The following is a 72,089-nucleotide window of genomic DNA, read 5'->3' on the forward strand; positions in this document are numbered from 1 at the left end:
TAAAGCCTGATTGAAACCAGGAAATGAGAGGGAGAGAGAGGGAGAGAGAGAGAGAGAGAGAGAGAGAGAGAGAGAGAGAACAGGAACAAATCTACCAGTGATACAATTTTATTCCTTATAGAAAGCATGTTTCAACGTTCTTGTCACATACTTGTTTAGACATTATTGAGTGTTATGTTTCTGTAAAACATTTCAAAGGTTGATGGAAGTTGTACATTTTACGAATTATGAAATGGTACACTGTGCACTCTCTAATAACAGATGTAATAAATGTATTTTGACGTTTATTTAAGAACAGTGTTTCCTCATTTGACACAATAATGTAAAGATGTACAATAAGAAACCTTTAGACATCTATATCTTTCTTCATTCATATAGATCCCCAAGTCAATTATTTAAATGGGAAAAAGAGGATTAAATGACACATTGAGCCACATATATCAGTGAGACTTGATTTAAAAACTCCAAACCCTTCTCAATTAACATCACATTCATTTCAACCTCAGCCATCCCTCAGGGAGATGACCCCACATAAGCGTTCCTCCTCTTCTCTAACTTCTGATAGTGTTAAAGCTCATCCTGATATTTAACCTAAATCTGCCCTACTGCAGGGTAAGCCTATTACTTCTTGTTTTGTCCCCATTGACTAATGAGAATAATTGGTCCCCATCCTCTGTATAATATCCCTTTATGTAGGAGTAAAATAGTTATTATGTCTCCCTCAGGTCTTCTTTTCTGTAGATTGAATGTGTCCAGTTCTCTTAACCTTTTCTCATGGGTCACATTTTCTAAACCTTTTATCACTTCAGATGCTCCCTTCAGAACTCCCTCTAATTTGTTCTGTCTGTGAAAGGCGGCCTGCCCCAAACCAAGGCTCCGAATGGAACCCGTCCAGTCCAAGGCAAGTTGAATAATTGCCTGGCTGGCTTTCAGTGTGAGCACCCCTTAACATCCACCGCTGTAGTCCAGCTTTTCTTGGCAGACGATCCTATTTGCTGGCATTTTATTATGCTCTCCACTCCAACCGTCCACCTGGAGAGGGGAATTAATTGCCTTTTCTCTGAGCAATCGAAGGCCTCTGCTCAACAGGGATGTACTTGTTGGAATCTTTTCACTAACTCGTCCTTATTTTGATAGCAGGCGTCTTCAAAGAAATTCCTGCATTGAGTACAAAACGTTTGTTTTTTCAAATTTTCTTAGTAAAACCAATCCACCTGATATACCTTTAAAACAACAGAGTAGTTTTAGGTTCACAGCAAAATTGAGCAGAAGGTATGAAGATTTCCCATAGACCAGCTGCCATTACACCAGAGTCCCCTGCCACCCCCAATCATTAACCCTCTGCACCAGAATAGTACAGTTGCTACAACCAGTGAGCTGACATTGGCACATCATTGTCACCCAGAGTCTGCAGTTGACATTAGTGCTCATGCTTGGTGTTGTATACATAGGGGTATTCAAAAAGTTGTGGAAAATGGGTATTCTCTTATAATTCCATTAGTCTGTGAACTTTTTTAAGCATGAGTTTTGGCAAATGTATAAGAGCATGTATTCCCCTGATAAAATCATATCAAATATTTTCACTGATCAAAACTCCCATTAATTCTCCCTTCCTCCTGGCACCCACTGATCACTTCACTGCATTCCTAGTTTTGCCTTCTCCAAAGTGTCATAAAGTTGGAATTATAAAGGATGTAGCCTTTCCCGCATAATGCCTTTTTTAATTCTCAAAAAAAAAAAAAAAAGTTCTCGATTGTGGTGTCACTATTTACAGAGAGTGGATATTTATATATGGGCTGTAGCAGAAAACCCAGACAACTGATCGGATCCACCCTGAAATCCTGACCCACAGAATCTGTGCACATCACAAAATGATTTGAGATGTTTGCTACATAGTTGTAGATAATTGAAAAATTTACTAGACAGTTTTGAAGAGTTTTAATCTAGACAAGATGAAGAGATGTTGAAATTGAGAGTTCTGTATTTTCTGGCGAGGTGGTACAGGTTTTTCCAGCAACGATACATAACATCAACCAGAAGGGCAAACTACTTTATATACAGGAAGTATCTAGAGATCGATATATACTTCCTGCTCTATACACAGGAAGTATCTGTGAAACTATTGCAAGATTCATAACCAAACAAAAACACCAAGCAAATTTCAGCATCCTAACATACACTATTTAACGTCAATTTTATTCCCTTTAAACAATCAACACTTACTCAGTTCAAGACAACTTAAGTATACATCCCCTTTTCTAAATGCTTCCTTCCAGATTTTTATTTATTTTTTTTTAAATTAATTAATTTTCTATGCCATTTCCAATTTAACACCAGGTTGTTTTTTTCATTTCCAATTCTCTTTATATACAGAAGATCAATTCAGTATATAATTAGTGAAGACCTCATCAGTTTGTACCCACACAGAAACACAAAGTATAAAAATACTGTTTCAGTACTAGTTATAGCATCACTGCACATTAGACAACACATTAAGGACAGATCCCACATGGGATGTAAGTACACAGTGACTCCTGTTGCTGCCTTAACAATTTGACACTCCTGTTCATGGCGTCAGTAATCTCCCTAGGCTCTAGTCATGAGTTGCCATGGCTATGGAAGCCTTTAGAGTTCGCTGACTTTAATCTTATTCTGATAGGGTCATAGTCAAAGCGGAAGTTCTCTCCTCCCTTTGGAGAAAGGTACCTCCTTCTTTGATGGCCCCGACAATTTGGAAGATGCTCAATCTGACTTGCCGCAAATGGTGGAGTTAGAAATGTGCCAGGGGATTCCAACACAATCCCATCAAGGTGGCATGTACCAATGCCATCGCACTAGTCCAAGTGATCAATTTCAGCTCACAATTGATGGCTCTGATAGGTCTAAGAGTCAAAGGGATCACACAAACAAGACAAGTGTCTGCTAATACTAACTGATAGAATCAAAAAGGGAGAGAAAGATCCAGCATGGGAAGCAGGATACACAGCAGACTCATAGAATGGCAGATGTCCTAAGCAACACTCTGGCCTCAGAATCAACCCTCAAGGCATTCGGATCTGGCTGAAGAGCCCATGAGAGTATAGTAGGCATGGAAAGCCAAGATATCATGGAAAAAAAAAAAGACCTAAATGAAAGATCCCTTCCAGATTTTTAAAAGTTAGTAATTTGTTACAGCATTTCTCGCTCTTCAAAGACATACACATTCAGAGGATCGTGTTCATCTGAAATACCATTATATAGATTTTTTTCCCTACAAATCACTTCTGCTGACACATTGCAACCAGTGTGCAAGCAAAATTCACATTTAAGTAAAGAGAATACTGACTCTCCGTTGCCACGTTCTGTCTCTGAAAGCTGCCCTTGTTTTACTCCTTTCTACTACTGTGTAAAACAGGATGAAAAGTCGGCGGGTTGTGTGCCAAGATATTATTCATTAGCAAGAGGACTTTCTACAGGCCCATCCTCTTTCCTTCCTGGAGATGCTGCAAGCCAGGTGGTCATTACCCCTCAGCTGGGATGCCAGGAGACAGCGCCTGACTCACTTCTTCTCATCACACCAGGTGATTCATCAGAACAGTTCCTCTTCTCCTTCCTTTTCCTTTAAAAAGGAAAAATCAGATACAAAGGCAGTCAAAGAGCAAAAGGGCTTTTCCTTCCTCTGTCTGGCTTATGTATAGTGAAGTTTTGGTTTTCTAAGCAAAGGAATCTCTTTTCTTTCTGTTTGCAGAGGGTCTTGTTCAGCGTGCCGGTGTAAGTGAGCTAAATGCCAAGCGAGCACCCTGCTGTGTGTGGTCGCCCACCTGCCACCCCTCCTCTGGTCACGGAGATTCGAGCTATTTAATTTTGGAAATGACATTTCTGCACAGTTCTTCCGAGATAGCAATTTATGTCAATCATCCGGAAACTCCTTCTGCCAATGTCAATGTGAATGGACTTGAATCTCCTATTGACTCGGGGGTGAGAGGGCTATCTGTTTGACTCCTCTGAGCGGTGCCTTTCATATCAGACAGAAAAGTTTGCCTCCCAAGGAATTGTCCTTGTGATCTCAAACCTAATCTGACCTTCCTTTTATAGTCTCAGGGAGAAAGGGGAACACTGCAGTTTTTACTGCCACGAAGCAGCACATGTCTATATATGTCTTAGTGCATCTTAGCCTCTTTCTATGCTCTTATTCTGGAGAAATCCTGTTGTACCCGTGGGAGTCGATGTAGATGACAGCACCCAGATTTAGGAATGGCAAGGCACAGTGGCCTTCCAAGAGGCAGAGTGAAAACAAACCTGCAAGACAGTTTTTCATAGGAGTTTTTTTAAAACCAAAAATCCAAAATCACTCAGGGGACAGGCTTTTGGTTAGCAATAGCTAAGACACTGTTTGGTTTGCTCTGGTCGCATATCAGTATGGCTGAATTCAAGTCCTGGCCCTGTTTCCCATTCTAGCTTTTTGCCAACGTGCATCCTGGGAGGCAGCATGTGATGGCTCAAGTTCTTGGGTCCCTGTCACCCATGCGAGATCCAGAGGGTGTTCTGACCTCCTAGCGTTGGCTTGGCCAAGCTCTGATGGGCACAGGCATTTGTAGAGTGAATGGCATATTTCTCTCTGTGTGGTCTGTATTTGTCTCTGCCTATCATTTAATATAGATTAAATAATTAGAAATCCCTTTGTGGATACAAATAAAAAACTTGACCTTATCAATATCATTGTGAGCGCTGAGAAAGGGCATGTGTGTAGCAGGGCTGAAGGAAGATTATATCTACACTCCTGCCTCCCAGCCCCAAAATGCGTAGTTGGGATTCTTCCATGTGTCACTCAGACAAATAAAACATCCAAGGACACAAGCACACTAACAATAGGTGTATTACTAAGGAAAGAAGCAATTTGGACAATGTTGACATTCCTTCGCTCCATTCCAATATGTAAGTGATCTGAATATTTTTATTTTACAGAGAGTTGACGAATCCCACTTCAAAGCAGGATGAAGAGTTATTGTCATCCAGAAGGAGGTGTAAGTGTTAAGAGAGGTGCAAGGCAGAAGGGAGCCATGTAGGCCTGTGCCTCTCCTTCCCCACTCCCCAGGGGCAGGCAAAGATTCCAGGGCCAGCTGCCTCCAGCCACCCCTCTGGGGCAGATGCTCCTGAGAGCAGTGCTCAGCCTGCTCTCTACCACCCTGCCAGCTCCTGCCTCATGAAAGAAGCAGGTGCTGCTTGTCTAGTAATAGGACCCAAACTGCTCTGAAGGAAAGTCCCATTTTCCTAGGCTTGGGCCACAGCCCAGCCAATCTATAGCCCTGTCTGAGGCTGTTCCCACCTGGGGCTCACTCAGGGCATAGCCAAGGTCCCTAGTCTCTTCCACACACCAGGGAGTTTCTCTCTCAGGTGGATTGTCTACTTTCCATACCACTTGGAGGTCTCTAGATTTGAGAGGCAGCAGTCACCATCCAGTGTTTGCTAGGATAGGCGTACTTCAAAAGGTTCATGGAAGATGAAAAATTATCCTGGTGCAAAATGACTTTTGAATCCATGCATAAGAGAGATCTTCAAAAATTCATGGAGGGGCAGGTGTTTAGCCTGATGATTAAGATGTCAGGGTCCCACATCAGAGTATGGGGATTTAGTATCTATACCCAGCTCATGCTTGCAGGTTTCTGTTAATGCCTACCCTGGGTTGCAGCAGCAATGGGTCACATAGCTGTGTCCTTGCCACCCACCATGTGGGAGACCTTGATTGAGAACCCAGCTCCTGACTAAATGAATAACATTTTTAAAAAAGGTTTATTTATTTTGAAAGTCAGAGTTACAAACAGAGAGGGCAAGACAGGGAGATAGATCTTTCTATCTATTGGCTCACTCCACAGAGAGCCACAATGGCTGGTGCTGGGCCAGGCCAAAGCCAGGAGCCAGGAATTTCATGGGGGTCTCCCACATGGGTATCAGGGGCCCAAATACTCGGGCCATCCTCCTCCACTTTCCCAGGTCATGAGCAGGGAGATGAACTAAAAGTGGAGCAGCCAGGGTTCGAAATGGTGCCAATAGGGCATGCCAGCATCTCAAATGACAGCTTTACCAGCTATACCACAATGCTGGCCCCCCAAAAAACATTGTTTTTGAAAATTCATGGAAATGTGTGTTATGAAAAAACTGAATATGGCTTTTAAAAATCTTTTAATTTCACCTTTCTATAAACTGTTGAAGTATCCTCATGTTTGTCAGACTGGTAAAGCCAATAAATAAATACATTAGTATTTTAATTCCTATTTGTCTCCCATAGCATGAGGTATGGGTAAATGGGGTAAATGATAGCATTCTATCAACAAAAGTCACATTTTCTCCCCAGCAGGGGCAATGAAGTAACATCTGGTATGTACTGTTCACGTGTAAGCACAAAGCACTTCTAGACTCATGGCCAAGGCTTTGGCAGTACCCATTTTCCTCAAATAACTTTTTTTTAATCTCTCCTCCCAAAAAGAATATTCTGATATCCAAATCTTCATAAATCTCATTTCTTTGAGGCCACTTCAAATTGCTTGTTACTTCCCAAGGAATCACTGAATGTGTTTTTAATGCAAAGTTCATTGTTCAGTATTTGATTTTCCAGTTAAAATTTGATTTAGAAGTTTCAGGGTGGCCAAGAAAAGCCCTGTCTTCCCCTCCCCAGTTTAGTATCTAATAAGGAATCAGACACAGGAGACAAAAATGTTAGTGGAAATATCAACTATATCAACCTAGCTGATTTGAGAAGTGATTTAGGTACATCAGTATCCTGTACAAGTGAAGCTTATCCCTGTGAGCAGCTGCAAAATCTCCAGCAGGTGCACTCAAGAGTCCAAAGGGAGCAGGTTGTACTCAGCCTGACCCAGTGCATTCACCCTCCCAAACTCACTGCTCACATCAGCCACTCCTAACCATACAGCGAGTTCAGAAGGCACAGAACGCCAATGGAAGGGTTTCGCTTGAATACTCTCAGTTCTGGAGAAAATGAAATAAAGCATTCCTTTTGTCCAAGGAAATACTAGAATTAGAGAATCAGTTTCCTCTCTTTGCTAGCCTCTGAACATTTGTGCCCCCTAACATTCCTATGTTGATGTCCTCACTCCCAGGGTGATGGTATCTGAAAGTAGGGCCTTTGGCAGGTGATTAAGTCATGAGGTCATGCGTGGGGTTAGCATCCTTATGAAAGAAGCTCCAGAGAGCTCGCTCACCCCTTTCAGCAGGAAAGGACACAGCAAGAAGGTGTCACCTATAACCAGGAAGCAGCCCTCACCAGATGTTGAATCTGCCTGCAGCACCTTGATCCTAACTTTCCCGGTCTCTAAAATTCTAAGAAATTTCTGTTATTGCTAACCACCCGGTCTGTGGTATTCTGTCACAGCATGCCATCTGACCTAAGAAATTCTGAAAACCGGAACCTTTCTCCAAGATCACTCTGAAATAAAATAAAAATGAAACCACACAGTGATGTGCTGATCACCATTTTTGCCATGCCGTAAACCCTCTGAGTGTAACTTCTAAGGTTGTTATCATTATTTGTCCATATGAAGGGTTCCAAAGTACTCTGTTTCAAATAAAATTGTAAAATATACAGCTGATTAGAAAGACTCTGCAGTTCTCTAACAACAGCAGTTGAGGAAGCGCTGAGGAGAGGTGTAGGCACAGAAACTTTCCACACCATCTGTCCTGACCCTCACGTATTAGATTCATTACATCCATGGGTCACTAAAATCAAAATAACAAGAACAAGTGGCGGGCATTTGGATCATCGGTTAAGACACTGCTTGTGGTACCCACATCTCAAATAGGAAGTTTCTGTTTGAGTCTTGGCACTAATCCCAATGTCAATTTCCTACTAATGCACACCCTGGGAGGTAGCAGGTGATGGCTCAAATACTTAGGTCCCTGCCACCAACTTGGGAAACCTGGATTGAGTTCCAAGCTCCCGGTTGTTGGGGGCATTTGGAGAGTGTAGTGAATTCATTTGAGAGACACAGAGAAAAATTTAAATAAATTTAAAAATATATTTAAAAAAAAAACAGTGATTTTCAGTCACATCCATTTTGTTTTGAAAGGCAGGATTTCATTCTTTTTTACAGTTGAATAGCATTCTGTAGTATATATACACCACATTTTTTATCCAGTCATCTGATGATGGATATCTGGGTTTATTCCATATCTTAGCTATTGTGAATTGAGCTGCTATAAACATGAGAGTATAGATAACTCTTTCATACACTGATTTCATTTCCCTTGAGTAAATTCCTAGGAGCTAGGAGCGGGATGGCTGGGTCATATGCTAGATCTACTTTCAGATTTCTCAGGCATCCCCATACTGTCTTTCTAAGTGGCTGTACCAGTTTACATTTCCACCAACAGTGGATTAGGGTAATATTTCCCTCACATCCTAGCCAGCAATTATTGGTTTTTGATTTCTGTGTGATAGCCATCAAATTGGTGTGAGGTGAAATTTCATTGTGGTTTTGATTTTTCTTTCCCTTATGGCTAATGATCCTGAGCATTTTCTCATGTGTTTGTTGACCATCTGAATTTCCTCTTTTGAAAAATGTCTGTTCAAGTAATTTGCTCATTTCTTAACTGGATTGTTTGTTTTGTTGTTGTTGAGTCTCTTGAGCTCTTTATAGATTCTAGACATTAATCTTTTTAAAAATATTCTCCTACAATTTTTAAATTTTTTTTATTTTATTTAAGATGTATAAATTTCATATATTTCATACATATACAGATTTAGGAACATAATGATACTTCCCACCCTTTATACGTTGCATAATGTGCAAATATTTTCTCCCATTCTGTTGTATATTCATTTTATTGAGTGTCTCCTTTGCAGTGCAAAAGCTTCTTAGATTGAGATAATTCCATCTGTCTATCTTTGTTGTAATTTCTTAGGCTTCTGGGTTTTTTTTCAGAAAGTCTTGCCTATTCCAATGTCTTACAGAATTCCTCCAATGGTCTCATCTAGTAATTTGATGATATCAAGTTATAGCTTTAAATCCTTGACCCATTTTGAGTTGATCTTTGTATAAGATGTGAGGTAAGGGGTCTTGTTTCATACTCTGCATGTGGAAATCCAATTTTCTCAGCAGCATTTGTTGAAGAGATTGTCCTCTCTCCAGGGATTGGTTTTAGCTCCTTTGTCAAAGACTGAATATACCTCTAAGAAAGGGGAAGAACCCCCAAACTCTAGCCTCTAGACAGCTGCCCTCCAGTCAGGGCATAATCATGCTGTGCATGCTCTCTCTACACACCTTATAAAACATTGCCAGTGTAAACTGCTTGAACATCAGATGCACCCAGACTCATCTTTGGTGCAAATTTTTTTGTTTGTTTGTTTGTTTGTTTGTTTTTTCAGGTGATGATACTAATCATTTAGTTTATTTTTTTTTAACTTTTATTTAATGAATATAAATTTCCAGTGTACAGCTTATGGATTACAATGGCTTCCCCCCCCCCCATAACTTCCCTCCCACCCGCAACCCTCCCCTCTCCCGCTCCCTCTCCCCTTCCATTTGCATCAAGATTCATTTTCAATTCTCTATATACAGATGATCAATTTAGTATAAAGATTTCAACAGTTTGCACCCATATAGAAACACAAAGTGAAACATACTGTTTGAGTACTAGTTATAGCATTAAATCAAAATGTACAGCACATTAAGGACAGAGATCCCACATGAGGAGCAAGTGCACAGTGGCTCCTGTTGTTGACCCAACAAATTGACACTCTAGTTTATGGCGCCAGTAACCACCCTAGGCTGTCGTCATGAGTTGCCAAGGCTATGGAAGCCTTCCAAGTTTGCTGACTCTGATCATATTTAGACAAGGTCATAAAAGACAGAGTGAGGATAGTAACCAATGATCCTAAGAGTGGCATTTACCAGGTTTGAACAATTATACAGCATTAAGTAGGGAAGAGGACCATCAGTACACACAGGTTGGGAGTAGAGCCATTGGTGGTAGAGTAGAGGTTATGATTACAAAGGAATTTTTTTAAAAAGATTTATTTATTTATTTGAAAGTCAGAGTTACAGGGATAAAGAGAGGGAGAGAGAGGGAGAGAGAGAGGGAGAGAGGGAGAGAGAGAGAGAGAGAGAGAGTGAAAATCTGCTACTACTGGTTTACTCCCCCGATGGTCACAACAGCCAGAGCTGGCTCAGCCTGAAAACAGGAGCCTAGAGCTAGATGCAGAGAAAACATTTGATAAAATACAACATTCTTTCATGACAAAAAAAAACTTTAAGTATATTGAGTATACATGGAACATTCCTCAACAAAATCAAGGCAATATATGACAAACCCACAGCCAGTGTCATACTGAATGGGGAAAGTTGAAAACATTTCCACTAAGATCCAGAACCAGACAAGAATGCCCAGTTTCACAATTACTATTCAATAATGTTCAGACAATTTTGGCCAGAGCCATTAGGCATGAAAAAGAAATCAAAGTGACAAAAATTGGAAAAGAGGAACTCAAATTATCCTTGTTTGCAGATGACATGATTCTCAATAGGGTAACCAAAAGACTCCACTAAGATACTATTGGAACTCACAAGAGAGCTTGGTAAAGTTGCAGGATATAAAATCAATGCACAAAAATCAATAGCCTTTGTATACACAGACAATGCTATGGCTGAGAAAGAACTTGTAAGATAAGTTCCATTCCCAATAGCTACAAAAAATTTAAATACCTGAAATAAATTTAACCAAGGGAGTGAAAGATCTCTATAATGAAAATTACAAAACATTGAAGAAAGAAATATGACACAACAAAATGGATAAATCTTCCACTTTTATGGATTGAAAGAATTAATATCATCAAAATGGCCATACTACTGAAAGCAATTTACAAATTCAATGTTATCCCAATCAAAATAGCAATAACATTCTTCTCAGATATAGAAAAAATGATGCTAAAAATCACATGGAAACATAAGAGACCCTGAATAGCTGACACAATCTTAAACAACAGAAACAAACTTGGAGGCATCACAATACCAGATTTCAAGATATACTACAGGCAGTTGTCATCAAAATATCCTGGTACAGGCACAGAAACAGACGTGTGGAGTCATGGAGCAGGACAGAAACTCCAGAATTGGATCCACACATCTACAACCAACTAATATTTGACAAAGGAGCTAAAATCAACACTTTTAAACTGGTTTAAGTTGTCCTAGTGAACTGCACTCTAACAAAAGAGGGTACAAGTCATTACAGATGGTTACTGATTTACAATGGTTGGACTTACAGTCTTACCATTCTTCAGTGGTAGGAAAGCCATAGGCACTTTGTTGAAACTATACTTGGAATATTGAATTTGGATGTTTTCCTGGGCTGGCACTGTGCATTCCAATCCTCTCTCATGGTAGTCGGCAGCAGCAGCCCCAGCTGTCAGCCCCACGGTCATGCTCACGGTCACAAGGGAAACAACTCGTGCTCTACATTGAGCATGCTACTCAGCTAGGATGTGCTGTAGGGTAGATGTATTGAATACATTTTTAAAATTATTTATTCATTTACTTATTTCTTTGATAGAGAAACAGAATGAGAGACAGAGAATGAAGTCCCATCTGCTGTTTCACTTCCAAAATACCATCAAGGACCAGGCTGACAGGGAAGGTGAGAACTCAATCCAGGTCTTACATGGTTGGGAGGAACCCTATCACATGAGCCATCACTGCTGTCTGCCAGCACCTACGTTACCAGAAAGCTGAAATGAGGATCTGAACTGAGCATCAAATCCAGGTACTCTAATATGGGACATGGGCGTCTTAACCAGCAGCCTAACCACTAAGCTGAGCTTTTGCTGACTGCATTTTTAACTTCGAATATTTTCAACAGATGATGAGTTTGATAAAACATAACACCATCACAAGTTGAGCACCTGTGCAATCAAATAAAGTTTAAAATGATATAAATCATATAAAAATTATTTGAAGCTGGTAAACAAGAATAATAATACTTACAGAACAAATTGAGGGAGCAAACTTGTAATCACTTCAGTCCTCCAGAATAACTTTCATTTGGTTAGAAACTCCTGATTCCCTCTTTCTGAAGCTGACCTGGAGTTTGGGCATCACAGTTCTTTCATAAAGGTGATTTGGCCGCACAAAATCCGGGCAAATTCTGTTTCAAATTCCCTTAGCCTCCTCGGGAGCCATCAATTTAAGCTACCTTCTGTCTGAATTTCCCCTGCCAACAATTTGCTGCTTGATCATTGTTTCCAATTGCTAAAGTGACCCTTAACTATGGCTGCTGGACAATTCCCTGGTTCCCTCAAAGCAATGGAGAGACCCTCAAACAGTGGGATTTCTTTACCAGCCTTGTGCCTCTTGCAGATACTTAGGTAGTCACATTTTCTCCTGTCCTAAATAGGCACTCTGCAAAACACTGGTGATGTGACATCAAAGGGTGAGGTATTCCCATAAAAACAAGATGCTGTCTATAAAGACCCATGTGTCTTCCTTAAGGCTGTCCTTTATAGCATCCAGAAGCAACATTTACAGGCTTCATTCTCTGCCCAGAATGTTGTGGGAGAAATCTGTACTAGAGTGGCCAGAAAGGGAAATAACCTATTTGTGTATATAGTAGTCCCCTCTTACCCACAGAGAGCATGTTCCAAGACGCCTAAAGGATGCTTGCAACTGTGGATAGTACCAAGCCCAATATGTACTATACATTCACACCTATGACAAACTTCTATCTTCTCATTTGAAGGAAGAACTTTATAGATTCTTTATGGTGGTTTGAATCTCCAGCATCACCACTTACGCTTTGGAGCCATTATTTTGTAGAATAAGAGTTACTTGGCCATAACACTGAAATACTGCCAGAGTATTGATCTGATAACCCAGATGGCTGCAAACTGACTCATGGGCAGGTAATGAGTATGGATATACTGGACACAGGGATAATTTATGTCCCAGGTTGAACAGCTTAAGAAGGCATGAGATTTCAGAATGCTACTGAGAATGACATGCAATTTAAGATGCATTTTACTTATTTGAAAGGCAGAGTTACAGAGAGGGAGACACACACACACACACACACATGGATCTTCCATCCATAGGTTCATTCCTCAACTGACCACAGCAAGCAGGATGAGGCCAGCCAAAGCCAAGAGACTGGAATTCCATACAGATTTCCCACCTGGCTAGCAAGGGCTCAAGTGCTTGGTCCATCTTTTCCTGCTTTCCCAGGTGCATCAGCAGGGATCTTAGTCAGAAGACCAGCCAGGACTTCAACTGGTGCTTAAATGTGAATTCTGCATTGCAGGGAGCAGCTTCACCCACCGTACCAGAAAGCTGGCCCCTAGAATTGTTACCTTCATGATGAAACTTGACAAGGAAATTTTGAGGGGCCAGCACCTTGGCACAGTAAGTTAATATTCCACCTGCGGTGCTGGCATCCCATATGAGCACCAGTTCTGGTCCTGGCTGCTCCTCTTCCAATCTAGCTCTCTGCTGTGGCCTGGGAAAGCAACAGAAGATGGCCCAAGTCCTTGGGCCCCTGAACCCGTGTGGGAGACCAGGAAGAAACACCTGGCTCCTGGCTTCAGATCGGCATAGCACCGGCCATTATTGCCGTTTCGGGAGTGAACCAGCTGAAGGAAGACCTTTCTCTCTGTCTCTCCTTCTCACTGTCTGTAACTCTATCTCTCAAATAAATAAATAAATAAAAATCTTTTAGGAAAAAAAAGGAAATTTTGAAATAAAAAAAAATGCAGAGAAGATATTTGTTTGTTTAATCAGTGTTGCACCTGGGATGTAGTGACTACCTCGGTCTTTCTCAAGTTTCTCAGGGTTTTCTCAAGTGGTGGAGGAAGGTTACAGATGGGCCCAGTGAAAACCGGGGCAAAAACTTAGCTCCTCAAGAAGAGAGTTCAGAAACAACATTTATGTATGTTAAAATGCATGGAAGATGGGCCGGCGCTGTGGCACAGTGGGTTAACACCCTGGCCTGGAGAGCCGGCAGTCCATATGGGAGCCAGTTTGAGTCTGGTCTGCTCCACTTCCGATCCAGCTCTCTGCTATGGCCTGGAAAAGCAGTAGAAGATGGACCAAGTCCTTGGACCCCTGCATCCACGTGGGACACCCGGAAGAAGCTCCTGGCTCCTGGCTTCGGATCAGCACAGCTCCGGCCGTTGCGGCCATCTAGGGAGTGAACCAGTGTATGGAAGACCTCTTTCTCTGTCTGTACCTCTCTCAGTAACTCTGCCTTTCAAATAAATAAAATAATTCTTTAAAAAAATGTATGGAAGCATGTACTCATTCATGAATGTATTCATTCAACATTTATTGAACGTCTTCCATATTCCAGGAACCACTAAAACTCTGGGGACCACACGGCAGGCAAATCTTGCTGTCTGCTCTAGGAACACCCTATAGATCAAAGGAGCAGAGATGCACACACTTTATTGAAACACAATGTGATAATGCTTTTAATCAAGATACAAACCAACTGCGACGAGAGGACAGTCCAATGAGCAACCACTCTCCCGGTGAAATCAGGCCATGCTTCAGCGGAGGGTGGTATTTGGGCTGCAGTCAAATGTGTGTCACATCCTTAGAATCATTTCAGTTGAGAAAAAGAAAGATATTTTAACTTGTTTTTATTTCAGCTCATAAATGTAAACATATAGAATTGGGAATATACAACGCAGATGTAAAACATCACAGAAAACATGAACTTCTCAGTTATCCAAATTTTTACCCTTAGTAGAAACTATACAGCCTAAATATTTAAAATGCCTATTTAACCTGAAACTGTTTTCTGTTAAGAGGATCGATCATTCTCAAAAATGGATTACAAATACACACAGATTCCTCTTTATTCATAATCTTTAAAAAGGAGACATAAGATGGTATTCTATAAAATTTCTTTATTGGAAACTATTGTTTACCTCATGTCAAAAATGTATTACCATAATTAAAATCCTCATTGTTTATCACAGGAATAAGAGACTAACAGGCTGACATAAAAATCTGGAGGACTTTAAGAAATATTTAGCTGAGAATGATTCAGTAGGGTGCTAGTGCTAGAAATATTTGACTAAACAGAAATTACCTGAAGATTCAACGCTGCAGTATTTTATCAACTGTACCTGAACTTTCTCCCCTACCTGTTTCACCCACCATTCTCCCCCCATCTCAAGTGAAGACCACCAAACCTTCATGTTGCCCAGGTCAAAAATGGACCCTCTGTAGGATTTCTGATTCTTGGAATCCTCACAGAGCTTTCATCAGTAAACCTGACCTGAAGGTGTGGAGGGGAAGCAAAATGCAGACTCAGCTTCTTCTACCACGTGCTCACAGCAGAAATCACTTCTGTGACCCCAAATCCGTGTGAGTTCTCCCCACCAGCAAGCAAGCAAGCAAGCAATTCTGCTCTAGACACCAGCTGGGGGTCCTCTAATTCAACTCGATTTTGATACTGTCAATCTGCAGATAGTATCAGCTCCCGCCGGACCTCCAAAACTTCTGAGCAACGTGCCCCCAATTAAAATCCCCATGAGCCCTTTCTCAGATTTGATTAATTTGCTTGTGATGCCCGCAGACATCTGGGAAACACTTATTTTTACCATTTTATTATAAAGGATATGTTAAAGAGCAGTCAGCTGCAAGAGATACTTGGTGAGGTTGAAGGATCCCAGGCATCTCTGCACATCATCTCTTCCTCCCGGCCATGGGGTGGAATCACTTCAGATGTGGTGCTGGGAAGTGGGTCTGATGACTTACTATCAGACAAGGTAGACAACAGAGTTCCCTCCAAGACATAAAGGTGGGGGAGGATTAGTGTCTATGACTCATCTTGAGGAAGAGAAATTCTGGCTTCTATGGCCTGCCTTGGAAAGAAGAAGATACAGGTGAGATGGGGGGGGGGGGGGAGGATCAGAAAGATGTTGCTTCCTCAGATCTCCTTCTGAGGCTGAAAAAACCGGATATCATAACAAAGGATAGTCTTTCATCTGTATTTAACTGAAGACTTTTCTTTTTGTTTTAAGATTTATTTATTTATTTGAGAGACAGAGTTACAGACGGGGACTGATGGGGGGGGCGGTCCTCCATCCGATGGTTCACTCCCCAAATGGCCACCACAGCCCGAGCTGGGCTGATCCGAAGCCAGGAGCCAGGAGCTTCTTCTAGGTCTCCCACGGGTATGCAGAGCCCCAAGCACTTGGGCCATCCTCCCCTGCTTTCCCAGCCATTAGCTGGATTGGAAGTGGAACTGCCAGGACTCATACTGGCACCTATTTGGGATTCCAGCACCACAGGTGGAAATTTAACCTACTATTCCACAGTACTGGCCCTGAACTGAAACCATTTCAAAATAACAAGGACCATGTGATTTATAAGCCAGGAATCATTTATAAATATTCACACACACACACACACACATACATATACATATACGTGGTGGGATGAGAAGGCCATGCCAAGATGGCTGCTGGCAATCAAGCATCAGTTACTCAGGAAATGGCTTTGGAACTCACCTGGCAAAGGAGCCCGCCTGGCAACAGGCAGTGATTGGTTACAGCATAAACCGCCCCTTGACTGGATGGGCTGCCATGGCTATATAAGCTGCTGCACCAATTGAAATAAATGAATCTGCAAGCTGCTCACCTCTGGCCTGCTTCCACCCGACTCCCAGTATCTGTGTGGTGACTCCATGCCTCAGCCCTCACCATGCTTCTACTCTCAGAACGAATCCACAGCAACACATATACATATACATACATACACATATTCTTTAAGGTGCCTTAAGAATACATACAGAATCTGACCTGTCGACCACCCACCAGGCTATCCTATTGGGTCGTTCCTTCACTCTGTCCCCTGATTGCCCCTCCTGCACACAGAGAAGAAGCTCACATCTTTAAAATCTCTTGCAAGACCTTAACTCTCAGTTCTGTGTTACCTCTCCCTCTGTGCCTCTTAATTCTACCCCACCTGCTGTGGTGCACTTACTGTTTCTCCTCCACGTAGGCCCATCCAGGCCTGGTGTGGTGAATATTCTGTCTGGTACGCTCTTCTCCTAGGATCTGCTAATGCCTTTATCCGCTTCACATCATTGTTTAATGCCATCTTTGCAGTAAATGTTGCCCTGGTCAGTCCATATCTGTCTCCACACAAACCCCACCCACAAGTCCTTACTTTTAGTTCAAAGCAAGAATTATCTTCTAGTACTGTATAATTTCCATAGTGATCATCATTGATTTTCTGTCGCTCCCTGTTAGAACGCCATGCTCGTAAAGACTAGATCTGAGGCTCTCTTCTTCACTGGTTATCTCTGAAACAACCCCTAGCATAGTTGTCACTGCATATTTGTTGAAGCTAAGTAACTTACTGTCATCTTTGTATTGTCCATGCTTTCTATCCCATCAATTACCTTTGAAGCCATTGCAGTACAACGCCAGTTTCTCTGAGTTCTCATGAATTACTGATCATGTCTCCATCATTCTGTGCCAATTCTTTTTCCTCTTTCCACTTAGACCTGCATCATGGAAGCATCAAAGGAACCAGTGCTTGTATTTCTACCCTCTTCACCTTCCGTACTCCACTGTCCTAATGGTGAAAACTTCAATTCTATGTTGTTCGTTATCAAATGTGTTCCTCCACCGGGCGTTTCCATTCACAATTAGATTGCATCGAGATACCCACTGAATATTTCCACTTGGATGTCTGCTGGGTGTCTCAATGTTAGCGTGCTCCGTGCTGAACTCCTGCCTCCTGTTCAGTCTAAGCTCCTTCTGGCTTCTACCCCATTTTAGTTAATGACAACTCATGCTTCCATTTTCCCAGCTCAAAAACTCTGGAATGATACTAAGTTTCCCTCTTTTTCCTCATATCTTAGGTTTATTGGTTTTTCTTCCAAATATGCCTTGCCACTGACCATCCCCAGTTTTACTACCTTGAAGCTCTGTCCCCTTCTAACCTGGATTGTTATCTTCTAATGCCTTTCGGGTTATTCTCCAATATTCACCAGGATAATCTTTTAAAAACATAAAAAATCTTCTGTTCCCTCTGCTCAAACCCCTCCCATGTCTTCCAGTCTCGGTCAATGCTACATCCAAATTCTCACGCAGGGTCCATGAGGATGCAGCTGGTCCTGCTCCCGCTTACCTCTCAGTTCTCCAGGATGATGCCCCTCCCCTTTCTAGTCATGAGCATCTCTACGGTTCCACAGACGTAGCACACAGCTCCACCTCTAGGCTTGTGCATGCCTTGTTCCCTCTGCCTAAGTTGCTTTCTCCTCAGATGGCCCCAGGTGTTTCACATTCACCCTCTTCAAGTTTGTGTTCACATCACCTCACCCTAGAAGCCCTCTATTACATCTCAAAATATAAACAACACCTTCAGCACTCTCCACCCTTTACCATTCTGGAGCTTTGGGCTTTGTTATTTGTATATGTTATTCTCTTCCACCAGCATGCAATGGAAACTCCCTGAAAGCGAGAATCTTGTTATTTTATTGACAGAAATGTGCCCAGAACAAGAATAAATAGTTTTAAATAAATGAACAATATCTTTCTGGAAACACTTTTACTAAGGGACAATTTGTCCCCTTCCTGGGGGAGTCCCCAGTCACATGATCGCTACCTTACACACTATGTGAAAATTAACTCAAAAGCAGATCAGGCCGGCGCCGCGGCTCACTAGGCTAATCCTCCGCCTTGCGGCGCCGGCACACCGGGTTCTAGTCCCGGTCGGGGCACCGATCCTGTCCCGGTTGCCCGTCTTCCAGGCCAGCTCTCTGCTGTGGCCAGGGAGTGCAGTGGAGGATGGCCCAAGTCCTTGGGCCCTGCACCCCATGGGAGACCAGGATAAGCACCTGGCTCCTGCCATCGGAACAGCACGGTGCACCGGCCACAGTGTGCTACCGCGGCGGCCATTGGAGGGTGAACCAAAGGCAAAAAGGAAGACCTTTCTCTCTGTCTCTCTCTCACTGTCCACTCTGCCTGTCAAAAAAAAAAAAAAAAAAAAAAAGCAGATCAAAGACCTACATGGAAGAGTTAAAAACTGTACAAATCTTAGAAAAAAACATAAGAGCAAACCATTCTGACCTGTGAATTGACAATGATTTATAAGATAATGATACCAAAAGCACAACCAACCAAAGAAGAATCATTAGATTTTACTTTGTAAAATGTAAAAACGTTCGTGTTTCAAAGGACACTCCCCAAAAAGTAAAGAGATACTACAGTGAATGAGAGAAAATATTTGCAAGTAATATCCATGATAAGAAACATATTTAGAATATATGGAGAACTAAGAATTCTTATAACTCAGTAATAAAATGACAAATAACCCAATAAAATAGGCAAAGTATTTGAAGGATAGACGTTTCTCTGAAGATGATGTGTAAGTGGCAAACAGCTAACATCATTATTCATTAGGGAAATGCAAATCAAATCCACAATGAGATATCATTTTATATCCAATAACAAACAATCAAATGTTGGTGAGAACGGAGAGAAATTGCAACCTTCATACACGAGTAGTGGGAATGTAAAATGATGCATGCAGCAACTTTGGAAAATACCCTCAAAGATTAAAAATATAGTTATCATATAACAGCAATTTTACTCATTGAAATACACTCAAAATAAATTAAAACCTGTGCATGAATGTTCATAGCAGCCTTACTCATAACACCCAAAGTGGAAAAAACACCAGTGTCTGTGAATTATTTAATCCATCTAAATAGATTACTATTCAGCAATACAAAAGAAGTATTTATACATGGTACAATGTGATAAATCTTTAGTATACTGAGTGAAAGAAATCACTTACAAAAGATGACATATTGTATGGTTCCATTTTATGAAACGTCCAGCATACGTTAATCTATAGAGAAAGGAAATGGGTTAGGGTTTGCCTAGGACTGGGTGTGTGTGTGTTGGAGTATGAGTATTGTATGGGAGAATTGCAGAGGATCACTAAAGACTAGGAAGTTTCATTCTGGCATGATAAAAATTCTTTAAAGTTGATTGTGATAATGGCTGATCCACTCTCTGAATGTAGTAAGTATATGTGGTTTTTATTAGTGTCCTTGTCTATTGCCTATCATTTTCATGAACCTCATGAAAACGAATCCTTTATTCTGTTCACTGTTGTTCCCATGGAGCCTAGAACACTGCTTACCACAGAGTAGACACTCAGTGAACCCTCAGTCACAAAACTGTTAGGAAAGTTACAAAGCAGAGATGGATACAGAGCCCAGAACAGGGCTGCCATGGGAACAGTATTTGTGTGTTTCTCACAGAATAAATATTTTGGGTGGAATCATTTTATCAATTGACAAAAATATTTTCTAAGAGATTTCTTTGATACCAAGAGTTTACTACATTATTAACTGTTTTAATGAAGTGTCCTTGCAAAGAAATCGTCTCATCTAAACACCCTGGAGTTGCATCTTAATCTTGACTTTGCTAATTAAGTTATAAAAAAGGTTTGCAGAAGAGGTTTTGATGAAGTCCAGAAGCAGTCCCTGCTTGGAACACTATATACAGGTGACTTTTTTGATGACTTTGTAGATAACCAACCAAATACACTGATCATATAACACAGTGTTATCAATTACCTTCATTAAATTGATAGTCATTTTCAAAAGACTCCAACTATCAGAGAAACATCTGTGTCTCTCTTCTGTGATTTGCTTTTTTCTTGAATTTCACTACTGAAAGCAAAATGCCATTTAGATTACTTTTTCTTCAAAACTGAAGATTCCACATTGCTTGTGCAGTGGAATGTTGGGCTCTCTGGCTCAAGGTAATGCTACAAAGCTATTTATGGATGCTGCAGTGTCTGAAAGATACGAAAAAGATATTCCCAGGAGGTTGACTTGAGAAAACACAAACACTAAAATAGCAAGTAAAGTTTGGAAATTGATGACAGGGTCAAAATACAAATATATATTTACCTCCTGGAGTATCTGACACAGTTCTTTTTTTATTATTATTGAGTTCAGGTGTTCTTTTCAAAACTTTATGAATTTCTCAGTAATAGCACACTTACTGATTTTACAGCAAATATTTGCACTGCTCCATTTTGTTCAAGGCAGGAATAAATGGTTCTGTCTTCCTCCATACAACAAGGTACACAAAGAAAGCTACAATAAAATGTATCTAATTGCTGTTAACCAAATGGATCATCAATTTTTGGAAGCAGTAAGGGCTTGCATTTGTCAAATAATGTGCAGGCATGACAAGGCTTTTTTTTTTTTTTTTTTTTTTTTAATTTTACAGGCAGAGTTAGACAGTGAGAGAGAGAGACAGACAGAAAGGTCTTCCTTCTGTTGGTTCACCCCTCAAATGGCCGCCATGGCCAGAACTGTGCCGATCTGAAGCCTGGAGCCAGGTGCTTCCTCCTGGTCTCCCATGTGGGTGCAGGGGCCCAAGCACCTGGGCCATCCTCCACTGCCTTCCTGGGCCACAGCAGAGAGCTGGCCTGGAAGAGGAGCAACCCGGACTAGAACCCAGCCCCTATATGGAATGCTGGCGCTGCAGGCAGAGGATTAACCAAGTGAGCCACGGCGCTGGCCCTAGCAAGGCTTTTTATAAAAGCACATATTTGTTTATAGTAAATGCATAATAATTGAAAGCAATACAATTGAAGTAGTTATAAAAGGCAGACTATTTCAAATAGAGTGGCTGTGTGGAAAGTTGGTGTTTTGGTTTTCTACTCTCTCTCTTGGGTTGCATTAGTAAAGGAAATGTTTTTACCTAAGCTTTGGTGAGTGGTGATCTAGCCGATAGTTCCTGCAGTGCCTACGGATGCATTACGTGCTGGCGATGATATCTGTGTCACCGCCAGTGGACAAGAAGTACCCCAACTCACCCTTGACAACAAAACTGTGATTCTTTTGCAAGGATCTGGAGAGGGACCTGCAGAACAAGTAAGAAGCACCATATATAACTGAATACTAATCCACATCAAAATATTTAATATATTGTCATGAAAACTAGGATGGGAATTTAAGTCTTTCTGTTGGAACTTTCTTCTCATCAGCTATTATCATATTATTTAAGTAAGGTTCGAATGAGAACTAGAGAAGCTCCAACTCAAGTCACTCAGTTTTGAAAAATTGCAGAAACAGAAGAGAAAGAATATGTAGAACCCTGCTATGAGTTGAATGTGTCCTCCAAAAAGCATATGTTGTGAGCTAAAATCACCAAGGAAACTGTGTCGGAGGCACAGCCTAACAGGAAGTGTTTATATTTTGAGGTCTGCACTCTTATAAATGGATTGATGCTGAGTCTACAAGGAGCTTGTGATAGCGAGTTTGATCGCTTTCAGTCCTGTGTGCCTTCTTGACTTTCTTCCTTTCTTCGTGGGATGAGGCAGTAAGACCTTCACCAGATGAAAGCCCCCAGATCCTGAATTTCCCAGCCTCCAGTACCTTGAGAAATCAATCTTTATTCTTGATTAATCATCGTCAGTCTAAGACAAACCTCCAGTCTTCCTCTCAAATTTGTCAAAAGACCACAGATTCTTCTGGTTAAAAAAGAAGCACTATATTTTAAATTTGAGCTACTTATTTAGAAAAAGTATCCCTTTAAAATATTAAGAATTATTCCTTGTCTACTTCACATTTGCTGTTATGTTCTTGACTGAGTTGGACAACTACTTGAGTTTAAAGGTATCTATTTTGTCACACCCAAACAGCTTTTTCTTAGGTTTCATATTTTGCAACCACATTTTGTCTCTCTGCCTTGAAGACCAAAGTGTTCTGAAATCACATACATAAAGGACCTCAGCTCACATCTTTTGTACATTTGAAAGATGTCACTGACCCTTTTCTTTGCACCATTCTAGATTTTATCATGAGGGCTGAGTTACACTAATGCTCGACTTCTTTTTGCACCCCAGGCACCTGAAAATGACTCACTGGTCACTCTGTCTCAGTGGCCCTGCAAGGACAAAGTGGACTTGAGTTCTCACCTGTCAAATGGATGAAAGGAAGCTGACTCTTCCCAGCTATGACCCTTGAATCTCTGCATGCCATGCACCTTGTCCAGTAAATTTTCTTATCTCCTGATACGAACGCTCTCTCTCACCTTAGCAAGTGTTTTCATGTGTCTTGTTCAATTTTCATTCCCATTGGACATGCTTTTTATCGCCTTCAGTACTATGCTGACAACTAAGCAAGCAGAGTTAAAACTATAACGGCAATAACAAATAAAAACAGGAGAATTACTTTTTCCTTCAACTCATAGAGATTGGACATCAAAATAGCGGGGATTTCAAGAGGAAAAACTGAATCTCATGAAACGTCTTTAGTGTCTGCAGTATTCAGGGGGAGGAGGCAGGGACAGTACATTCTCCTACCCTCTGATCTTCAAGGTCATGGTTATTCTAACAGCTCACTTGGACAATGTTTCCCGAGTTGCTAAAATTACACAATTTCCCTCTTTAACCATAATAATCAACTTTACTACAAATTCTTTTTTAATATTAAATATTATTATATTAACATTTGGAAATCATTAAATTTATTTCTGTTCTTTTACTTCTAATATTTCTATGTGATTTTGTTTCATGTTTCTTTTTTCAAAAAACTCACTCTATCGGTGCCAATCTTACATTAGACAGGTTTGATGTGTTAACATTTATTGCAATTACTGATATGTTTGTAATTAATTTTTCTGTCATTCTTTTTTGCAGTTTTTCATAATCTTAATTTCTGTATATTCAATAAAGTTTTTTATATTCCTTTTTAAAATTTGTACATGGGGGCTCAAGTTGTGGCACAGCAGGTTAAACTGCCACTTGCGATGTGAACATCCTGTATTATGCGGACTGGTTTGAGTCCTGCCTGTTCAGCTTCCAGTCCAGCTTTCTGCTAACATACCTGGGAATCAGGCCTAAATGCTTGAGTCCCTGACTCATATGTGGGAAATCTGAATAGACTTCCTGAATCCTGGCTTCAACGTGGTCCATATATGCCTGTTGTAGCCATTTGGGGAGTGAACCAGCGGATGGAAGATCTTCCTAGCTCTCACTTTCTTTTTCTTTCTCTCTGTCTCTCCCTCTCTGTAATTCGGTCTTTCAAATAAATAAAGAAATACTTTAAATATTCTTGTCTCAGAATATTAACTGTAAATATTTCTAATATGATCAATGGTTATTTGTTGTCTCTGTGCCCTTTCTGAATATGACAGGTGCCTCAGCTCTCAGGAAGTGCAATTGAACAGCAGCAGCTCACACCCATACATCTTTCTCCAATTTCTCTCTCTTTGTCTCTTTTCTCTCACTCTTATCTTATTATTGTTGCTGAATATTTGTAGTATTATATTTAAAAACAAAAGAAAAAATATGAGGGGCTGGCACTGTGGAGTAGCAGATAAAGCTGCCATCTGCAGTGCTGGCAACCCATATGGGCACTGGTTCAAGTCCTGGATGCTCAACTTCCCATCCAGCTCTCTGCTGTTGCCTGGGAAAGCAGCAGAACATGGCCCATGTGCTTGGGCCTCTGCACCCCTGTGGGAGAGCTGGAAGAAGCTCCAGGCTCCTGGCTCCAGATTGGCCCATCTCCAACCCATTGCTGCCATTTGGGGAGTGAACCAGCAGATGGAAAAATCTCACTATCTCTCTCTCTACCTCTTTCTGTAACTTCGTCCTTCAAACAAATAAAATAAATCTTATATTTTTTTTAAAAAATATAAAAAGTATGTCCTGTATTACACCACTATAAGATTTGTTATTTTTTCCCTTTTTAATTTTCTTTTTTTTTTTCATTTTATTTGAAAGGCAGAGAGGCAGACAGAGGAAGAGATTGAGATGAGAGATAATAGAGATAGAACATGATAGATGAAAGATAGGTAGATAGAAACAGAGAGAGATCTTCCATCTGCTGGTTTGCTCTCCAAATGTGTGCAACTGTCAGGACTAGGTCAGGCTGAAACCAGGAGACAGAGCTTGAATCGGATGTCCCATGGGGGTGGCAGGGATGAAGTACTTGAGTCATCATCACTTACTGCCTCTCAGGATGTGCATTGTCAGACAGCTGGATCAGAAGAGGAGGCCGGCGCCATGGCTCAACAGGCTAATCCTCCGCCTAGTGGCGCCGGCACACTGGGTTCTAGTCACGGTCGGGGCGCCGGATTCTGTCCCGGTTGCCCCTCTTCCAGGTCAGCTCTCTGCTGTGTCCCAGGAGTGCAGTGGAGGATGGCCCAAGTCCTTGGGCCCTGTACCCCATGGGAGACCAGGAGAACCACCTGGCTCCTGGCTTCGGATCAGCGCGGTGCACCGGCCGCAGCGCGGCGGCCATTGGAGGGTGAACCAACGGCAATAAAAGGAAGACCTTTCTCTCTGTCTCTCTCTCTCACTGTCCACTCTGCCTGTAAAAAAAAAAAAAAGGAGAAGAACAAGAGGAGCCAGGACTCGAACCAGGCACTTGGACATGGGATGCAGGCGTCCTAAGTGGTGTCCTAACAGATGTGCTAGACACCTGCTCCTGTTCTTATTTTCCTATGCTACCCCTCACTTGTTTATCATCCTGACGAAGCACAGCACTGAGTTTTTTTCAATGAAATCTGTGAGCAGTAAGCTCAGTATTTATGAATTTTGTAAAAAATTCTCTCCTAATTGAGTTATAAATTTGTGGGGTGTGGGACACAAGGCTGATAGCACTGAAGATATTTTTCCATTGTCTTCAGGGATCATTTATTGCCAGGGGGAGAAGTCAGTTGTCAAATATTTAAATGTAAACTCTTTTTTGTGTTGGGCTCTTTTGTAGTATATTGTTTCACTATGGAATGTAGGTTCCCCACTTCCTTAGTTTCTATTTGGAGGGATTTTTAACTTTTGATTTCAGAATCATTTTAAATTTATAAAGCAAAAATTGTGAAATAGTATAAAGAGTTCCCATACACCTGAGTATCTATTGAAGGATATTTTTAAAATTCCATTTATTTGATTATTAGAGAAAGACAACTCCCACCTACAGATTTCCTTCCTAAATGCCTGTGACGATAGCAATGAAACCCGGCCAAAGCCAGGAGCGGAGACCTCACTGTAGGTGTCCCCTGTGGGTGTTACAAATCCACCTACCTCCCAAAGTGTGCATGAGCAGAAATCTCATCAATACTGGAGCTGAAACTCAAATCCAAGCCCTCTGATGTGCAATGAGTGCACCTCCATCAGTGCCCTAATTACCAAGGCAAACCCCTGCACAAATATTATTTTTAATCTAAGGAGTTACATCTTTTTTTTTAAATAAAAGTTTTATTGGAGAAAAATAGAACCACCATGTACACAGGGAAAAGAGCACAAAAATTCAATTCATACAAAACTGAAAGTCACAATTATCCAATGTAGTTTGCAACTGCTTTTCAGTTTCTTAAACAGCTCCCCTCAACTTGTTTAATAGTCTTGCTAATTTTTCAGCTAAAACAGCATCAAGTTTTCAAAAAATTAAGAACATCAGGGAAGGGACCTGCTTTCAAGGTAACAAAGGTGACATCAACAATCTCCTCCTAACAGGTCCAACTCTACCTAAAAATTGCATAAGAGTACCTATTGAGTCTGGTTATTAGTCTGCATATTTGAGAGACCACCTGGGATGAGTCAGAACACTGATGTAGATGGTCCAGTATGAAGAGATGTAACTCATAGGAGTTACATCTTTTTAAATTACACATTGACAAATTATTTTATGTAAACGTATGAGATACAAAGTGTTGTGATTTTTTAATACAATGTTGAATTATTAAATTGGATTAATTAGTTTATCTATTATCTCAAATCTTTGACCTATTGGGGGGATAAGGACATTTGAGATTACTCTCTCAGCAATACTGAAATGTGCAGAACTCAATTATTAGCTATATTTATCATGTTTTGAAATTGATCCAAAAAAATCCAACTTATTTCCCCTGTCTCAGGCTTTGTACCGTTTCCCAGTCCCCCAAACCCAAATTCTGTACCACTCTTTCAAATGCCTGCTCCTACGTGTTCAACTGTTTTAGATTACATACAAGTAAGAACTTGTGGGGTTTATTTTTCTTTCTTTTTGGCTTATTTCACTCAGTATAATGTTCTTCAAATACATCTATATTGTCACTAACAACAGAATTTCTTCCTTTCTAAAACTAAACAATATTCCATTGTGTATATGTACACCAAACGTGTATTTGTTTATCCTTTGATGGACACTTAGTTTGCCTCCATGACTTGACTCTTGTGTAGAGTACTGCCATGAACATGGGAGTGCAGACAGCTCTTAGACACACTGATTTCAAATCTACCTAGTAATGGGATTTCTGGATAGTAAAGTATTCTGTTTTTGGGTTTTTGAGGAATCTCTATACTACTTCACATAATTATTATATTAATTTACATTCCCACCAACTATATACAAGGGCTCTTTTTCCACATCCTTGCCAATATGTGTTATCATTTCACTTTTTTTTTTTTTTTTTTTGACAGGCAGAGTGGACAGTGAGAGAGAGACAGAGAGAAAGGTCTTCCTTTTGCCGTTGGTTCACCCTCCAATGGCCGCCGCGGTAGCGCGCTGCGGCCGGCGCACCGCGCTGTTCCGATGGCAGGAGCCAGGTGCTTCTCCTGGTCTCCCATGGGGTGCAGGACCCAAGGACTTGGGCCATCCTCCACTGCACTCCCTAGCCACAGCAGAGAGCTGGCCTGGAAGAGGGGCAACCGGGACAGGATCGGTGCCCCTACCGGGACTAGAACCCGGTGTGCCGGCGCCGCAAGGCGGAGGATTAGCCTAGTGAGCCGCGGCGCCGGCCATCATTTCACTTTTTGATAATAGCCAATTTAACAGGTGTGAGGTGATACCTTATTGTGGTTTTAATTTGCATCTACCTAATAATTAGTAATGTCGACCTTTTTGTCCATTAGTCATTTGTTTTTTATTTAGAAATATCTATTCAGGTCATTTTCCCATTTCTTAATTGCATTATTTGTTTTCTATAGAGTTGCTTGAATTCCTTGTAAATTTTAGATATTAATTTTTATAATATGTATGGTCTACAAATATTTTCTCCCAGTCCACAGTGTGTCTCTTCATTCTGCTGTTTCCTGTGCTGTGCAGATTTGTTCATTTGATATAACCACATGCATTTATGTTTTTATTCCTTGATTACACTTTACGATTGAATATAAAATATTCTTGCCCAGGCCAGGTTATGTGGCTTTGCCCCATATTTTCTTCTAGTAACTTTAGTTTGGGGCTTAATGTTTAAATCTATAATCTATTTTCAGCTGATTTTGGTATATAGTGTAAGACAGTGTCCATTCCATTCACTTGCACACGGATATCCAATCTTCCCAATACCATGTATTAAAGACTCTGTCCTTTCCATTGCACTTTCTTGACATTTTTGTAAAAAAAAAAAATCAGTTGACCATAGATGTGAATTCATTTTATGCTAGTTAAGTAGTATAATTTCAAATCAAGCAATGCGTTAACTTCAGCTTGTTCTTTTTGTTCATGATTGCTGTGCCTATCCAGGAATGTTTGTGTTTCCATGTAGATTCTAGAATTTGTCTTTCTATGTTTATGAAAAATTACATTGGAATCTTGGTAAAGATTGCATTGACTCTGCACATCACTTTGGACAGTACTGAACAACATTAATTTTGCCAAACAATAAACACAGGCTGTATTCTCATTTATTTATGCCTTCTTCAATTTCTTTCACTAATATTTTATAGTTTTTAGAGTGCAGATTTTTTAGTTGTTAAAGTTTATGCTTAAGTATTTTAATTTCACTTTTATTTTGAATGGAATTATTTCTTGATTCATTTTTTGAAAAATTCATTGTTAGCATAGAGAATGCTACTGATGTTTACATGTTGATTTGTATTTTGTAACTTTATTGAATTTGTTTATCAATAGTTCTAAGAATTTTTTGGTAGATTCCTTAGAGTTTTCTATATATAGGATCATGTGATCAAAAATGCCCATTCTTTTTTTTTTTTTTTTAAGATTTTACTTTTTTCTTTGAGAGGTAGAGTTACAGATAAGGAGAGGGACAGAAAGAGAGAGGGGTCTTCCATCCATTGGGTCACTCACCCAAATGGCCACAATGAGCCAATCAGAAGCCAGGAACTAAGAGCTTCTTCCAGGTCTCCCACACAGGTCCAGGGCCCAAGAACTTGGGCCATCTTCTACTGTTTTCCCAGGCCATAATAGAGAACTGGCTGGGAAGAGGAGCAGCCAGGACATGAACCAGTGCTCTAATGGGGTGCTGGCACCGCAGGCAGAGGCTCAGCCTACTATGCCACAGTGCTGGGCCCTCTTTCTTTCCAATTTGTTTCCTTTTATTTCTTTCCTTACCTCATTTCTCTAGCAGGGACTTCCAATACTCTGTTGATTAGAAGTCATGCATATGAACCACATATTTGTCTTGCCCCAAATCTTAAAGGATTAAGTTTTTTACTATTGAGTATTTTAGGTGTGAGTTTATTATTATAGGATGTTGTTTATCAATACAAGATGTTGAATTTTATCAAATATTTTCTTTGCATCTAATGAAACCATCACAGTATTATAACCTTTGCTTCTCTTAATGCCAAGTATCAAATGTATTGGTTTATAAATGTTGAACGATTCTTGCATTCCAGGGACAAATCCCACTTGATCATGATGCATGATCCTTTTAATGTGCTCTTGAATTTAATCTATGACTATTTTGTTGAGAATATTTACATCCATGTTAATCATAGATGTTAACCTCTCGTCTTCTCTTGTGATGTTCCTGTCTGGATTTCATAATGTAATGATAATGTTGGCACTGTAAAACAAATTTAGAAGCATTACTTCCTCTTCAACTTTTGGAAAATGATTGTGGAGAATTAGCATTAATTCTTCTTTGAATGTTTGGTAGATTTCAATTGTGATACCATTAGGTCCTAGACTTGTCTTTGATGGGAGATTTTATTGCTGATCTGACCTCCTCATGAATTAGTAAGTTGTATATTTCTAAGAATTTATCAATTTTTTCTAGATTATCCTAATTTTGACAGTTAATTTTTTAAAACATTCTTTGTATTTATGTTGGATCCCTTATAATTTCTCTGCTTTCATTTTTTTAAAAGAGTTAATTTGTTTATTTGAAAGGCAGAACTTCAGACAGTTAGGGAGACATAGAGAGAGATTTTCCATCCACCAGGTCACTCCCAAAATGGTCCCAATTTCTGAGACTGGGCAAGGATGGAACCAGGAGCTTGGAACTCTGAGTAACCATGTAGGTGGTAGGGGCCCAAACACTTGGGCCATCTTCTGCTGCTTTCCCGAGCAACTGCTTCCCCAGGCATTAGCAGGGAACTGTAATGGAAGCAGAGTTTTGATTGAACTGGTGCTCATATGAAATGCCTTAACCAATGTGCCACAAGGCCAGCCTCTCTGCTTTAATTTATAATTTTATTTGAATTTTCTGTTTTTCTTAGTAAGGGTAAAGGTTTGTTAATTTTATTTACCTCTTCAAAGAACCAACTCAATTTCATTGATTTTTCTATTTTTTGTGTATTTCATCTATTTATGCTTAAGTCTTTATTATTATTTCTTTCTGCTAAACTTGGATTTAGTTTATCTTTCTATTACCATGAAGCATAATATTAAATTGTATACTTGCAGTCTTCTTTTTATATAAATGTCTATTGCTATAAACATTCCTCTTAGAACTGCTTTTGCTGATCCCATAAATTTTGGTATGCTGTATTTCCATTTTCATTTGCCTCAAGATTTTTTTATTTCTCTTGATCTTTGTTGACCTTTTCATTGTTCAAAGGCATATTATTTAATTATCCTATATTTATTAATTTTCTGGAATACCTCCTGTTAATGATTTCTAGTTTCACACTGCTGTGTTTGGAAAAGATATTTGATAGTATTTCAGTCTTCTCAAATTTGCTAAGACTTGTGTTGCAGCCTAACATATGATCCAGGTGAATGTTCTGTATACATTTGAAAAGAAAGTGCATTGTGTTCCTGTTGGGTGGAGTGTTCTGTATGTCTGTTAAATTCATTTGGTCTAAGGTGCTGTTTCAATTCGATATTTCCTTATTGATTTTCTTTCCACACAATCTAATGTTCAAACTATATATTGAAGCCCCTACTCTTAATGCATTTTAAAATAGCTCTCTTCAAGATTCTTTAATATTTGCTTTATTTTTTAACATTTATTTAATGAACATACATTTCCAAAGAACAGCATATGGATTACAATGGCTTCCCCCCATAACTTCCCTCCCACCTGCAACCCTCCCCTTTCCCGCTCCCTCTCCCCTTCCATTCACATCAAGATTCATTTTCAGTTCTCTTCATATACAGAAGATCAATTTAGTATATATTGAGTAAAGATTTCAACAGTTTGCACCCACATAGAAACACAACGTGAAAAATACTGTTTGAGTACTAGTTATAGCATTAAATTACAATGTACAGCACATTAAGGACAGAGATCCTACATGAGGAGTAAGTGCACAGTGACTCCTGTTGTTGACTTAACAAATTGACACTCTTGTTTATGGCATCAGTAATATTTGCTTTATATATTTAGGTTCCCCACTGGTAGGTGCACATATATTTGTAATCATTATATCTTGTTGATGGATTTACCCTTTTAACATACAGTGTCCATCTTTGTGTCTTCTTCCAGTTTTTGACATAAAGTCTATCATTGCTCCTTCTTGGTTTCCATTTGTGTGAAGTATATTTTTCCATCCCTTTCCTCCAGGCTATGTGTATCCTTAAAGGTGAAGTGAATCTCTTGTAAGAAGCATATAGTTGGGTCTTATTTTTATCAAGTCAGTCACCTTATGTCTTCCTTTTATTGAGAGAGAAAGAGACGAGAGAGAGAAAATGAATCTGGGGGAAATTTTCAGTGCTATTTCTAAATTTTACTGCTCACTTTTAAATACTTCCTTTATAGATTTACCTGATAAATTTATTTGAATTATTTCTCTGATTTCCAGTTTTACATAAATACTTTTTAATTCTATCTTTTGAAGTTTATTATTCATGTGACAGATTTTATTCCTTCATTGTCTCACTAAGGATTTATACATATACTTGAAACCTTTTTCAGGATTACTCTAGTATTCTGATTTTTCTGTAGTGAATTTGTAGGTTGGCTCTTTGCCAGCACTAGAGTTGTTTAAAACAGTCTGAAATTTCTATTTGTAGGTACACCTGTGGAATGTTGAATTTTTTTATGCAATTCACACTCTTCCCTGTGCACTCCTGTGCAGAGCACCTTTTTGGTACCCTACCAGCTATCCCTAGAGCTCTGACTCCAGACCCAGGGTTTACAGGAGTCACAGAACACTCTGGCTTTGCAACAGCATTTGGATGGCTCTACTCAGGGAGTGGCTTGTCCTGGTTCCTGATGCTAGAGTAGTCTCAGTGTGTTCTTCCTCTCTGGGCACACAGGTTCATGTCACAGCTCCTGAGCGCAGCAGGGCAGGTTTTTCAAGGCTTCTTTCACCGACTTGGAAGCTCCGTTTCAGACCTACTCTCAAACAATCATCCCAATGCTCTGCCTCCAACTCATTTGACTCATCTCTGGGCGCTGTTACCCACAGTGACAATATTCCATTTGTTCCTCCAGTTGTGTCCTCACTGGCCTTGGAATTTGCATTTGCTTTTCTTTGTTGTCTTCTGAGAGACTTATCTCAGAAGCTATTTTCTCTTTTAGATTTTTTTTTCTCAATCACTGATACAGATGTTTTTGGGTAACTTTGGTGGCATAGAGTTTCAGAGTAGCAGCTCCAAAATCAGGCTTCCTTGGTTAAAATCCCAACTTAATCACATGTAGCCTGTGTGAGCTTGGAAAAATTACTCAGTCTCTTTGTTTATCTAATTATTGCTCAAGAATTAAATGAGATGATATATACAAAGCACTAAATCACAGTGTGTGCCACTGCATGTTAATTCTGAGGCTGACACCACAGTTAAGCCACAGGAACTGTGATATTACCGATTTTTAAAGAGTTTGTTAAGGAAAGAAGAAAAAAAGCAAGGCTAGAGAAAACAACTACTGTTTTTCTGATACTTACTCTTTCATTCTTTCTAACATATGAGTCCAGATGGTGCAATGACTTATGATGGTTCAGCTGACAATTTTTCAACTTTACAATGGTGTGAAAACAATATGCATTTACCAGGAGCTGTATTTCAAATTTTGATTTTTAACCTTTTTCCAGGCTCTCACCCAATGTTGGGCAGTGGTAGGTACACTACAGCTCCAAGTCAGCCCCAAAATAGCAAGGGAGGCACCCCATAAACTGTAGGGACTGTGCTGCTAAACTATGATGTTCTGTTGATTGGGCAGATTAAATATATTATTTTCAACTTGTAATGGTTTGGTTGGAATGTAACCCCATTAGAAGTTGTAGAATATCTGCATACAAGTATACCAAAAATTCACATTATTGTTTTTAAATGTTTTTATTTATTTTATATTTATTTGAAAGACAGGGAGCTAGACAGAGAAAGACAGGCACACAGAGATGTCCCTTCCATTGGCTCACTCTCACAATACCAGACATTGGGCCAGGCTTAAGTCAAGAGCCTAGAATTCAATCTGGGTCTTCCCTGTGAATAGCAGGGCCTCTTCTCCTGCTGTCTCCCTTTGTATGCTTTGGCAGGAAGCTGGAATTGGAAGTAGAACTGGGACATAAACCTAGGCTCTCTGGTATGAATGCAGCCATCCCATATGGAATTTTTCATTTTTATTCGTCCATGAACTTTTTGAAGCACCTTCATATATAGGTTTTTATAGAATAGTATAATTCTGAAGATTTTCAATAGAATCTTATTTTATGGCTCAGCAATATATTATGAACTTATTTCTGTGTAAATAAAATTCTGCAATAAGACTGAAATAGTTATTTGCACTACTGCCAATATCAATATTTTGGATATCTTGGGACATAAAATCAGAATTTTTTAGGAGTATAATAATAAAGGTAAAAATAATAATTTTATTTTTATTATTATTTGAGAGGCAGAGAGAGAGAGAGAGAGACAATGAGTCTCATTCACTGGTTCACATCCAAAATACCCACAATGGCTGGATGGGTTGGAACAAAGCAAAGATCATAGGACTCAATCCAATTCTCTCACATATGCAAAAGGAACTCAATCCCTTAAACAGTCACTACTGCCTCCTCAAGTCTGCAATAACAGGAAGCTGGAGTCAAGACTGGATCTGGGTATGAATATGGGATGCAGACATTTTAACTGTCACCGTAACCACCCTAGGAAGTATTCTTTTGAAAGTGACATAGCAGGTTATCTTTCAAGATTTATAAGACATATTGACAAATTTTATTTTTAAAAAAGATTTATTTATTTGAAAATCAGAGTTACAGAGAGAAAGAGAAAGAGAAAGAATCTTCCATCTGCTGGTTCACTCCCAGATGGCTGCAACGGCCAGGGCTAGGCCAGGCTGATGCCGGGAGCCAGGAGCCAGCAGCTTCTTCCAGGTCTCCCACTTGGATAGCAGAGGCCCAAGCACTCAGGCTGTCTTCCACTGCTTTTCCAGGCACATTAGCAGGGAGTTGGATTGGAAGTAGAGCAGCCACGACATGAACCAGCACCCATATAAGATTCCAGCATTGCAAGCAGTAGGTTTACCATCTATGTCACAATGCTGGCCCCCAACAATATTTATTACAAATATTGTTCACTTCACATTTTTATGAAAATGTGGCAGTCTCACATATTTTTGATGTAGACCAATCTAGTTGGCACGAGCTGACTATAACATTTCAGCTATATCAATTCTGGTTTTCTGTCTAGTGAATCTTTGTTGACCTAACTGGTTCTACTGACTGCTTACATTTAAGTTTCTGTATAATCTTATGTGATCCTCTCCTTCTAGAATTTTTATGTTGAAGTCCCAATTTCTGATGCTGGAAATAGAATAGGAAGAAAACAAGTTAATTTCAGACTCAGTTTCTCCTACTATACATTCACAACAGATTACTTCTGACACCAGCTATGGGGGGCGTTTCCCTCTCCCCACCAAGAAATCAGTTCTGCAGCAGCCGCCAACTGGGTGTCTTCCAATTCATTCAGTTCTGTCAGTTCTGACACTGTCTATCTGGAGATCCCACCAGTTGGGGGCTTGGCCTCCAAGACTGTCCCCCACCCTCAACTTCATATCCCAGTCCCAAGCCCTATCTTGTTTGACCACTGCTTCTGGACAATGGCCGTAAATCTGGGTATCACACAGCACTCAAGAGGACAATTAGAGTTGCAATCTAATCAAATAGGACATTTTAGAATACAGATAAGCAGCCAGGTAAAGAGATGCCTGGGGAGAAGTCTGGAAGGAGTGCAGAATCCCCATGCCCTCTCTAGGTGAACTATCCTTCAGGAACCTCCAAGAGTTCAGGCATCCAGAAACGCTCCAACCTCTGTCCCATGGGACTTTTAGAGCGGCTTCATTACATATGCAGAATTTCTATTAGACCGGGTGGGGAAACCCAACAAAGTCTGCCTGTTCAGATTCTTCTTTTCTTCTCTACACAGCATTCCTCCTCCCGGATACCACATACCCTAGGTAAGACAAGGGTAGATCAGAGAACTTCTTTACCACCAGTTCCAACACAGAACGGCAAAGGAAGATTAGAGTTTCTTCAACCTGCTTTGGGGAAGAGAAATTCTAATTTCTATGGATTCCTTTGAGGAAGGAGTTATGATCTAAGAATTGTGGCCGCAAACCAAAATCAATGTATGCATGTATGTGTGTGTGTGCGTGTGCATATGCATGGGTGTGTGTATAATCATACCAACCTAAACATGCTTTAGAGAATTTTGTCTGATGTTATAATCTGCACTCTATAAAATTATAAAACCCGATTTTCAGAATGTACACGTTATATTTTAATTCCTTCTTTTTTTTTTTCAAATAACCTATGCTCCAAATGATTGTATTTTTAAATTGTGGGATTTGTTTTACGGCCCAGCATATGAGCAATCTTGATGAACATTCCATATGCACTTGACAATATTGTGCTTTCAGCAGTTGTTGAGTGCTGTGGTCTATTAATGTCAGTTAATCAATGTCATTGATAGTATCATCGACATTTTCTATGAATATGCCAAAAACAATGAGGAAACATGGAGCTAAAACTAAATTTATTTTGGTGTCAATTTTTTTTTAAATCTATGCTTAGTTTTTTTTCATAAAACACAATTTTCATGAACTTTTTGAAGATTTCTTATATGTATATATTTCTTTTTTTAAATTGTTCTACAGAATTTATTTCACTTAACAGTACATCTGCTCTCATCTATTGCCAATATGAGCACTATTGTTTTAGAATTTAGTAAACTTTCACATTACATACAATTTGAGAATTTCAATTTTTAAAAATTTTCATTTATTAAATATAAATTTCCAAAGTACAGGTTATAGATTACAATGGCTTTCCTCCCCACCATAATTTCCCTCCCACTCGCACCCCTCCCATCTCCTGCTCCCTCTCCCATTCCATTCACATCAAGATTCATTTTCCATTATCTTTATATACAGAAGATCGATTTAGTATATATTAAGTAAAGATTTCATCAGTTTGCACCCACACAGAGACACAAAGAATATTGTTTCAGTACTAGTTATAGCATTATTTCACATTGGACAACACATTAAGGACAGATCCCACATGAGGAGTAAGTACACAGTGACTCCTGTTGTTGACTTAACAATTTGACACTCTTGTTTATGGCGTCAGTAATCTCCCTAGGCTCTAGTCATGAATTGCCAAGGCTATGGAAGCCTTTTGAGTTCACCGACTTCGATCTTATTCCGACAGGGTCATAGTCAAAGTGGAGGTTCCCTCCTCCCTTCAGAGAAAGGTACCTCCTTCTTTGATGGCCCCATTCTTTCCACTGGGATCTCACTCACAGAGATCTTTCATTTAGGTCTTTTTTTTTTTTTTCCCAGAGTGTCTTGGCTTTCCATGCCTACAATACTCTCATGGGCTCTTCAGCCATATCCGAATGCCTCAAGGGCTGATTCTGAGGCCAGAGTGCTATTATATGTATATATTTCAAAAGTTTTTGTACCAAAAAAAATTATTAGTTCCACTTTCTAAGCATTGAAAGTATTTTCACATGTCCTTGCTGATTTTTCTACTTCTAGACATAAGTAATTTTTGTAAATCTTCTATGAATTATTGAGTAGAAACTATCAAACTTCTTCACTGTGATCTTATTATTTCTCCTTTAGTTCCAAGAGTTTTTATTTTGAAACTGTATTAATAGTATATCATAATTATTATTGTTATATTATTATCATATATCAGTAATATGCACATAATAAAAATTTAGCACATAATTATGTCATCATGACTTACTGACCCTTTTTCTATTTCATCTAACCCTACAATCTGCCCTTTAATTATAATATTTCGCTCATTTACATTTAACATAGCCATAGATATGGTGGTATTTTGATTTTTTTCTATTTGTTTTATATTTATCTCATCTAATTTTGATTTCTCTCATTCCTTGAGTTCTTTTGAAATAACTGAATGTTTTAAATATTTCATTTTCATCCTCGTGTTGACTTTTACTTATCTATCCTTTGTATTTTTAGTGAATGATTTAGGAATTACAATATAACTTCTTGGCTTAAAACAATTAATTGGAGTAAATAGGACCTTTTATAAAATGTAAAAAGTTTCAAGAATAAAATATCCTTTACCTCCCTTTGTATTATCAACATATCAGCTATACTAAGAACCATTAAAATGCCCTTGACAAAGGATGTAATTTTTTCTTTAAACATCTGTATGTTTTTTTAAATAATAGAAGAAAATAAATATGTATTTTAGTCATTAATATGTATCTACATAACTTTTCTAGTGACTGCCATTTCTTCTGGTATCATTGCCTAACTTTTCTAATATAGATCAGTTGTCAATACATTCTCAGAGCTTGTTTAACTTTTACAATTTTGAAGAATGCTTTCATTGAATATAGAATTATGTGACAACACATTTTAACATATTTATATTTATTTAACATATTTATTCTGTCATCATTTTAAAGATATGGCTCATTATTTATGATTTGCTGCAGTTTGATTTCTTGGCCACCATGTTTCTAATGAGAAGTCAATCTTCATGCATGCTATATTTTTCTTTATGTTATATGTTGTTCTCCTCTACCCAATTCTCTGATTTTCCTTGTATGCTTGGATTTTAACATTTGTCCACAATATGATTTTCTTTTTATTTATTTTGGCAGCTAATTGAAATTCTAGAGTATTGTAGCAAAATTTTTGCCATCATTTCTTCAAATATATTTTCTGCCCCATTATCTTTGTCATCTCTTTCTGAGACTTGAATTGCGTATGTGTTAAGATACCAGCTACACCACAGCACCAGTCCCTCTTCTCTCTTTTTCAGATCAGATGATTTCCATTGATCTACTTTTCATTTCAGTGTATTCACTCTGCAACCAAATTTATCCAACTCTTCTTTTTCTGCTAATATAATATAAAATTCTATAATTTCCATTTAGATATTTGCTGTAGTTTCTACTTCTCTGCTAGGTTTCCACATACTTTAATTCACTGTGTGTACATATTTGCCATATATCTTCAAATATGTTTATAATAATTTTAACATCCTGGTTGGCTAATGGAAATATCTGAGTCATCTGAGTTTAAATTTCCATTGACTGACTTGTCTTTCTTGATGCGAATTATGTTTTCTTATTTCATTCCACATTTAAGCATTTTTATCAGTACTGGGCCCTAGCAATAATATATTGTAGAGACTCTGGATTCCATGGTGTTCTTTGAAGTACGACTTCTTCCATAGCAGCCAGTTAATTTGGCCGGGCTCAAACCACAAACTCTGTGTCTCCAGTGGTAAGTAGCAGTTGAAATTTCTATACAACCACTTTGGATTCCATCTACTGCTTTTCTGATGTGCTCCCTAAAGTCTCACATTATGTGTATTTAAAGGGAATTAGAGGATATGGGGAAAGTTTTTAACACAAATTGGAAGCTTAACCTTTTGCACCTCTTGTCCTTCCAGGATTTATCCACAAATTTTCTAGCTGCTTGGCCAGCCCCCAAAACTCTCTCCTGACACTGCAAGTCAATACATCTATGGCTTTCTGCCACCAGAACCACAGAAGATTAGGGAGTGTTCTCAGACTGTAGGGCACAAATTTTCAAATCTCATTTATTGCAATCCATCTTTCAAGGTCAGACTTATCTCTTCCAAGTATCCTCCTAGTTTCCATTTCTCTAAAGCAACTTTGAGATGCTGTGATTTTGAACAGCCCTTGTGACTAGTGAGGAGCAGATATTTTTTATTTACCTATACCATTTTTGAAAATTTTTTTTAAAATTATGCAAGTTTCATGTATTTCATATATACAGATGTAGGAACATAGTCACACTTCCCTGCAACCCTCCCTCCCAACCATGCTCCAAAGGTTCCTCCTCCCCATTCTCATATTCCCACTCTTAGTTTTTACAAAGATCATATAGTTAACGCCACACGAAGTAAAAGAGTGCAACAAATAGTATGAAGAAGAAAAAAAAAAAAAAAACAACTGGTCCTCCATGGAAGAGAAAAGGGCTGAAACAACCATTGAATCTCAAAATGTCTATTACACTTTAATATAACACATCTCAGGTACTATATTAGTTACCTTGCATCAGGGAAAACACATGATATATGTCTTTTTGGGACTGACCTATTTCACTAAGTGTAAGAGTTTCCAATTGTGTCTATTGTGTTGCAAAATACAGAATTTCTTTTTTTTTTAACCTTTGAGTAGTACTCCATAGTGTGTATATATACCATAATTTCTTTATCCATCAACTGTTGATGGACATCTGGGTTGATTCTATATCTTAGCTATTGTAAATTGTGCTGAGATGAAAATGGTGGTACAGATAACTCTTTCATATGCTGATTTGTTTGAATAGGTAAATTCCCAGGAGTGGGATGCCTGGATCACATGGTGGGTCTATATTCAGAATTCTGAGTTATTTCGACAGTGTCTTCTACAGTGGCTGCACCAGTTTACATTCCCACCAACGGTGGACCAGGGTACCTTTTTCCCCACATCCCTGCCAGAATTTGTGGTTTGTTGATGTCTGATTGAGAACCATTCTATCTGTTGTAAGGTGATACCTCACTGTGATTTTTATTTGAATTTCCCTGATGGCTAGAGATCTTGAACATTTTCTGAAGTGTCTGTTGGCCATTTGAATTTCTCCTTTTGAAAAATGCCTATTATTGCTCATTTCTTAACTGGATTATTTGTATTGTTGTTGAATTTCTTGAGCTCTTTATAGATTCTAGATATTAAAACTTTATCAGTTGTATAGTTTGCAAATATTTTCTCCCATTTTGTCAGTTGCCTCATCACTGTACTGAGTGTTTCTTTTGCAGTGCAGAAACTTCTCAGCTTGATGTAATCCCATTTATCAATTTTGGCTTTGATTGCCTGTGCTTCTGGGGTCTTTTCCAAGAAGCTTTGCCTATGCCAATGTCTTTCAGAGTTTACTCAAAGTTCTCTAATGATGGTATCAGGTTGTAGAATTAGGTCTTTGATCCATTTTGAGTGGATTTTGTGTAAGGTGAAAGGTAGGGGTATTTTTTCATACTTCTGCATGTGGAGATCCAGTTCTTCCAGCATCATTTGTTAAAGACACCATCCTTGATCCAAGGGTTGATTTTAGCTCCTTTACCAAGGATGAGTTAACTATGGATACATGGATTGATTTCTGGAGTGTCTGTTCTGGACCATTGGTCTACAAATCTGTTTTTGTGCCAGTACCAGGCTGTTTTGATTATAACTGTCCTGTAGTATGTCTTAAAATCAGGTATTGTGATGCCTCCAGCTTTATCTGGGTTATACATGATTGCTATAACTATTTGGGGTCTGTTGTGTTTCCATGTGAATTTTAGCATCATCTTTTCTAGATCTGTGAAGAATGTCATTGGTATTTTGATCGGGTTATCATTGAATCTGTAAATTGCTTTTTGAAGTATGGACATTTCGATGCTATTGACTCTTCCAATCCATGAACATGGAAGATATTTCCATTTTTTAATGTCTTCTACTTCTTTCTTTAGTGTTTTGCAATTTACATCATAGAAATATTTGATATCCTTGTTTAAATTTACTCCAAGTTATTTAATTCTTTTTGGAGATATTGTGAGTGAGATTGATCTTAAAAGTTATTTCTGGGGCCATACCTGTGGTATACCAGGTAGAGCCACTGCCTGCAGTGCTGGCATCCCATATGGGCACTGGTTTTAGTCCCAGCTGCACCACTTCTAATACAGCTCTCTGCTATAGCCTGGGAAAGCAGTAGAAGATGGCCCAACTCCTTGGACCCCTGCATCCACATAGGAGACTTGGAAGAAGCTCCAGGCTTTTGGCTTCAGATCAGCCCAGCTCAGGTCATTGCAGCCATTTGCAGAGTGAACCAGCAGATAGAAGACTCTCTCTCTCTCTCCCTGCCCCAGCTCTCTGTAACTCTTCCTTTCAAATAATAAATAAATAAATCTTTTTAAAAAGGCATATATGGCCTTTGGATATTTAAGAAAAAAGTTCTTCTCAGCCATGACATTGTGAGTACAAAGGCTATTGAATTTTTCTGGGTTGATTTTATATCCTGCCAATTTACCAAATTCTTTTATGAGTTCCAATAGTCTCTTGGTGGAGTCTTTTGGATCCTCTATATACGGAATCATGTTATCTGTAAATTGGGATAATTTGATTTCCTCCTTTCAAATTTGCATCCCTTTGATTTCTTTTTCTTGCCTAATGGCTCTGGCTAAAACTTCCAGGACTATATTAAATAGCAATGCTGAGAATGGGCATCCTTGTCTAGTTCCGGATCTTAGGGGAAATGCTCCAGCTTTTCCCCATTCAATAGTATGGTGGCCATAGGTTTGTCATAGACTGCCTTGATTGTGTTGAGGAATATACTTTCTACACCCAATTTGCTTAAAGTTTTCATCATTAAAGGATGTTGTATTTTATCAAATACTTTCTCTGCATCTATTGAGATAACCATGTGGAATTTGTTCTTCAGTTTGTTGATGTGTTGTATCACAATTATTGATTTGCAAATGTTAAATCATCCCTGCATACCAGGGATAAATCCCACTTGGTCGGGTGAATGATCTTTCTGATGTGTTGTTGGATTTAATTAGCTAATATTTTGTTAGGATTTTTGCATCTATGTTCATCAGAGATATTTGTCTTTAGTTCTCTTTCTCTGTTGTTTCTTTTTCTGGCTTAGTAATTAAGGTGATGCAACCTTTATAGCAGGAGTTTGGGAGGATTCCCTTCCTTTCAGTTGTTTTGACTAGCTTGAGAAGAATTGGAAATAATTCTTTAAATGCCTGGTAGAATTCAGCAGTAAAGCTGTCCGGTCCTGAGCTTTTCTTTGTTGGGAGGGTCTTTATTACTGATTGAATTTCCAACCTGGTTATTTGGTCTGTTTAAGTTTTCTACACATTCTTGACTCAATTTTAGTAGATTCTATGTGTCAAGGAATGTATCCATTTCTTCTAGATTTCCCAATTTGTTGCCACACAGCTCTTTGTAGTAATTCCTGATAATTCCTTTTATTTCTGTGGTCATTGTTGTCACATTTCCTTTTCATTTCTGATTTTATTGATTTGTGTCTTCTCCTTTTTTTTTTTTTTTTGGTTATTTGGGCCAATTTCCAATGGTGTATCAATTTTGTTTATTTTTTCATAAAACCAGCTTTTCATTTCACTGATCCATTTTGTCTGTTTTAATTTTGTTTATTCTCTAATTGTAACTACTTGTTTCCTCTTATTAATCTGGAGTTTGCTTTGTGGTCATTTTTCTAGGTCCTTGAGATGCAGTGATAGCTCAATCATATGGTATCTTTCCAATTTCTTCACATAGGCACCCATTGCTATAAACTTTTGTCTTAACACTGCTTTTGCTGCATCCCATAAGTTTTGATATGTTGTACTCTTATCTTCATTTGTTTCCAGAAATTTTTTGATTTCTCTTTTGGTTTCTTCTATAACCCACTGTTCATTCAGGAACATGTTGTTCAGCAAAAGTACGAAGGAAATCCAAAGTAAATAATAGGAATATTTATGGGAAAATGGCAGGGCCAAGTCATTAATTTTCAATAGTTAACTTGAATTTAAATATCCTCAACTTTCCAGTTAAAAGATTCAGACTGGCTGAACTGATTAAAAAAAAAAAAAAAAACACAAGACCCATGTATTTGCTACCTACAAGAAACACATCTCACCAACAAAGATACATGCAGACCCAAAATGAACAGATGGAAAAAGATGTTCCATGCTATCATAAAGCAAAAAAAAAAGGCAGGTGTTGCCATCATAATATCAGACAAAATATAAATTTTAACTGAAAAGTGATCCCTGTTAAATTTAAGAGTGGAATAAGAGAGGGAGAAGATGTACAATTTGGGACATGCTCAATCGGACTTGCCCCAAATGGTGGAGTTAGAAATGTGCCTGGGGATTCCAATACAATCCCATCAAGGTGGCATGTACCAATGCCATCTCACTAGTCCAAGTGGACAATTTCAGTTCACAATTGATGGCTCTGATAGGTCTAAGAGTCAAAGGGATCACACAAACAAGACAAGTGTCTGCTAATACTAACTGATAGAATAAAAAAGGGAGAGAAGGATCCAACATGGGAAGCGGGATACACAGCAGACTCATAGAATGGCAGATGTCCTAAACAACACTCTGGCCTCAGAATCAGCCCTTAAGGCATTCGGATCTGGCTGAAGAGCCCATGAGAGTATTGTAGGCATGGAAAGTCAAGATACCATGGAAAAGAAAAAAAAGAAGACCTAAATGAAAGATCTCTGTGAGTGAGATCCCAGTGGAAAGAACGGGGCCATCAAAGAAGGAGGTACCTTTCTCTGAAGGGAGGAGAGAACTTCCACTTTGACTATGACCCTATCGGAATAAGACCAAAGTCAGCAAACTCTAAAGGCTTCCATAGCCCTGGCAACTCATGACTAGAGCCTAGAGAGATTACTGACGCCATGAACAGGAGTGTCAAATTGTTAAGTCAACAACAGGAGTCACTGTGTACTTACATCCCATGTGGGATCTGTCCTTAATGTGTTGTCTAATGTGCAGTGATGCTATAACTAGTACTGAAACAGTATTTTTACACTTTGTGTCTCTGTGTGGGTACAAACTGATGAGATCTTTACTAATTATATACTGAATCGATCTTCTGTATATAAAGAGAATTGGAAATGAAAAAAAAAAAAACCTAGTGTTAAATTGGAAATGGCATAGAAAATTAATTAATTTAAAAAAAATATTATGTAGGATCTCTGTCTTTAATGTGCTGTACACTGTTATTTAATGCTATAACTAGTACTCCAACAGTATTTTTTTCATTTTGTGTTGCTATATGGGGGCAAACTGTTGAAATCTTTACCTAATATATACTAAACTGATCTTCTGTATATAAAGAGAATTGAAAATGAATCTTGATGCGAATGGAAGGGGAGAGGGAGCGGGAAAGGGGAGGGTTGCGGGTGGGAGGGAAGTTATGGGAGTGGGGAAGCCATTGTAACCCATAAGCTGTACTTTGGAAATTTGTATTCATTAAATAAAAGTTTAATAAATGAAAAAAAAAACTGTTAAAAGAGATAAATAAGGGCACTATGTAATAATTAAGGAGATCAATGCAACAGGGAGATGTGACTAAAATAAATGTATATGCACCCAACAACAGAGTGCCTGGCTTTTTAAAAGAAATGTTAATGGATCAAAAGGGAGACACAGACTCCAATACATAGTATTGGAACTTCAACACCCCACTTTCATCAATGGACAGATCAACTATACAGAAAGTCAACAAAGAAACAACAGAGCTAGTTGACACTACGGACCAAATGAACCTAACTGATATCTACAGAACTTTTCACACCACAGTTGCAGAATACACATCCTTGTCATCAGTGTATGGAACTTTCTCTAAGATAGGCCATATGTAGGCCATAAAGAAACTCTCAGAAAATTCAAAAGAATTGAAATCATACCATGCATCTTCTCTGACCACAACAGAATGAAGCTGGACATTCAGTCAAGAATCTCTAGACCATATTTGTTGAACTCTTTACTCACTGTAGTTTTCATCTTACTACCATAAAGTTAAGTTTAAATACATCTTTGTATAAAACATGAGTAGGAATAGAAGAAGGAGGAGGAAGAAGGGTGGGAGTAGGGGTGGGAGTGATGCAAGGGTGGGAAGAATTACTATGTTTCTAAATTTGTATATATGAAGTGCATGAAATTTGTACACCTTAAATAAAAAAGCAACTTCAATTTATTTGGGTTATGGTATGTGCTTAAATTTTGTCCAGATTTTGCCATTGCTCCACAGAGAGTTAATACTACCAGTCTACTTTATCATTCCCCAAAGCCAGAAACTGTACTGTGTAATTTTTTTGAGTTTTACCTATTTATTTGAAAGGCAAGGCTACAGAAAAGAGGGAGAGACAGAGAAAGAATTATTCCATCTGCTGGTTCATTCCTCAAATGCCTGCAACAGCCACGTTGAAGCCAGGAAACAGGGACCACATCAGGTTTTCCCATGTGGGTGGCAGGGACTCAAACCGTCACCTGCTGCCTCCCAGGCTCATTAGCAGGAAGCTGGGTTAGATACATAGGCATGCCTCCCTCGAAGGCATTCTGCTGTAGGATGGAGGCTTAGCATGCTATGGCATAAGGCCCAATACCTGTAACATGTATTTTAAAATCTCTATACTCATAAACCATAGCTATTTCTGCAAAATTCCAAATTATCCACAACTTCAAATTCTTCAATTTCTAAATATGTCAAATACCAGTAAATCAGGAGATTAACAAAATTGAAAGTAAAAGCAAACAGAAACCCTGTGAGGTTAGCGCTATTGAAAAATCAGTAATTTTGTCTCCCATTTCTGTCTATATTTACAGATATCCAACAATGTCTTAGTAGTCCTTAATAACAAAAAGTGTATTTTCACCCTGAAGGGGAAAAAAAACTTGATAATTTAATTAATATGTGAAGTGTCATTTCCATTTTTTTCAAATTTAGAGTCTAGCACAGCTCAGTTTCATAGAACTTTCTGTACTTCTGTAAATCTTTTATATCTATGCTCTCTTACATGGTAGCCACTAGCCACTTGCAGCTCTGGAGCACTTGAGATACAGCTAATGCTACTAAAGAACTTAAATTTTTAATAGTCAATTTTAAAGAATTAAAATTTAAATTATTACAGCAGCTTATGCCTATGGTGCTGAATGACATAGACTTAGTGAAAATGGAACACAAAAGAGATCAAAATAAGGGCAGGGAGAAGCCATCCTTCAAATGTGTGTTAATAAATCAAAGAAAAACGCAGCAAATTTGTGATATAAATGCAATATAGTTAGGACCTTTTTCACTGTACCACTTTCCCCCTAAATACTACCTAGAATTTATGCACAATTATTTCTGAATTTTATGTTTTGGAATAACAGAATGACAAAAAAAGATGAAATGAATGTATTAATAGGTTAAACATTTAAACGTGTAAGGTAGGCAATAATATGACCCCCAAGTCAAGATAAAACTCGAATGTGGCATATAGTCAGTCTATCTGTGAATTCTGCATTTGTGGATTCAACCAAACTTGAACGGAAAATAGTAGAAAAAGCACATGTGTTGAATATGCACACACTTTTTTACTTGTCATTATTTTCTAAATGATGCAGTATACAACTATTTCCATAGCATTAGCATTGTATTAAATATTATAAGTCACTCCGTCATGATGTAAAGCTCACAGAAGGCTATACAGAAGTTACATGCAGATGTTATCAATTTTCTATAAGCGGCTTCAGCATCCATGGAGTTTGGGATCCACAGGGCCTAGAACCGTTACGTTGTAGATAGTGAGGGATGACTGCACTTGATGTGTCTTGCTAAACATGTATATAAGATAAAGTCATATCTTAGAGAATTTCAGCTCAGATTAAAAAAAACAACAACCAAGATTACTGAAATCATCCTTGAAAGTAATTCGTCCATCTCCACTCTCAAATGAAGCACGGCACTAGCTCTCAATATTGCGCACAGACTATTTTTCTTCCCAGACTGGAATAGATTACAGCTTCTGAGATGGTAGCCATTTTATATGTAGGTGCCACACTGTATGAATGCATTTCCTGGACCTAGATTCACCAGAATGACACTCAAAGGAGAGATGCCCATGATGTGGGGCCACAGAAATGGTGATCAGCTGAAGAACTGAGTCTCAGGAATCTCTACCCCTCTCACTCCATGTCAATGCCATCACGTGGAAGGGTGAACAGAGCACAATTGACAACCATGTCAAGTCTCTCTCTTCTGCCTCTCCCGATTCCTCTCAGAATCCATTTGGCTGAATCTCACTGATGTGGGTGAAGATGCAACACTCCATCACAATGTAGTTGAGAAGCATATCAGTAGAAATGGATAGACACCAAATTTGATCCTAATTATTTGCATTTCAGTTTCCAGAAAATCCAAACCACCTCTTTATTTAACCATCCTAGAAAATTAAGGTTTTAGACAATTCTTGGAATCACAAGGAAAACAGAATAAGAATGTTAGATCATCGGTAAGCACAAACAATTACCATCTTCAGAAAGACTGACCAATTGAAAGCATGTCTTAATTAAGATATCAACAGGAATTGTCTGTTATGGGCTGGGCTTGGAGTACATTGAATCTGATGTGTTCTCCCGCTCTTTATTTATCTTGGTGCTTATTGGACTCATCATCACAAACTGAATGTTGCAATTACTTCATGCTAAAGCAGAAATAAATAGAAGCATAGATTAACATTGTATTTTGGTTTAGGGAAGTCATGATTTATAATAAAACTGTCCCAAATGTGTCAGGCCAGAGGCTAGAGCACAGCTTTATCTGTAACTTTGTTATATTTAGCCCATCCTAAATAGCAATATGTGATTTTTTAAACTAACATATGAATATCAGAATCTACCATATGAATGCTTTTCTCTCTTTGATCTATTTATCATTTTGATTTTTTTCATTATAGGACCAATAACAGTAATATTAACGGTGCCAAAATGTACTAAGTAATTAAAGTTTGTGGTCTTGATTTTTAGAAAAACATCTTTATTATTTGTATATGAATCTTTTTGAATATTAACGTGAAACTTCTGTCAAAAATATTTTACAACAATGACAAGAATTGGTTGATGCACTCTGTTATTTGATAAGAAGAGTTGTGGGCTTTTTGTTTTGTTTTGTTTTTTGGAGGTTGGGGTGATTTTTCATTTTGAATTATTGTTTGGTTTTTCTTCCCATACAATTCCATTTTGAGCCACTGGTGCATGCAAATTGCCTTATTTATTACCCAAAGATCAAGGTTCTATGGTTTGTGTGTTTTCTCCATTCCCTCAATGTTATTGACTTATCCCCACAAAAATGATTTTGCGACACTCAACTCTTCTTTGCTCCTTCCTATTAGTCGTGCTTTCCCATCTCGTGTTAGATTGCCATTGTGCCACCTTTGAAACATGTTGCTTTCATTTCTCCTGTTATCATCCATAGTCTGACAACTGATACATTTAGAAAATTGCTTTCCACTGTTTACCTACCTCCTTTTCCCAATTCTTCTGCAATTTGACTTTTCCTTCCCTGCAGATACAATACATTGAGTAATCAGAGAAGATTCTTTTGGAATCAGAACTGTTTATCTCACTGACCCATGGAGAGTTTCCCTGCTCTGGTGGTCTTCCTGACTTGACCATTGTACAGTGCCTACTTCTACACACAGACTGAGGCTTGAAGTGGAGGTGAGGAAGCTCCATCATATTATGGCCCAGCAGTGATTTTCAAGTCACATTGGACATTTTTGTAAAGTCAGATATATCTTCATGCCTAAGTCTTTCTTCTTAAGAACTCTGCCCTTACATTGTGATGTGCCAGTATTATCTGTGTCTCCCTTTGAGGAGAGAATAGGAGGATAGGCATATGTAAAGTGATCATCTCTCTTCACATTCCCTTTCCATTGAGGGCATCTAAGAAAATGATTTTGCTAAAAAAAGATCCCCAAAATTTCTCCAATGGAGATACTTTGGAATTCACACCAAAAGCCAGGACACGGAGGAAACCCAGCACATTAATACTACGTGACATCAGACACAGGCAGGTCACAAGCTGAGAATGGCACAGGAGTGCTGAACCTGCTATCAACCCTCTGCAGTGGGCACTAAAGGATCAGAAGTGCAGCTCACAGGTTAGCACACTCCCTCCCATGCCTCTGAGCAGTCGAGTTGATGGGCTTGCCAGGAACTTCAGAAGAAAATCCCTTAGAAAAGAAAAACCCACCCTCCATTTCCACAAGTAGCAGAACTGCCTAAGAGTCCTTAGACCTTAGCATCTATACCCAAAAGATGCAATCAAACCTCATATTTACATCTTCATAGTTGATGTCTCTGGGAATTATAACTTAACTCAATGACTTCCTATCTATGTAACCTCTGGAAAATTGAAGCTTTCCACAATTGGTTTCCTCATAGAATGACTGTAAAGATTAAATGAGATAGTGCTTTAGACACGACCAGATAAAAGCTTGATAAATGAGTATTGTTGCTGCTGATGCTGCTGAGAATAATGATGGCAATTTGACATCTACGAAGGCAAACGGATCCTGTCAGGGGACTGGAAGTCGAAAGTAGACAGTGACAATGGGCTTTTCATGTGATGTCACATTTAATCCAGAAGCACTTGGTGCTTTGTCTGACAGTACAGTGAATCAACTCATGAAACTGTACCAGGAGCCAGAAGGTGAGGGTGAAGGTAGATGAGGGGGAGAAGGCAGATTTTGACAGTGGAAATTGTGTTAGTCTGTTTTCTTTTCCTGTAACTGAAAATACTGGTGATCATGTAGTTTACAAAAAAAAAAAAAAAAAAAAAAAGAAGTGCATGTGCCCACAGTTCTGGAGTTTGTGTAGTCCAACGCCACGGCCCCAGAGAGAGCCTCCTTGCTGCGTAATAACACAGCAGAGGACATCCCATGGCGAGACAGAGCAAGTGCACCTGCTGGAGCCTCTCTCATTATTCTTAGGAAGCCACAAATTCCATCACGGCGATGCCATTCTCATGACCTCATCTCATCCTAATCACCCTCCAAAGGCTACACCTCCAAATACCACCAACATATGCATCTGGGGATTCAGTTTCCAACGTGTGAATTTGGAGGCACATTCAAACAGAAGCATAAAGAAAGTCTGAGCTGGGTGGTGATGGCAGGCGTCCCTGGAGATGAGTCTCAATAGGCTCGTGGCACCTCTACTTATATTCTGGACCCCTACATATCACCACTAATGCCTGGGTTCCAGGTCTGTAGCCCACCTGGGTGTTCTGTTCTCCTTCCACTTTGCAGATCAAACAAGAAGGAGGGACCTTTGTGAAGGTGGGGCTGCATGTGGTAATAGCTAGGAGGACTGTTGCATCATTCCCCCAGGTCTGAATGCTACAGCAAATATGTTTTTTAAAGGTGGTTCAATGTTTATAGGTTTCTCCAGCTCCATGTTGAGGGAAGGTTAGACTACACAAATGGCTGTCAGGTATCTGTATAACAGTTTCAAGGTGGGAAAGACAATATTGTGTACATTGAGCAAATAGGCCATGAAGGAGAATTGCATCTACCCATCCATGTCTGCTCCTACAATTAGTCCTGCACAGAGCTGGATCTGGGGCCAAGGTCACTGTCAGTCCATCTTCTGATCTTTTCTGCAGTGAGTATCATCACTCCTTTAGTTAAAGCTGGTAATGATGTTCCTAGGTTCATGATAGAAAAAAAACATCGTTCAGGTGGAGATTAAATATTTAAATGGGAGTCATATTTAAATATTTTATGCCAAGGAATGCGCTAGCAAAACATTTCTTATGCTTACCTTAATTAAGCAAAAATGCCAGGATGCCATGAAATACTATATCTTGCAGTCCACTTTGACTTGACTAAACAAAAAGCTCTTATTAGCTAAGTTTCTTCAGTCAAGAAACAGTAGCTTCACGTCAATGAAGTTAACTATTAAGAACAAAGTATTTTAACTTCAAATTGTCATTCAAGAACGAATTTTGAGTACTCCTAAAAAAATTGGCAGTTGTCATTTAATATATGATGTGATCTAAAAGCATATTATTTTTTAATGTTACCTAGGAGATTTCATCAGCTTCATGACATTCTTAATCTTTGGTATAATTGTCTAAATTGATAGAACATCTTTTATTAAACTGATGGAGGCACATCCTGCCCTTTTATAAGTCAAGTAAACAGGTGTGATTACGCAGGTCTGAGTTCTCACTTCCTTTGTCTCTCTCTCTTTTTAGCCTTACTAAAATTCCCTCATAATCATAAAAGTGACATTGTTTTAACTGGTAAGAAGCAGCTAAAATTATTTTCTATCTGACCTTTTTAGCTTCCCAGACAAGCAGCTTCTGTTAGCAAAATAGTTCAAGATTTTTCCGACAAAGAACACTTGGCATCATTCCATAGGAAAAATATATATTCTTCCTGATAAGGAAAATCATTAAGCCCTCTTCTCATCTTAGAAAACACTTTACCTGAAATAAAGTTGAGGACTATTTTAGGACTATGGAGGAAAATTTTGAAGAAAAGGACAGAAAAAATTCCATAGATTACCTTTTCTGCAGAAATGCTTATAGTTTGATAACTTTGGCCAAACTTTATTCAGATAAATGGGATATGTTTTAAGGATAATTCTTTGCAGCTTTCTGATATAAGCAGCATATTTACACAGCTAAACTTCAAGGTGTTAAAATAACTTTCATAAAAGGAATTAATGCCAGGGTAGAAGCAGAACAGTAAGAGTTAGGAATTCATATAATGTGTTAATCATGCTTAAACCTCTGAAAATGGCTCTTTCTTAACCTGAGGAGCTCAAATTCAGTTCTTGTCTCATTCTAAACTGAAATCTGCATTTTCCATTGGAAGTATTACCAGTACTCACTCAAAGAGGCAGCGTGTGTTCAAAGGCTAATGGTCACTAATGGTCAGCTGCTATCAACATTTTGTTCAAAACCCAAAAGTATGAGCTAAGTATCCTTGCAGGTTGCATGGTCCATGACAGCAGTATGACACTGGGGTCATTAATTTTTAAGGAGCTATGAACCAACTGGCTGCGAAGGCAAAGTCATAAGAAAACCTCCTCTCCGTTACCAACAAAACCGGCATCGCTTTATCCTGGATGTGACTCAGCTGGAGGTACAGTACATAGTCGGGAAAAGGCAGGAAGTGTATTAGAATCACATAAAGGGAAGCATACATTTACAAATAATAAGATTCATGAAGGAAAATAATAGAACAGGCAGCAATAGTCATTAACTCCAGAATTCATAACTCTTCAGGTTTCTCATTCACAATAAGCCTCGTGCTATGCCATCATTTTTAGAACACCTAGCAGCATTTTTTATTCTTTTCTTAAAAGATGATTGGCTTTGAATGTTAGAATATGCAAATACACATAAAAGATGAGCTTTACTGACCATTTCTTTGTGTTTGGGTGTATGTTTCTGTATGGCATAATATTTCTACTTGCACTGGCTTCCTGGCATGAAAATGTTTATTGCGCTCATTAGCTAAGAGGGTATCGGCACTGGTCCAATGAACACAGATCTGCCTTCTGATTTCAGCCATTAAATTGCAATGGGATTCACAGGCTTAACATTGTGGGTGTGAGAATAATAAAATGGAACTCCATCTTTAGCCCAGTTACCATGGATGCAGTTAAAGGTCATAGTGGCAGCTGCTAACTAGTTGCCTTTTGAGCTGTGCCTCCCCTCCTGCTCTGCGTTTTCAAGCACTTTCCTTTCTATAGGTCTGTCACGGAAGACCTTCACCTACTTTGGTGACCTGCTAACCCTTCCTTTAAGACAATGAGCTCCTTCTTTTCAAGACAGTGGTTGCCATGGACCTGCTCTTTTATTTATGTACACATTATGGATATGATATAGAATCAGAAGGTAGAAGCCTTAATACACACGCACACACACATGCACACACACACCGCTGTTGCTTCAGCATCCTGAATTCCTTTCTCATTTTCTGCACACCATCTACATTCCCAACTTAAAAAAAAAAAAAAAAAGTGTATAGTAAATCCCCATCTCTGTTTAAACTGGTAATGGGTTCAGGCACTGATGCATTCACAACGTGAAACATCAACTTCTTCTTCATTCGGCCCAAAGTCCTAGGAGTTAATTCCCTGTGCTGCTTGAGGTGTCAGGGTAATTACCACTGATCAGCCCTGTTTCTCTGCGCACTGCCCAGCTTCTCAGGGCTCCTGCTTATTGATGCGCCACCACAGCAGCGCGGGTGCTCTCATTCAGCCAAGCTTCTTAATCGAAAGGGTTTGGACAATGTCGGATTTTCAAAGAGAAGACATGGGGGGGGGGGGCAGGAATTAAAAGTAGCCAAGCAAAATAAAGTGCATGGTAAGAAATCAGAAAGCCCTATGCAATATTCCCTGATGACACACAACACTTCATTTCAGTAGCTTTTTAAAAACTCCTATTCATTTCCAAAAGAAGGTAGGGTGAGTCCCGCCTGGGTCGGCCTAACTACTCCATCATATTCTGTGATACTGGGGGAACAGCGCTGGAAGAAACAGCAACACTTTGGGAAATGCTGTGGGTTTTTGTTCCGTTTGGATGAAAGTCCTAACTGTGTGTAGCTCCATAAGGCAGAATACAAAGAAACTTACCGGAAAACCACACTGTACCCCTCTGTTTTAAACACACATTTATATAACTTGTCATTTCATAAAAATAAATTAAGTATTATATGAGCCAAATGTTTCAATTCCACACAAGAGTGGTTTCTGGGACTCTTGGCACGATGCCACTGTCTTCATTTTTATTTCAAACACAATGTGAAGTCTTTAATTTTAATATACTTGGTAACTATAATGTTTATAAGGCATATACTGTACTAATTCATCCTCATCGTTTCCTGGTCCTGGGGAGATTTCCTTGAGGAACAGAAAGATGCCTTGATTTCTTACATCCTTTAAAACATCAAATAAGAAGATATGGGACAGCCAGGAAGGCAAAAAGAGAGTGTGGAGTGGGGCACCTGGGCTCAGGGCCCCAGATGCTGGCTCTGGATTGGCTTCAGCTTTGGCGTGTTATCCTTCCTCCTTCCTGGTCTCCGGGCTCTGATGATGGCCACATAGAAAGGGGAGAAGTGGAGCCCATCCCCCAGCGTCTGCTCCCGCAGCTCTTCTGCTGAAAGGAGAGGAATCAGCTGATGGGAGCATCTCTGTAGCTGCCCCTGGTGATGGCAGCTTGGTCTTGCCATCTTCAGAGATCCCACTGGTCAAGAGTCAGAGAACCCAAGATGGGGAAGAAGAGTGGAGGAGAATCCAGCCTGCTTACCCCAAGATGCCTGGCAGGACAAGGAGAGACTGATCCCCAGGAAGAGGGAACAGAGTGGCATGGACAAACACATACAGAAGTCTGTGACTCCCCAGTGATAGCCTTGAGGTTTGGGCGTGACCTCAGCAGCAGAGTGGTATTTCTTCATTAGTGGGGCTGGGAGAGAGGTGTCGTTTTCCTAAGCCGTCCGCCTGTATCACTGGGAACACCAGAATAACACATTTCAAGCGATCACCGAGACTGCAGCACTACTCTTCCTCTGCCACACTTGTAATCAGAGAATTTCTTCCTGTGCCTTGTTTACTGTTGATATTTTCTGGCTGATTGGAGAGGAATGACATTTTGACAATTTACTGTAGCAGTAAGCACTGTACAAACAAAAGGTGCTGATGAAAACTGGAACCCATTATTATGTAAATGACGGCTGAGTAACACAGAATCCATCTCCCAGCCACCATCATTGAGACCAGTTTTACTCAATGATAATAATTTTCATGATTGCAGACTTCAGAGTGATCAGAAATATGCTTTAGCTGCTGCATTTATCTACTGCTGGTACTTGACCCTTAATTAAGTTCTGAAACTTTTTTATATAATAAAGTAAAATACAGTTGACACTTCTGCTCAAACAAAGAGGCGCAAACACAGAGCTACCAATGAGATAAAGGTATTTCAGACTCACCTCACCGTATTTATAGTAAACAAGGATTGTACAGTGTATTTTGAAAGCGAGCTTAAAGTTTCCAATGCAGATGTGTGTTTTCAAGTAATTTCAATTCGAGACTTGGTTGCTGCTTTCCTTAAAGGATGCTGACTCTTTGCAAGCTCATCTTGGACACGTCACAGTAAAAAAAAAAAAAAAAAGTGCTTGAAAGACATTTAAATGTGCTCTGAAAATAAGTTCTGTGCAGTCTTTAAATCTTGCGTCTTAACATCTAGACTATTCAAATCCAGTCTTCAAAACCACACCGCTTAGAAAGATCCACATAGCTTAGGAAGCCGCTGCATGGAATTTTGTAAAAGAGTATTTTCGTCATGAATTTGCTCTTGTCTCAAAAAGAGAAAGCCAAGACAAAATTTAAAAGAGCATTTTGACTGTAATGAAAAATTGATTGGCTAAAACAGATGTCAAACTGAAACTACAAAGAGCCCCACGTTATGCAGGTATCAGCTGTTTTTTAAGAATGGCTGACAGTGGAAGAGACTTGGGCTAATGTGTTCTCATTCTTTGTAAATCCAGCTAATGCTCTTCAGCATTTTATTTACCCTGGAGTTTCCTCACTCTTTCAGGGCTGGGGAAAAAAAATCCTCATGGCGAATATGTTAATAAATACAAGTCAGCTTAAAAGGGGCAATTGTGTGAGCCCGGTTTTTAATATTTCCTTAGATATAACCCTTTCTAACCAGGCAGCTCGCAGAACCAGTGAGCTAAGAAGGTAATTACTTAAGTGGATTTCATGAAGAGTAGAAAGATGATTGTGCCACATTAAATAACAATTGTGTCTTTAATGATGTGTTGGGCTGTAATGCAAACATCCCTCCTCCGTCCCAGGCGGGGCTCCAGTGTACCTTTCTAATCACTCCAGTGGCTCCCATCACCCACCAAGACCATGCCGCGGGCGTTCAGAGCCTATGTAAACACGGAGGGAGCTGGTATATTTTTATAAACTGCAGTGCCTGCAGCTGCATGGTCATTGATAAATTGGCTATGAATTGCTGAAATACTTCATGGGAGCATAAACACTGTTGCAGCTTCATGACTTTAAAAAAAGACAGAAATGTACTTGACTTTGAGAGAGAAGACAAAATTCCAGACCATAACCTTCCAGAAGGTTCCTTGTCTGTTGTGTGTAAAGCCCCCATTTCACAAAACCCAGAAATGTGGTTCCAAAAAATATGATGGGGATGTGAATGTGATGGAGAAAACTTGCTATTAATGCTGACAAGATCAAATGAAATGTGGTTTGGTGTTCAGGTATCTCTGTTGAATCAAAGCAGGAAATAATATCACAGCATGAGGATACTTCGAAAAGTTCACGGCAATGGAATGAAAAGATACTTTAATTTTGGTGTAAAAACAAACAATGAAATCCAAGCATGCAAGATAACTTCAAAAGATTCATGAAAAATAAACATTATGGGAGAGCTACAAATGAATTTCAAAATTTTTTGCACCCAAATAAAAGTGTCTTTAAATTTCAGTTTCCCATGTGTTAGATTTTTGTGTGTCTGCATTAGAATGCGTAGTAGCCTGAGTATCAGTAGCCTCTCAACTTCATAAACAACGAAGAAGGCTATAACAAATATATTCAGTATCTAACTTTAGATTCATACTTACTACTGCCTAACTTTAGAGGCAGAATTATTACATTTACTTGGAAAAAAGACATGAAAAAAGATAGTTTGTGACCATAAATTTCCTTACTTCTCTTGGATACTTGTAGAAAGACTATTTTTCCCATAGTCTACAATAGTATCTTTCTGTAGATATGCACACTAAATCTTTATAAGGTTGCTTCTCTCGTGGTGTTAATACTAGTCAATTAGAATTTACTGTTATAATTCAAATGAAATGTACAAAAATGCATAAAAGAGGTCAAATGTTGAGAAAATACTTTGCACTGAATTTTGAAAACTTCATTGGTATTGTTACCATATCAGAGAACAGAGAAATGTAAGTAAGCTAAAACTAGAAAACTTAAAATTCATTGCAAGTTAAATATGATGAATTAAAAAAAAAAACTCATTGAGAAAGCATATTATCAAAACAAGGCAATGATTTCAAATTTATCTTTTAATTCCATTTTACACAAACTTTTTGAACTACCCTGAATATTATGGGACTTAAGAGTGGCCCACCCAGACCACAAGTAGAATGGAGGTAACAAAGTTGGATTAAAAATCTCTTGTGGGGGCGAGCACAGTGGCTCACTTGGTTAATCCTCTGCCTGCGGTACCAGCATCCCATATGGGTGCCGGTTCTAGTCCTGGTTGCTCCTCTTCCAGTCCAGCTCTCTGCTGTGGCCCGGGAGGGCAGTGGAGGATGGCCCAAATGCTTGGGGCCCTGTACCCGCATGGAGAGACCAGGAAGAAGCACCTGGCTCCTGGCTTCAGATTGGTGCAGCGCCGTCTGTAGTGGCCATATGGGGAGTGAACCAACAGAAGGAAGACCTTTCTCTCTGTCTCTCTGTCTCTCATTGTCTATAACTCTACCTGTCAAATAAATTAAAAAAAAAAAACTATTGTAAATGAAAGGCAGCATTTATTTATTTATTTATTTTTAAAGATTTATTTATTTTACTTGAAAGTCACAGTCACACAGAGAGAGAAGGAGAGGCAGAAAGAGAAAGAGAGAGAGAGAGAGAGAGAGAGAGGTTTTTCATCCACTGGTTCACTCCCCAGATCGCCGCAATGGCTGGAGCTGTGCCTATCAGAAGCCAGGAGCCAGGAGCTTCTTCCGGGTCTCCCACACAGGTGCAGGGCCCCAAGGACTTGGGCCACCTTCCACTGCTTTCCCAGGGCATAGCAGAGAGCTGGATTGGAAGTGGAGCAGCCGGGACTAGAACCAGCGCCCATATGGGATGCTGGCACTGCAGGCAGTGGCTTTACCCGCTACAGCGCCAGCCCCGCTGTTTTTAGGACAACATATTCAGAAGCCTTTCTATTCTCATAATACCTATGCAGAATTCAAATTAATGTTCATAAAAATTTTCCCTACCCCAGACTAAAATGTAACTAATGTAGACAAAGTTCCAGTGACCTCTATGCTCTGTATATCATGTGATATTTTTAAGATTTGCTTATTTATTTAAAAGACAGAATTAGAGACAGAGGAATAGACAAAGAGAGGTCTTCCATCAGCTGGTTCACTCCCCAAATGCTGGGTCAAGCTTAAGCCTGGAGCTAGGGACTTCTTCTGGGTGCAGGAGCCTAAGGACTTGGACCATCCTTTGTTGCTTTTCCAGGCACATTAGCATGGAGCTGGATCAGAAGTGGAGCAGCCGGGACTTGAACTGGTGTCCATATGTAATGCCGGGGCTGCAGGCCATGGCTTTAACCTGCTTGCCACAGCGCCACCCCAGAACATATAATATTTAATGTACTTGCTTTTGTAGCTAAATTTGTCATTAAAAGTTGTATTGCTTGGCCAGCGCCATGGCTCAATAGGATAATCCTCTGCCTTGCGGCGCTGGCACACTGTGTTCTAGTCCTGGTCGGGGCGCCAGATTCTGTCCCGGTTGCCCCTCTTCCAGGCCAGCTCTCTGCTATGGCACGGGAGTGCAGTGGAGGATGGCCCAAGTCCTTGGGCCCTACACCCGCATGGGAGACCAGGAGAAACACCTGGCTCCTGGCTTCGGATCAGCACAGCACGCCGGCCTCAGCGCGCCGGCCGTGGCGGCCATTGGAGGGTGAACCAACAGCAAAAGGAAGACTTTTCTGTCTCTCTCTCTCACTGTCCACTCTGCCTGTCAAAAAAAAAAAAAAAAAAAAAAAGTTGTATTGCCAATAAGCATATTCAAGTGAAAGGTGCTTTTTAGAAATCCATTCTTGAAGCATTTCAAGAAAAAAGCATTAGGGTAAAATATCAGAGAAACATATAAAATTATTTGGAATAAATGTATAAATTACAGAACTTGCTCAGAATATTTGAGAAAGACAGCTCTCCCAGCTTTATGTATTTTCTCTTACAGTGTTGTTCTGCTTTCCCAGTCTACACTGCCAGGTAGCCCACTTTTCTCTTGCAGTTTCCAGAGTATATTTCTGGACCAGAGTCCTCTTGTTCCTCATCTCTTCCTAGGCTTCAGCTCTCACCTCCAGAGCACCCTGCCACTGGCCCAGGGTGCCGTACAGAACCTCCAGAATCAGGGTAAGTCTTGTGGTTTATATTTAATAACTTCCTGTGCATATTTACTGAACTACCACTCTGTGCTCGACAAGTACATGCACCAGCACCGTGGAGAATGCTTAGCGAGTCCCAGAGTGCTGGGAGGCACAAGAGGTCTGTATGCTTGGGGTGTCACTAAATAACCACCTTCAAGCTGGAGTTGCTCAAAGGAGACAGTGAAAGGTCTAGGTCCCTAAAGAAACTGCCTCCTGAAGAAGCAAGTTTCCAAGGTTTTAATTGCAAGGGTTAGGGAAGTGTTTTAAGATGTTGAAAAAGAAAAGCAGCAGGCCCTTCCTGTCTGAAATGCACATCCAGGATGTGAAAAGGAGCCGTGGGAGGGTCCTTCTTTCTCAAACAGCAAACATCTTCATGCACTGTTAAAAACTCTGGTTTCTTACAGTTTTCATTGGGTGACTGGTAGTCAGCCCTTCTCACTACACTGTTGTAAGATAAGTCCTCCTGGAAAACTAACTCTGATGATTAAACTGTATCAGATTCTCCACTTCTGTTCCTGTGCCTAGCTCTTGCCTAAATCCCACACTCTTAATGACAAGGCATCTGCTTTTTGCGGAAGTGCGGCACCTCCCTGGCCCGTAGCTCTCCTAAGACTTTGGTGAGAACGAGCCTCTTCAGCACACACACAAGAGCCCTGGGCTTGAGCTGTGTAAATGACTTCAAGGACACTCTGTTTTCCTATACACGGCTGCTCTCCACTTGGGTCTTCAGGAAGTAGACTCAGAGATGAGGCTTGCATTGCAGCAGGTTGAGTGGGACGCTCCACGGGGACCAATATGGTGGAAGGGAAGGAAATGAAGCAGGGTGAGGCCAAGGGAAGGGCTGTGGCGTTCACAAGCCCATTCAAAATTGTCCCAGGCTGGACCTAGGCCTCTATACCCCAATCCTGAATATGGGATATCCTGAAAAAGGGCATGAGTGTGAGCCAGGCAGCTCTTTCCTACCCAGAGAAATTTCTGGAGTACCTGTCAGTGGACAGCTGTTCACTATCACCACTCCCAGCAGCAAATGGGAGTTTTTTGAATCCTCAAAGGATGTAAAAAGTTCAACATGATGTCCACTCTACTCCCTGTGTCTCATCATAAATCTAAAATCTTATGCATACTCTACCACTAAACGGGAAGGAAATGAAGATAGAGAATTAGATACTTTCAGAATAGTATAGGATCTTAGAGTAGCCAAGGTTAGTGTCCCCTTACTGTAGAATGACTCTGATTCCCTCAAGAGCATGTTTTCTTTTTTTTTTAAGATTTATTTATTTATTTGAAAGTCAGAGTTACACAGAGAGAGAAGGAGAGGCCGAGAGAGAGGTTTTCCATCTGCTAGTTCACTCCTCAGTTGGCCCAATTGGAGCTGTACTGATCCGAAGCCAGGAGCCAGGAGCTTCCTCCAGGTCTCCCACACAGGTTCAGGGGCCCAAGCACTTGGGCCATCTTCTACTGCTTTCCCAGGGCACAGCAGAAAGCTAGATTGGAAGTGGAGCAGCCGGGACTTGAACCAGCACCCATACGAGATGCCGACACTGCAGGAGGCGGCTTTATCTGCTACGCCACAGCACTGGCCCCAACAGCATGATTTTTATTTGGAACCTTCGAAACACAGGAGCTCACAGCTGGGAACTTCTAGTGGTCACACTGTTTTACTTATATTGAGTTAAAATCTTTTGGTTAGAAACTGCTCTTTGGTAACAGTGATTGTATTGACTAATTATTGGTAGTGTAGTTGAAGCCATGGAAGTGTAACTTGTTTGTGCGAATTAATCAGGACTAGAACTGAAGTAATGGAGCAGACATTTGTTTACTTTACCAATTTCTACAAGACAGTCTGTCTCCACAGAGAGGAGTCAGGATAATCTTTTAAGAATTAAGGTCAGAATTGGTCCTTTCTATGCTCAAAGTCCTCCACAATGAGAATGTAGCCCCGTCTGCAAGCCCCTCTTATTTGGATCGTGATCCTGGCTCAGCACTCACCTCCTACCCGCCACATTGTCCAAACCATGCAGTCCTCCTGTTGCTCTGCAGAGGTGCCTGCCTCCTTCTGCTCTCTTCCCCAGACTTCCGCAAGGCTCCACACAAGGGCCAGCTCCTCATGCAGCCTTTTCTGACTCAACCCACCCCAGATGAACCCTGCACTTTCTGGGCCCTCTCATTCCACTGGCTTTCTCTTACTAACTCATGGTAAGGAAGATGTTCGTGTGTGTTCATTTAAGTGTATACATACATACGTGCATCTACATACATACATACATACAACCATCTCCCAGTGCCTATGGGGCATTGATTCCAGGAGTCCTCCTGCAGATACTGAAATCTGATGCTTGAGTCTCTTCTATAAAAGGGTAGCATTTGCATAGAATTTATGCACATCCTCCTGTACACTTGAAACTATCTCTAGGTGACTTATGATATCTAACACAAGCTAAACATTTTGTCAATAGTTGACATACTTTATTGCCTAGGAAATAATGACAAGAGAAAAAAGAGTGAGTCACCACAGACACGGTTGATTTTTCATCTGCAGTTGTTTGAATCCATAGGTGCAGAATTTGCGTTAGAGGGTCAAAAGTATGCACACACATACATATATATTAATCTATATACATATCCATACGTACATGATACATAACTGTACATGCATATTTATATGATGCACCCAATACACATGTATGTGTGCATATCTGTATAGATGTAAGGGTGTTCATTCACCACTATATCTCTGAACTTTTAGAGCAGTTCCTGGCACATAGTAGCATTACATAAATATTTGTTGAGTGAGACATAAATGAATGTATCGATGAAGTTGGCTAAAAGGCATGTGTAATATAGTGAGTAAGTTACTGAAGTTTACCGGAGGAATGGAGACTCAACCTCAGCTTAAAAATAATTTAATAAATGGAAACAAAAATGTTTATTCTGCTGAGTTATAATCAAAGACGAAAGCATTTATACCTCAGTTCCAGGCACCATATTCAAAATTCCTTGAGGACAAGGACCATTTTTGTTTTATCCTTTCAGCCCCTAGCATGGAACCTTGAATGTATTAGGCACCCACTAAATGTTTGTTGAACTTAATTAACTTGGCCTATCAATAAATCTCATGATTAAGACAGAAGACTGCAGTCCCCTGATGCTGCCATGAAAGCAGAGGGCTAGCGTGTTCCAAGTGCCATTACATTTTTTCTTGATCATCTTTAATAGTATTAGACTACTGTACCAATTTTCCTCAATATGTCCATAGACAAGGAGTTAGAAGAAACATTAAATATTGCACTGCTATTTAAGAGAATTTGCAAACCTTCATAGGAATGAAAGGCCCATTGAGTGGAACCCATGAGGACCAGCCCGTCAACAACATTTATGGGGTGGGCTCTGTGCTCTGCCCTGCTGTGGGCAGAGGTGCTGTCTTAATGATGCAGGGGAAGGCTCAGGATACACTTGGCTGTGGGAGGGAGGTGTGGGGAGAATTTGGCTGGTTCCTTTATTTTCCTTTGGTGAACCAGCCACTCTGCCTCCTTAGGAGAAGTTGATACAGTGCGTCTTGAAGCAAATAAATGACTGGCCTTGACTCTCATCTTCTAGAAGAAATGCTTGCCCAGGAATGCCAGGAGAAGTGAATTCTTCAGTGCTCTTGGCATCACTGCCACCACAACTTTGGGACATGTTGACAATGAGGTTCAACTGGTCAATGGTGGACAGAAGGCTAGTTTAGCAGAGCTGTTCTTAAAAGAACAGTCATCCTGAAGTTTCCAGTGGGAAGCATCCTGCCCACATTCAAACATAAGCCAACTCTCACTAAGTCCAGGCCAAAACTCCTACCAGTGACTCTGGGAGGGAAAACCAGAAGAGGGAGAAAGAGGGGGCCAGGAAAGAAGAGGAGCAGTCATCATGGAAGCGGCAGTCAAGGAGACTCTTCATTTTGTAGGATTGGTGGTCTTGCTTTTATATAAGGAAAGTAAGCCAATGGGTGACCATTTGGCCTAGTGGCTAAGATGCCTACTTCCCACATTGGAATACTTGGGTTCAATTCTGATTCCATCTCCTGATTCTAGTTTCCTTCCAATGGAAACCCTGGGATGCTTGGTAATCATTCAGGTAATTGAGTCCTCGCCAGCCATGTGGGAAACTTTGATTGAGTTCCTGGCTCCAAGCTTCTGGCTTTGGCCTGGACAAATCCCAGTCATCAGGCATATGAAGAGTGAACAAGCAGATGGGATTTCTCTCAGTGTCTCTCTCTCTCTCTCTCTCTCTCTCTCTCTCTCTCTCTCTCTGTCAGAAAGAAAAGTATAACCCATGCTCTTTCTAAAAACTTAGATGAATGTGTTCATGCACATACAGGTAGAATGAAATCAGAGCTGGCTCTGGTGCAGTGGGTTGAAGTGCTGTTTGCAACACCAACATCCCATCTCAGAGGGCCAGTTCAAGTCCTAGCTACACCACTTCTGATTCAGTTCCTGCTAATGTGCCTGGAGAGGCAGCAGATGATGGGTCAAGTACTTAGGCCCCTGCCACCCATGTAGGAGGCCAGGATGGAATTCCTGATTCTTAAGTTTAGCCTAGCCCAGACATGTCTTTTGCAGTCATTTGGGGGGCAAACCAGCAGATGGAAGATTTGTCTCGTTCTTTTCCTTTCTCTCTCTAGCTCTGCCTTTCACACAATAAATAAGTAAATTTTAAAAAAGACTCTAATAAAATTACATATAATCCCACCTCCATTCAGAGCATCAGTTTTAAATCTTTTGATGCATATTTTCCCAGATAAAAACATCATTTTTCTCTAGAGTATAGTTAATTTATAATACTATAACAAACTGCTACAGTTTGAATGATGAATGTTGTCCAAAGGCCCATATGTTAAAGGCTCAGTTCCAAGTACGACACTATTGTGAGGTGGAGGAACTGTTAAAAGGCAGGGCCTGAAGAGAGGTCCTTTGGAGCATGGACTCAGAGGACAGGTCTAGCAGGAGGATTTTTATCAAGGTGGGGAATGATCATTCTTTTTAGGAAGCCCAGTCTCTCCCTCTGATTCCCAGTCCATCGTGTGGATTCCCAGTCCATGCTCTGTCATGTGCACTCTCATGGAGCCTTCTCCAGAGCTCACATCAAACAATTTGGACATCCATCCTCCAACACCATGAGCTAAATCTAGTCCTGTGTCCTTTACAAGTATCTTGTCTCAGATATGCTGTTACAGCCATGAAAAACTGACTAGTGTACTGTTTGTGAACGATTTGACAAGTCTGCAATTCCACATCACACTAGAAGGAGTGTTCCCTCTACCTGACATTTCTGTATAATCATTGGTTCATCCATTCAGTGAACATTTTTAAGTGCATACTGTGTTCCAAGAAATATTCTATGAGCTTGTGAGACAAAATGAGGGACATTGTCCTTGTCCTCCAGCAGTTCTGTGAGAAAGGAAAGTAATTACAGTTCGGTGAATTAGAATTCAGTGAGTAGGAGCATCTTGCTTAGCCAGAGACCACGATTTTCAAAAGACATGATAAATGAACTTAGTATTGACGAGTAGGAGTCAGTTAATAGGAAAAAAAAAGCTAGGGGGAGGGGATCAGTTTGTGCAGAGATATGGAGGTGAGAGTAAATAGTGGCTCATGGGACAACTCTCCAGGAAGCCAGCAGAGCTGAAACTCAGGAGGCAGGAAACAAAGTAGGGGAAAGAGTGGAAGATGAATCATACTAGAAGTCGCAGACTGGGGTTCAGGAGGGTTCTAACTAGACCATATGGCATTTATTAAGATGACTCTCTCTAGAGGTTCTGCCACCCTGCTGTCTAGTGGGGTGATTATAGGTGCTGATACTGAACCCGACATGTTTTAGAAAGCTAGAAGGAAGGATTTTGAGTGTTCTCACCATAAAGAACTGGTAAGTATTGGAGGGCATAGATTGGCTGACTCTGATAGGAACAAAACACAATATAAACATATATTGAAATGTCACATGGCATCCCACATCAGGTAGTTTTCTGTGTCACTTTAAAACAAACTAAAAATTATTTTTTTAAAAAACAGAATGACTCACAGCAGTGTAAAGAATACACTGGGGAGACAAAAGTGTTGACAGAGGTGAAGGCTTGCCCTGGGCCCTAGAGGTTTAGGTCAGAGGCTCTTAGAGGGCCCAGAACAGGGGAAGCATGGCAGGGACCAGAGGAGGCAAGAGAAGGTGGGCAAGCCAGGAGCAGTGCCAGGAGTCAAGGCAGTGGCTGGGGTGGGGGACTGAAAAGGGGGAAAAGAACTGAGAAGATTTCAGGTGCCCAAATACCAGGTCACCAAGGAATCAGAGCTGAACTAAGCTCTCGAACAGGAATTAGGAAAAGGTTGGAACTTGGTGGTATGCAGATGTGTGAAGCACAACCCAAGGCAAATCGGCCACTAGGTATGTGGCAACAAAACTATTCCCCACTCTTGTTATCCTTTCCAAGAGCATCTTCAGAAAGTACTGCACAGGTGCAATGTGCAGTACTAATCATTCTTCTATTTCACTACAAACACCTCTCTTAATTTCATGAAAGCTTCTCTCTCTCTCTCTCTCTTTCTCTCTCTGCCTCTCTGTAACTCTGCCTTTCAAATAAATAATTTAAAAAAAAATTCCATCAGAAACTATGCACACGCACACTTGTGTGTAACTACATACAACTCTTAGTCTATACTTCATCTTTTTTGGGTGAGATTTATTTTTATTTATTCTAAAGGCAGAGAGAGACAGAGATCTTTCATCTGCTTGTTCATATCCCAAATGGCTGCAACCGCAGGGGCTGGTCTAGGCAAAAGCCAGGAAACCGGAAGTCCATCCAGGTCTTCCGGGTGGATGACAGGGGCCCAAGCACTCCAGCCATCTTCCACTGCTTTCCCCAAAGCATTAGCAGGGAACTGGATTGAAAGTGCAGCAGCTGAGACTCCCCTACAGGACGTGGGCCTTGCACAGGGGGTAGCTTAATCGGCTTCATCACAATGCTAGCCCTTACAATTCCATCTTTAAATTTAAAGCTACATATCCTCAAGCATCAACATTTTAGCTCAAACCTGTAAAAGCATTTCTTAATTTTATCACCTTATTTTTCTACTTGGTTTAACTTACCAACAAAGCAGCTGTACTGACATTTGGCTTGTTTTTCAAGAGTACACAGTGTGTGAGCCATGCAGTTGCAATGGATTAAACAGACTTTTACAGTTCGGTTATAGAAGGTAATCACTATTTGTGAGATATTCTTTTGAGAAAATGTATCCTGAGCAATGTATTTCAAATTAGCATTTAGAAGTTACCCACATATAACTTGAAGTTTCCTAAACAGGGGACAGATATAGGTAAATGTAGATACATCTAGACAGAACTCCAGATATAAGATATTGATGTGTTTTAGCTAAAGATAATGTTCCACAGCAGGGAAAATTAACACATTCAAGAGTTATGCATATGTTTCACATCAGTTGCAAAAATCTAATTATAAGTTGAAGAAAATCTTATGTCTCAATCAGAAAAATTTTCTATATGAACATTGTTTATTGAACTTAGATTCTTGGAATGAATGGCAAGAATCAATGTCAAACAAGCTTGTGAATTCCAAATCTAATTTCATTTGCTGATGGCCACTTGTCAGTTGTGAACTAAGTTAAAGCCAAATGGAATCTTACAACCAAAATTAGAAGCAAGTAAAATTAATCAATTTGTAAACTTGTTCTTTTCCTGCCACAGATTAATCTGGAGGCATAAAGATTGCACGCAGGAATTTAGAAAAACGTGCCCTAGAATATCTTCTGTAAAAGATTAGTGCCCTGTAAGATGCTAACAGTTGTACTATTTAAAAAAAAAAAATTCAATTGGGTAGCTTTGGTGTGCTGAGCTAATCGCCATTCAACAAGCTTCCTTTTTGTAGAACTTCTCAGAGGCTTTACTATGCTGACATGTGCTGTAAATTTCAAGGGAGGAATATCAGTTCTCAGACTTATTTTGTGCCTCAACCATTGCTCGTGGAACTCTGTAAGTCACATGGTGGGAAGCTCAGGTTCAGAATAAGAAGACCTTATAAAGTAGCTGCAAATCCCATAACCAGCAGCATCAGGACATCCAGGTGCCCAGGAGTGATTGCCGAGCTGTGTTTCAGGCACAAGATAAAAGAAGCAAGGGCCATAGAAGCAGTCACCATATCCACCCTATCCAAATGAGTTTAAGGGAAGCAAGAACATGTTCTAGAAAGCTACTCAGATCTGCCATGTTTAAAAAGCATGGTTCCTATTAATTTGATATATGGTAGGGAAAGTTTATGCAATTATATAACGTGGATCCATATACCTAGTCAGATGTGGGAACTGCTAACAAAGTTACCAGGTAGAAGCACTGCTGTAATAATCAGCTATGGCTCATTAACAATTGTCATAATAAAAGGTTTTGAGTCTACCTAATAAAAACAATAAAAATGAAATAAAAGCATAGTTCCAGAAGTGGGTAGGTGGGAGTGTGGGGGAAGGCAAGAAGGGGTCTCTATAGCACCAAGGTGATCTCAAGGACTGAGCCGTGAACATTCACACCCTTGTGTTCAAGGACATCTTGGAGGGTTGGGTCAATGGAGCCCAGTTATGGCCATGTCCTCAGACTTCCAATGTCAATGCCACAGGGAGCAGCCTTTCCCTCTAAAAGCAACAGCCTTATCTTCACAGTGATGGTGCTTTACATTTTGAATCAATATTTAATTCATTTATGCTAACCCCAAAACCTGAAACTACTGTCAAAGTTGGCTGGGGGACTCTAAATTTATGTTTTAATTACTTGGCCATTTCATCAAACGGTAGACACGGTGTCTGTGGTTTAGGACTTTGAAATGAACCCTATATGAGGGAAAAAACATGCCAGGCACATAGGGCCTATTCATACACATGTTTATGGTTTCTCTACCTGTGAAAAGGAGAGAGTCTATGAAGGTGTAGTGTGGGGAAAGTTGACATAGATTTCTTGTTCATCAGATTAAACCAGTGCATATTTTATTCCGCAGAGCTGAAATTGGGGTGTGGCTCCTTGAATTGGTGTTGGGGGGCATATTTTGAATTTTGTGTGCAACACTTTTCTGAATTAAGTGAGCATACCATATTGGAAATGCAGTTTATGGAGGAAATGTAGAGTTTTGTCTAAGTATGTAAACTCTAGTATTATGAATTGCATGTAGAAAGACATTCCTCCTGGAGAGGGAATCGGAAGTTGTTACTAATGATGACACACAGCCAGTGTAGTTTCTCAGCGCTTCATAGTCATGAGTTAGTGGAATCAATATGATCATTCCTAGTCAACCAAAACCTTGACTTCTTGGTCCAAAAGCTGGAGAGGAGACATTAACCAGTACATCGGTTCTTCTCCATCCAGCCCTTGGACTGGTCAACACACAGGAAACATGGTCACATGCCCAGCTTCCAGTGCAAGCCTAGGGACAGATGTTACAGGAAAGTGGAAGGTCATTAACGAGTTCACGCTCATTATTGTAGGCCCAAAGCCCATCCTTATGATGCACTCTGCTCTAAGAGGGCTGGAAAACCAGTATCTTTCATAGTAATGACTTCCAGTTTACAGCCTTCATTTGTTATATTTCCTCAATAGCTGTTGTGTTGAGATTAACTGCATAAATGGTCCGCAGCTGTCTGTTATGAATTAAGGGAGTTTAATCAAAGTATTTCTAATGTACAGCATAATGATAATACATGGGGGAAGTACTATTTAAGAGATAATGATGGCTTCAGAAGATCACTGTTGTAATGTTTAGTGCATATGCCTTCAGCATTGAATTTGTTGTTGTTCTGAATATGCTTAATGGATCACTGAAAAGCTGCCTAATGCGGGATTGTTTGATGGGGCTGACAGAGCTGGAATTAGCCCATTGCTGTTTACTACATACAGCCATTAAGATTAATTGCTGCCAGATAATTTTGACTGTTTTTATCTTCTGGAAAAAGTGTCACTAATGGGTTTATAAATTGGTTCACTATTACTAATAGTAAGGCCAGTGTGGCAGGATAGAATGTCAGCTAATTCTAAAGATAAAGGTAAAAAAGTATAAAGTACTATATGGCTTGCTAGTTTTAAGGGATACTGTTATCTAATAACAGACAGACTGATATATGATGCTCATTAATGCTATTTCCTGAGCTTTGGGTTGAACCTAATAGATGCTAATAAACTCTTATTTGATGTCCCATTAAAAAGCTCAATCTGTTTTCTGCATTAATGCCCAGTGTTGTTTATCACATCTTTGATGACTAAAATCCAAATTCCAATCTGTTCCATAACCAAGCTCTTTCTGAGCAACTTTATACCTATTTTTGCTTTTATATATGTGAAATTTATACAACCAAACCAGAGAATTAACAAAATACATGAATTTACAGCCATGATATACAGTGTGTAAGTTACTTGTGAAGTTCATAATTCAGGAATTTTTATATAATGTCTGGACTAGCTCCCATTCTAATCAAGGCTTAGGATGGCTTGCAATTGAATGTCATTTCAAACATAAGGATAATTTAGCATTCCATACTTAAAATTTTAACAGATTATCGAGTTAAACATTATAAAAGTAGTTTCCTAAATAAAGTTAAAAGGACGCAACTATTTTCCAGTGATGTGATTCTAGAGATTATCCATGGAGTATTATTAGCCATCTTCAGGATCTATCCAGCCCAGTTCCTTGCCGTTGTTTATGGATGATGTTGAATTCATCAAGTCTGAGTTTTGCCAGTTTGTTACAATTTATAATAAAAGTCCTTATGCATTGAGTTTCAAATGTATTCCTGACTTCTGAGAGTGCTCAGTAGAAATGGAAAAAATATGAACCAGACAGACAGACGGTGAATATTTAACCATGAAGGAGAAACCAGCAATTTATGAGTAGTGATGTTGTTCTGTCCTCAAGAATGGCTACCGTGAATTATGAAGTGTGTCTTTTGTGAAGTCAAAATCATATATATGCCTTTCAACAATTTTTTATATTGTATCTAAAAGTTTTAAATTTAAAACTACCTAAACTCTTGAAGTACATTCAGAGTAACAATGACAGATTCTCTCTCTCTTTTTCTCATTCTCTCCCTCACTCTCTCTCTATCTCTCTCTGTGATGTTATTATCTTTTTCTCTCTTTTTTTTTAAACTGATGTGAATGGAAAATGAAGGAAAAAACTCACACATTCTAAGTCACAATCTCTATGAAGCAAAGATGTATCCCTACAGGGATATACTCAGCTGCCTACTCAGGAGATTGTGGCTTGAGACATCACCCCATGCCAGCAGAGAGTAACTCATCTCCCCATGCCAGCAGGAAGTAGCTCTAGAAGACAGATCATCATCCCTCCACCCCTCCTGGACTTTGGGGGCCAATGTAATCACATAAAACATTAGCTTTATTAAAAACAAAAAGGGGAGTGTTAAAAAATAAATTAATTAAAAATTATAAAACGTTTTTTAAAAAGTCTTTGTGTTGTTATTGTTGTTTATAACCTTGCTCTAAAGTGAGGTGAGGTTAGATGTTGAATTGGGTGAATACATTTTCCCTTTCATATTTTCCGTATTGAATCTAGTTTCAATAGTTAATATAAGACAATAAGTATATGATTTCAAAATAACTGAGGCTGGATTCCTTAGGAGGAGAATCTTGATGTCCTGTTCTCCTAAGTCTGGTTGGTGTAGCAGGTGGCCACTTCTTCAATGACCACATAAACATTTGCCCAAGGTGCAGCCTTAGAATAGGAAAATGCTCAGACTTATCAGTACCATTTTAGAACACAAATTGGTCTCTTGTAAGCTTTTAGCTGGTTAAACATAACCCTGATTAAACATAAAGTCATTTTTCTACAAAAGAAAACCCTAGTGGTGCAGGTATTGTGGCAAAGTGGATGAAGCCTCTACCTGCTATGCTGGTGTCTCATATGGGAGCCAGTTCATGTGGCTCCACTTCAAATCCAGCTCCCTGCTAATGTACCTGGGAAAACAGCAGGAGATGACCCAAGTGCTTGGGCCCCTGCACCCACACGGGAGACCTGGAAGAAGCTCCTGGATTCTGGCTTCTGCCTGGCCATTGCAATCCTCTGGAAAGTGAACCAGTGAATGGAAGATCTCTGTCTCACTCTCTGTCTCTCCCTCTTTCTCTAACTCTGCCTTTGAAAGAAAGAAAGAGAGAGAGAGAGAGAGAGAGAGAGAGAGAAAGGAAGAAGAAAGGGAGGGAGGAAGGAAGGAAGGAGGAAGGAAGGTAAGAAGGAAAGAAGGAAAGAAGGAAAGAAGGAGGGAAGGAAGGAGGGAGAGAAGGGAGGGAGGGAGAACCCTGGTATCCCGATCTACCTTACCTTGCCAACTCTAGATGATCCTCTCCCACCCTACAGAGGATCCATTCAGAACTTCCTTAAACAGATGCTTCATTCCTTGAAGTCAGCAAAAGGGAGAAAAGCATCTTTTTGGTTACAGGTGTAAGAACAGGCAGGTACTCTCCCACCTCCTGTCTTGTTCAGCACCAACCACCTGACCACCTTTCAAACACAGCAGCAGTAAGAACTCCATGGTAAACCTGAATATTCCTTCACCTCTAAGATGCCTTACAAACCAAACCTGATGGCACTCAGTTGAGAAACCAGAAGGAAATGGCTGATTTCCCAACAGTTTCTCTTCCTGCTCAATGTAAATGGATATCCATCCATTTAAGGGGAGGCACAGAGCAAGTCCAAGGACAGGAAAGAGTAAATGAGTCTC

Source organism: Lepus europaeus, chromosome 13 (assembly GCF_033115175.1).
Source record: "Lepus europaeus isolate LE1 chromosome 13, mLepTim1.pri, whole genome shotgun sequence".
Classification (NCBI taxonomy): domain Eukaryota; kingdom Metazoa; phylum Chordata; class Mammalia; order Lagomorpha; family Leporidae; genus Lepus; species Lepus europaeus.